Source organism: Mauremys reevesii, linkage group 3, assembly GCF_016161935.1.
Source record: "Mauremys reevesii isolate NIE-2019 linkage group 3, ASM1616193v1, whole genome shotgun sequence".
Classification (NCBI taxonomy): Eukaryota; Metazoa; Chordata; order Testudines; family Geoemydidae; genus Mauremys; species Mauremys reevesii.
Genome location: NC_052625.1, coordinates 132,338,254 through 132,410,342, shown reverse-complemented (window position 1 = coordinate 132,410,342; position 72,089 = coordinate 132,338,254). Strand labels below are relative to the sequence as shown.

The window sequence follows — 72,089 nt, the reverse complement described above, 5'->3', positions numbered from 1 at the left end:
GCCCAGAAATCTGTGAAAACTAAACACCAACCCTAGGTGCCTCTGAGACACAGTACTAACAAGCACTGAGTCTGTATATAACAAAAGAAAATTTATTTTAAGAGGTGAGGGAACACAGCATTAATTAATCTGTGAGGGAGGTTCAATTTAGGGTGACCCTGTCAGTTACGGCATATTAACTACAATGTGCTGGCTTTTACTCATACAATAAGGATGATATTTTATTACCCCTGCATCAAAGACATAAGTGAATTTTAGCCCCAAACAGCCAAAATTGGTCACTTTGGTAAAGCAGATATGTTTGCTGATCACCTAGACAAAGTGTGTTTATGCAAATACAGTCTGCTCCTGAGATTTCCTCCCCCCCCCCCCGCCCCAGTTAATTAATAGGGGGCAGGAGAAAGTTCAATAAGTCACAAAATTTCTACATCTGGTTCAGTACACTCTCACCAATAGGGTTCAGCACCAGATGCTTCAGAGGAAGGTGCAAGTAACCCTGTGGTTGGCAATTATGGGATAACCTGCCTGTAAGGAATATTTTTTTCTTAACCCTCAATAGTTACATGTTGCTTTAAACCCTGAAAGAGATAATATCTCTTCTAAAAATAGTGTTTATACCTTTACTATTATAACTCCATAACATTTTTGTTATTCATATTACTGTCTAATCCCATTTTTAATCCTGCTAAATGCTTTGTCTTAATGATATTCTATGGCAATGAGTTCACAGTCTCATTGTATATTATGTGGAAATTCTATTATGTGGAAATATTTATTTTGTCATTGTTAAATAGTTATACTTCATTCCTTAATGCCATTTTAGGTATATTTTTTTCTTACCCTTTTTAAAGCCCTGATTTTTGGAATGTTGAGGCCCTAGACCTGGGCCAGTTTTGCAAATGCACTTGGGCTTTCTTTGTGCATTCAGTTACCAAAACTGCATGTGCAAATTAAACTCATTTGTGTATGCAAGGGACAGCCCCCAAAACAATGAATACAGAGACATCACATTCTGAAACTTTGACCTGGAAAGAATAAAATTTTTTTCACATATTTAAAAAATATTAGATGTCACCTAATTTGTATACATTATTTTGGACCCTTTATTTGTATTCATTTGTTAACTGTTGATTAATTATTTTAAATAAAATTTCCACAATTTTTATTGGCATTGTATCAGCACTAAATATTGACAGTTTTCAGTCTGACATCAATTTGCTTAGTCTATTAAGTTTCCAAAACTTTTGGACATCCCCTTATGATGCAGGTTTGAAGGCTTTAGAAAACCATTTTCCACCCAATTTGTCCAAATGAACATTTGACTTTTTACTATGAGTGATGAATTTCCCCAACCACATGCTTCATCACCCTTCTTGGATTTGATTTTGATTGTGATGGTCTTTGCAAGGGAAAACCTGAGTGTTATTCCTGGGATTTGTGAAAGAAATCAAATAGAAAGGAGACGTTATGTGTATTTTGAGATTGCCATTGTTATAAGGATATTACAACTGGGAACAAATGCTTACTTTAGGCAGGCTTGGTAGCACTGACTATTAAGATTGTTCACCATTGATTATAAAACATTTATTCAGTTGTTTATTTTCCAAAACTTTAATCATTTGGGATGAAATTTTCTATGCTGACTGTCTGCCTCAGGCTAAATATTTGTTGAGAGAATTGCAGCCAAAACGATTCAGCCATTTCTGAAAATTAAGGTATGGAAAAAAATAATTACTTTTGTCATTCAAAAAACAAACAAACCACTCTGATGAACTTTTGAGAAGCTCCAGTGCCCCAGTGCTTTGGAGCAGGGAATTGAAATTTGCCAGGGAGTAGCCTTTTTGTTAGGGATATGCCTTTTGCTGTTCATTTGAAAATATGCCCAAATTTGGCCATGTTGTAAACCTACAAAAAATCCCATTTCACACATGCTCCGGAGAGAGAGAGAGAATTTAATAGCTAAAGTCTCTGAAGATTCCAATGTTACAGAGTATGCTCAAGCCTCTCACAGCTTCTAGGGCCCACCAGACAGCCCACATGCACCATCCCCAGAGCACTGAGCTTACTCCCATCCCCCTCTCAGCTCTTCGATGAGACTGGACTGCACAGTTGTCATCCCCACAGAGTGACTGCATGCTCTTGACCAAGACTGTAGTTCGTGGCTGCTGCAGGCCAAGGTAGGGCCAGCTACTATCACTGAGAGCAGGAACCCTGGCTCTCCTGCATTCTCACTGACCTCTCTACTGGAGGCAGTGTTGTTGTAGCCATGTCAACCAAAGGATATTAGCGACACAAGCTGGGTGAGGTAATATATTTTATTGGACCAACTTCTGTTGGTGAGAGAGACAAGCTTTTGAGCCACACAGAGCTCTTCTTCAAGTCACCTTGTCTCTCTGACCCCTTTGCTGTCACCCAGGCAGCATGGAAGAGGAAGCCACTTGACCCAAATACAGTGAATAAAAGGGCCAGACTGGAGAGGAAGAAAAGAAATATATGAGGACAAGGAGCCAGCCTGGAACTGGGAGCCATGAATGTGTGTTGGTGGAGGGGCGGGGGGGCAGGACTGGATGTCACAAGGACTGGCCCTCTGAAGGGTCAGGCACCCACCCTACCTGTGATAGGTTCACAGAAGGAGAATGAGCCAACCCAGACCCACCTGTATATAGTTATTGTCTAAGTAGATGGGTAGCAGTTAATCAGGTAAAGAACAGATAGGCCTAATAAAGGCTTAAGAGGGCTCACTCAGATTTATTTACTGCACACAATTCAAGCTTCCACAAACCATTGCTTTCAAATTTCACTCCAAAGAGAAAAGTTCCCAACAGTTTGCAGTAACTGAAAGAGGCAATTTAAATTGGAAACACCCAAGAAGCCTTAGCTAGAGCTCTTGCTATATCCATCAGCTATTATTTTACAGTGTAGGATTTTCTTGTTCATACAGATAGAAGAAAATATACTTCTTCTGTACTGTTTTGCCAGAATATTAACTTTTTGTATAATATGCACACTATCTATGGTGGGTTATGTTATATCTAGTTAAGACAGATTAGGACACATTTACACCATTGGATAACCAGAATAAAGATATTTGTAGACACACATTTCATTCAAGTCCCTAAATGCAAATACTTCACTGAATATATAAAGCCAATTTTCCGCTGTAGAGATTTCATTCCATACCATAATATGCCATGTATAATACACATTTCTTACTGTATATGTACTTTTATATAAATGAACATTTATTACTTAACATGGGTCCTTCCATTTTAATATTCAAGAATCATGACATGTCATGTCTTTCAATCTATAAAATTTGTTCATTTTGAAGTTTGTTCCTTCAGTATCATTAAAAAAAATGCAGTACAGGCAATCTACTCTCTAAATTAGTTTCTGACTACATAACATCTTTGCCGTTTTATATGAAATTTACAAGTCAGGTTTGATAAACCGTATTATCTTTTGAAGCACACTGCAAGTCAAGTCAACATGAAAAAAAAAACTATTATATTCATATCATTCATGTTTGTTCTGCAAAATCAAGACACGTATCAAAGCTTATCATAGTTGTGAATTGGCACTCGGATGCCTTTAACAATTAGCCTGCTACACGTTTAAATTGCAGCAAGGGAGGTTTAGGTTGGACATTAGGAAAAACTTCCTACCTGTCAGGGTGGTTAAGCACTGGAATAAATTGCCTAGGGAAGTTGTGAAATCTCCATCACTGAAGATTTTTAAGAGCAGGTTAGACAAACTCCTCTCAGGGATGGTCTAGATAATACTTAGTCCTGCCATGAGTGCAGGGGACTGGACTAGATGACTTCTCGAGGTCCCTTCCAGTTCTATGATTCTATGTTGCTGTAGGAATATTATTTTCAGGTGTTCAAACTGCTATCTTAAGACTGATTACCTGTACAAAAATGCAAATCATTTCAGCCTTTCATTGGGCAATGAAAAATGTATTGAGTGCAAAACACTGATAATCACTCACATGGTTTTATGATCAAGCAAATCTTATTCATCTTAGTAAACTGAAAATTACTTTGCATTTGCCTTCATCTGACCTCTCGATGGTTCCACTGAAATCAAAAAGCACTTAGAAAGACAAAATGTTCCCTTAATATTTTCCATTATTTTGGAACTCAGTTGATTCTGTGTCAGCTTTATACTACAAATTAGAGCAATCGTTTTCCTCTAAACCAGGGGAAAAATATATTTCCCCAATAAACATCTGCCTATGGATTGTGTAAGATGTGATCTCAATGTTATACTTTCATGAAGTTTTAAAGTGAGGATATAACACTGACTGTTAAGGTGCTTAAATTTGCTTTACTCTTTTCTGTTGTGCTCCATTTCTAGCTGGAGATGGGGCAGTAGTGGCAGGCAGCACTTTCTGGAGGGTGCAAGAGTGGGTGGTGTATGAATATAGCAGTGACAAGAGATTGGTATGAATGTCATGGAGTGAGAACAGATAGTTTAGAATAATGTGTGTGAAAACCTGAGGAGCATAAGCATTCAAACCAGTGTTGTATCCTGTCTCAAGGCTCTGCACAACTTTCTGCAGGAGTCTCACTGCAGGAAGTGGGCTGAAGGGCAATCACCTTCAGGTATTCCTGTGGCACAGATATGCCCAGTTGCAGGAATGCCTGGTGCAAGTTACAGCTAAGGCTGCTTCAGGATTGGTGATTGTCTTTCCTCTCTGTCTCTTTGCTGAGCTCACCACTATCAAAGGGATCAATTCCAAGGTGCTCATAAAGGCTGCAGATGCTACTAGCAACCATGGAAGAGGCTGTATGGGCATTCTACCATGTGTCCCAAAGTTTCTGGGAAGATTAAAATCCCCCAGGCTCCACACAGACTCTCCAGTTAATGGCCATTTATTCAATCTTTGCAGAGGTATTTGGCCCAGAGTGTGGCTTTCCCTTCCCCACCAACCTCAAGGTCATTAGCTGTTAATGGAAAGTATGTAAACTGACCAAAATTTATTTTTCACAAGTAAACCAGACAATTATCAGACAAGGAGCATCATGAAATCCACAGACAGACTGAGGTCAATATATATTCAGCTAATATTACTCCCTATAATTATTTTATCTAATAAAAATGATTCAGAGAAGCTGTTAAGAAAAACTCTTAAAAGAAATCCAGACATGTAAAGGTATGAGAAATGCACTGCTATGGCGTCCAAATAACCTTAACTCTGCCCTTTAGCGATATCAGTAGAAAGGGAAAAGAAGAAGAAGGAAAAAAAAGGAAGTGCTTTTAAAAGTCAATTTACTAAAATCTGGGATCAAAAATATTAAAATGTTTTAACAATCATATGCTTTAATACTGTCACTATGGGTCAACATTAAGTTGGCTTGGGTGCCCTAACTGTGCATTAATTCCTAAATTGTGTGGATTTCTTTTAAATGTAATGTTAATTGTGAATTTCCTGAGATTATAAATCTAATTTTCAGGGATAACTACAATAGCCCTATAATATAGATTTACTCAGAGCTGTAGTGATGATGGAAATTCTGTTTCATGAAGTATTTTGATATTTGTCAAAAGAGGACTGAAACCTATATATTTTAAAATTCTCCACAAAAGCATATTGAAAAAAAATGTTTTCAGTCAAACTGTTTTGTTTCAACAGCATTGCCAAGTTTCATTTTGATTGTGCCCTTTAAGATTTTAAATTACAGAATTTAAAATTTTGAAACAGTCATTTCAAAACAAAAATCAAGGTTTTTGTTCCAAAATTGTTGAAATGGGATGTATGGATATTGTTGGACGTGGTTTTGTTTTTGTTTCCTTCAGATTTTGTGAAAATGAAATGAATTTTTGGCAAAATAGACATGATTTTGCGAAGCACTTTGACAAAACTGCATTCTCCAAACACCAAATGGTTCATAGACACATAGAATTGGAAGGGACCTCGAGAGGTCATCTAATCCAGTCCCCTGCACTCAAGGCAGGACTATTGTTATTATTCAATTGAATTTCTTCAAACCAACTCTAATTTTACCTTTAATTTTTTATATGTACTTGTCAGCGTGCTTCAGTGGGTCACTGCTGAGAATGCCAGATTTAAGACATACTGCTAAGAAGTAAGGCAGACTTACCACAAACTGGTGATTATTCTATCATTTCTTTTGTTCCTGGCTTGGTATAATCTAAACTTCTGTCTTACCACATTAGTTAACAAGAAGTCAAAGAGGCAGTCTCCTTAGGTATTCCAGCCCTTAGCTCACCACCACCCAGACATTGGACTGTATGATGAGTGGCTTCTGAAAACTAGTTTAATCACATATAGCAGTAGTGGGCAACCTTCAGCCTGCGGGCCGCACGTGGCCCATCAGGGTAATCCACCAGACAGTTTGTTCACATTTGTACGGTTGCCCACAGCTCCCAGTGGCCATGGTTCACCATTCCCAGGCAATGGGAGCTGCGGGAAGTAGCGGCCAGCACGGCCCTGAGGCCCGCACCACTTTCCACAGCTCCCATTTGCTGGGAATGGTGAACCGTGGTCACTGGGAGCTGCAGGCAGCCATGAAAATATAAACAAAATGTCTGGCAGCCTGCCAGTGCACTTAAATTTCTGCTGGTGGGCATGCACAAAGGATCCTAAGTCTTGCTGCCACTGAGCAGCTTGGTGCCTAAGCCCTTGAAGTGATGGACCATTTGTGGCCCACAGGTTGCCCATCACTGACATATAGGGTCCTTCTAATCCCAAGATATCAGCCACTTAGCCAGGTCAATATATAACTCAGATCTTACCCAATAATCATGCTAATACCAATCCTTTAGTGACTAAAACTAAACATTTATTGTTAAAATAAAGGAAGAAGAGAGTTAATAATGGTTAAAAAATCATACACAGTCAAATAGTTGCAAAGTCCTTATATCAGGTTTGCAGCAGTGATGGAACAGACTGCTGGCTTATAAAGTCTCTCCCACAAATTCCAACAGATTGGAAGGTCCTCGGTCCATAATTCAATATGCTCGTTTTAGTTGTAAATCCACAGTTCAAAGAGCAAGGACAGGAAAGAGGCAAGATGGAGTCATCTCAGGGGTCTTTTATATCCTTTGCCATGTGCCTGGAAATTTACTGTTTCAAACTGAGCTCACAGCTAAATTTGTGGAAAGTTACTAGCACAAGATGGAGTCCAGTGTCACATGAGCATATCACATGTCCTTATATAACCTGATGACTCACAAGGGCAGTCATTGTCCTGATCCGTGCTGAGGCATCCACAGGAAAAAGCTATCTTGGCAGAATAAGTTCCTTCTATGGTCCATGGGGAATGCCAAAGGGTTTTTTTGGGTGGCTCATCTGTTTTAATTTGTTTTTCTGTATGTTGCTGGATGGCTGGTGTTGGTTGCCTTTATTTCCCCTTAGACAAATGAACCTGGGATTTTTATTTTTATTTTAATTGTTAAACAAATTATACATTAATAGCTTTGTGGGAAGACATAGGTGAGTTGAGCGTGGAACAGTTTAAAACCAGAACTGGGAGGTGAAGCCAAAACGTCCTATAAAATTGGTCTTTAGCTCATAAATTCAGGCCAGGCTACTCCACTAAAATGTGATCCTTAGGAATGGGTAACAATTCTCATTAATGCTACCTGGCTTTTGTTATCTGAAGTTATGTAAAAAGAATGAATCAATTTCTAAATGCTGCTGGGAGAATCACTATTATATTGCTCCAAAGTTAATCAGTCACAGGACCTAGAGCTCTTTGTATAGGCACTTTTTAGTTATAGTTTAAATCTAAAGAAGCGTTTTTAAAATATGTTGTTTTAGATTTAAAAAGAAATAACCTCTCTGTCAAATAACGGCCTGCTCACTTATTTTTATTCTTCTTTGAACAAAATTGACTTATACCATATGAAACCCATGCTATGATGGTAACTGACAGGACCTATTCTCCCTTGATGTGTGCATCTAACTCCATTAATGTTAAAGGAATAATGCATGCATTCTGTCAATGGGAGAACAGACACAATAATTGCTTTAGGGAAAATTGCAGAAAGAGCTCTTTAATTTTTAACCTCATGAATTTTCATTTTCCCTCTAAAAATGAAAAGCATTTTCATCTGCATTCTAATGTACAGTGTAACATTTTTACCGTAACTTAATAATAAAAACATGGTGCTAAGTAGTTAAAAATGCCCTGTTGGAAAAGATCTTTTAGTCCATTAAACTGTTGTTTACTTGTCACCTACACATTCCCTCTGTTATTGTTTAATAATTTACTTTTTTCCAGTAATAGGCCTCTTTTTATTTCATTAGTCTAAATGGATCTCTTTTTTAAGAGATAAAAAATATCTTTCAACATACATATTTTCAATACATGTACAGGAGAAAAGACAGCTAGTGAAAAAGGCACCTCTGCCCCCAATTGCCCCAGAAAATCATTTAATCCAGTTTTGTTGAGAGTTGTGTGACAGATTGGTATCAAATTAAAGTACTTGGAATTCAAGAAGCTTTTTTGAACAAACCTCTTTGATCTCATAGGCACAAAAGTGAAGATCTTATGTCAAACATCAGAGGGGTAGCCATGTTAGTCTGGTTCTGTAGAAGCAGCAAAGAATCCTGTGGCACCTTATAGACTAACAGACGTTTTGCAGCATGAGCTTTCGTGGGTGAATACCCACTTCTTCGGATGCAAGCAGTGGAAATTTCCAGGGGCAGGTGTATATATAAGCAAGCAAGAAGCAAGCTAGAGATAAGGAGGTTAGATCAATCAGGGAGGATGAGGCCCTGTTCCAGCAGCTGAGGTGTGAAAACCAAGGGAGGAGAAACTGGTTCTGTAATTGGCAAGCCATTCACAGTCTTTGTTTAGTCCTTAGCTGATGGTGTTAAATTTGCTATTGTGCTATTTTAAGGTGGCCATCCTACAGCAAAAAAACTTTAGGACCAGACTTCAAAGAGAAACTGCTGAGCTCCAGTTCATCTCCAAATTTAACACCATCAGCTCAGGACTAAACAAAGACTGTGAATGGCTTGCCAATTACAGAACCAGTTTCTCCTCCCTTGGTTTTCACACCTCAGCTGCTGGAACAGGGCCTCATCCTCCCTGATTGATCTAACCTCATTATCTCTAGCTTGCTTCTTGCTTGCTTATATATACACCTGCCCCTGGAAATTTCCACTGCTTGCATCCGAAGAAGTGGGTATTCACCCACGAAAGCTCATGCTGCAAAACGTCTGTTAGTCTATAAGGTGCCACAGGATTCTTTGCTGCTTCTTATGTCAAACAGTTACCTGCTTTGATTGAAGATAAATTATCTAACACTTAAGCCCTCCTCTCCTTCCAAAGTAACTGAACTCACTAATTGTATTGCACTCAGTAGCAAAAAGAACTTATAGCTAAAATATTTTTGGTTTTTGTTTTGCTGAACTCAATAACAGTAGAATTAGATCAAAATGCCTTCCAGGTTATGTTCCGCTGATGTCCATGCCTGCTTCTTGAAAGCTTTCTCTACCTGCTTCTGAGGCACTGGCCTCACGGATGATGCTTTGAGTCCTTTGCTCCAGAAATCTTGAGACAACCAGTGTCTAGAAGGTTCCAGACTGTTGGATCCAGACTGTCCCTCTGGATCCACTGTCTAGAAGGTTCCAGACTGTCCCTCTGTTAGATCAACATGAAGAGCTGTCTCTTCATGAGTCAAACTGACAACCCAGTTGCAGAGTAGCCATCAGGTTCTTCTGATGCCAAACTAATCTACACAGTAGTTAATGACTGTGCATGTGGAGTCAAGAAATCATCTTCTCAGGATGCCCTAGGCTTTTTCCACACCCCATCCAATCACCTGCACAGCAATGACTAGAGGGGATAGCAGGGCATTGCTCACTCTGAGGAGCAGGATACCAGCTCACAGCTGCTCTCGTTGATGCTCTATTCAGTTCAGGTTTTATCCATGCCTGAAATGTGGCATCTGATCTCCTTCCAAGACTAAATAAAAGAAAGTAACTAGCAGCATTCACATATAGTTTATTCTCCCTGGTCAGAGGAATAGAGAAATTTGGTGTGTCTGTAGGGAAGTGGAAGGGAGGGGTGATAGAGAAGTTTTTTTGGGTTGTATTTTAAAGTTGATGTGCTATTTGCTTGTGTCCTGGACTGGTAAATTCACTCCCACTGATATAACTATCTCAAATCTCTCCACTGTCCAGCCCAAATAGCACCATTCTTTGACTTTTCCTTCACAAAAAAAAAAAAAGCAAACTATCGGGGACTGAAGAATGGGAGTTCTAAGAATCCTGTCTCATGAAAAGATGAACTTCACCTTTGCAGGCAGCAATTCTATTGTTCCAAAAGAGAGGAGTTGTCAGGCAAGGTGCTGAAAATGAATTTAAATGATAGTCCCAAAAGAAACAAAATAAAAGTGGTTTCCATCTGCCTGAGCAACCATTACAGCTTACTGGCTCATAGATCACTGACTCTCTGGAGTTTCTCCCCAGAGATCCAGCTCCTACCCAAGCTGCTTACCCTCGGGGCTTCCGGTCTGAGTCCTTCCCTCAATCTCGTTCTCCACAGGTTGGATTTTTATTCCCAGTTTATCTGCAGGCTCACTGTCTGTAGGCTGGTCTTCTCCGGGGCCCACTACAGGATTCTCCTTCTCTCGAACCACCTTCTTCTTCTTTCAGGGCTAGTCACATGAGACTACCTCACTCCTGCACCCTTCCTCCCCAGTTTAGCTCTCCCAGCCTGATATGAAAATCACCTGACTCCTTTGCAGCTGGGTCTACTAACTGATCTATTCCATCTGATCCCTAGCCAATCAAAATTAGCTGGGGTTAGGACAAGGTTTCCTTGGTAGGCAAGACTGAATGTGACTCCCTTAAAGGGCCAACCAGCCTACGACAAGGTTAGATTGTGGAAATATTAGTGGGAAGGTAGAAGCATTTCAAGAACTATCCGAGACACCCATCTCTTCTTCTCTCAATAGTATCTTCCCTCCATGTATCAAAGCAGCTGAAGCCTGTAAGTCCTTCTGGCAATAGCATTAATTCTGGATGACCAGATAGCAGAAAAGGGGGACCTTAGCTGGTTAGGAAATTTTGCATGTCTCTCTCGAGCAAGGATCTAGCTACTGTAATTCATTTGTGATTCTCTCTACCTGGGTTTGAGCCTGGAAACAATACAGAGGTACTGCCTTCATCTTGTGCAAAATATGGTGGTGCTCATTCTCAATGGGTTCAGGCACATCAATTCTGGGTTTTTCCCTTTCCACCTTCTACCAATTTCCCCCCCACCCCGTGCCCAGTTCCAGGGCTTTACCCCAATCTCCAAAGTCATCACAAGATCAGGCCCAAGCTAACAACCACCTCACCATCCATAAGATGGTAAAATAGTTGTGATCCACTGGGATAATGCCAATTAATCCCAGGATGAAATGGGCTATCGCACAGATGGCCACACTTACTAACCCTCCAAGCAGCATATGACAATCTTCAAAAGTTTGAGAGCCAGGACAAGCCTGCCAGGACTCGGGGCTTCAGACCTGCAGAGGGGTAGTGGGGCTAGGGGCTTCTGCCTTGCAGAGTCAGGAGATCTCGGGGCTTCAGTCCCACATGGTGTGCCTGCCGGGGCTCACTGCTGAAAACCTGAGACCTCCCTCCCTGCAGGGCAGAAGCCCCTAACCCCACCACCTCACCACAGGGAGGAGCCTGGGAGGGCTCTGAGAACTGCAATTTAACTATAAATGAGCCACATGTGGCTCATGAGCCAGAGTTTGGCCACCCTTGGACTATAGTCAGAGATAAAGGGTTATATTAGTCTTTATGTACCTTCTTTTCTCTACCTCTTTTCTTACACCTACCTAAATGCATTGTTTGCTATGGCAAATGAAGAGCACAATGAAAAATGTCATGGGGGATTATATAATGTGAGATTTTCCCTCTCGAATTTAAGCAGAAATTTGCCTTTGGAGGCATATTTTGAGAATAAGAAGTTGAAAACAAACAGTTGGACGAAGAGTTTATGAAAGGGGACAGTTTCAAGATAAAATTTCACAGAATGGCTTAGGAATATGTCTATTTATGGTAGTTTATACCCGGAACAAAATTCTCACTTCTCAACAAAGACTCAAAAGAAGTCCTAATGTTAAAGATTTTACTGTAAGTGCTGGATAATGAAAAATAATCAATCATCCATATCCATCAAGTTATATTGAATCATATAAATGTAGGGCTGGAAGGTACTTTGAGAGGTCATCCAAGCACTAAAACCAATTGCCACTGATGTTGATTGATGTTTGAATTCAGAGTCCATCACCACAAAGGTTAACATTTTAGTGGCAGTGATTGAAGAATTTGAAAAATCTGGATGTAAATGGGACTTATCCAGAATCTGACTTCACAAATTAACTAATGGAACATGATTACAAGGGCTCTCGTGTAAGGACTAAAAATGAGAGACTAATTAGTACAGCCCAGTTCCAAATAGGAGGGTTCCAGAAAGAGAGACTGTTTCAAGATGCGGGAAAGTAAAGTATCCTGAAGGAAGTAGCCAGAGATTGCTAGTTGAACTGAGCCTGAGAGGACAAATGCCTTGGCTGTATCTGCTGAGTAGTATTAATAAGTCAGACTCTTAGAAAGGGGTGCTTTCATATAACCCAGGTGAAGGGAAACCAAGGGAGGGCTTACCTGCAATGCCACACCTGGCCGAAAGGGGATGCACCAGAGTACAAAATTCCTACCCAGCATCACATTACACCTAAGAGCTTAGAATCTACATATAAGACAAGCAACAATAGGTGGGCACAGACAGACAGAGAGGGTGGAGTACAAAGAAATAAAAGACACTGTTGGTCATAACAATAGACATAGGCCGTTGGTATGCTAAGACCAACCTATTGTCAATTTTTTTGTAGGGATCATGGCAAAGAAGAATTTTTAAGGAGGATAAGATAGCTTTAGATATGTTTATGGGGAGCTTCTCCCAAGCATGAGGGACAGCATAGGATAAATCATGAAGATGCTTCTTTGAAATTTTGAACAAGTGGGCAATGGAGGCTGGGATCATTGGTCAATAGGAGATGGGAGTCAATAGTGAACTAAAGATGATTAGTAAGATGGGGATACGCCGTGAAGAGCCTTGAATATGAATACAAGTAGCTTATGTTTGATTGAGTAGAGGAGGGAGAGCCAGTGAAGGGATGCAAAGAGAGAAGGTGATGTGGTCAGAGTGATGGGCGAGGCAAATGATCTTTGCAACAGTATTCCGAATGGAATGAGTGGGGCAAGTTTGCAATTGTCAGCCCCAGAGAAAAGGATGTTGCAGTAACTGAAATGTGATATGAAGAGAGACTAGAAAAGAGTTTTAGCTGTCTCTCTAAGAAAGGTCGTATCTTAGAGGCATTATGTAGAAGATTTGCCAAAACTTAGACATAGCCCGGCTGCAAGAAACTAGAGAGATGTTGTAACCATGCCTCTGTGGGTCACAACTGAGAATACCAACCTCAGGACAAACTGCTGAGAAGTAGGGCGGACACACCCCAAAACTGGTGGTTATTCTCCCATGAGATATACCCAACCAGCAACAAAAGTAAACTTCTGTCTCATCACACTGGCTAACAAAAAGTCATAAAAGCAGTTTCCTTAGGCATTCCAGTCCTTGTATCACCACCAAAAACACAAGACTTACAAATGAATAATTCTTTAAAACCAATCTCCTCAAATAAAATGTTCTTCTGATCCCAAAGGACCAGCCACATACCCAGGTCAATATAGAACTCAGATTTTAACAAAAAATCACGCTGTTGCCAATGCTTTGGTATCTAAAATCTAAAGTTTTGTTCAAAGAAAGAAAGAAAGAAAGAAAGAAAGAAAGAAAGAAAGAAAGAAAGAAAGAAAGAAAGAAAGAAAGAAAGAAAGAAAGGTGGTGAGAGAAAATTGGTTAAAGAAATCAAATACATACAGTAATTGCAAAGTTTTTGGTTCGTGCTTATAGCAGTGATGGAATAAACTGCTGGCTTGGTAAGTCTCTGGTTGCTTCCAAATCATTGGAAGGACCTCAGTCCCTTGGTTACAATGCTCCCATTAGTATAAATCCATAGTCCAGAGGTTTGAGCAGGAAAGAGGCAAAATGGAAGTGATTCCAGGGCCTTTTATATCTTCTGCTATGTGGAGGGAATCCCATTGTTCTTACTGTGGAAAATTACAGTAATAAGATGGTATTTGGGATCACATGGACAAGTCACATGTCATGCATGATTTTGCCTTGTCACAGCAGGAAATCATTACCTATACCTCAAACAGCATGTTCACAGGAAAGTCCCTTCAGGGTAGGTGGTCATCTCCCACTGTGAGTTAAATGTTCTTTTGATCAGCCATTCAGTTTGAATAGTATCAGAAGGGTAGCCATGTTAGTCTGGATCTGTAAAAGCATCAGAGTCCTGTGGCACCCTGTAGACTAACAGATGTATTGGAGCATGAGCTTTCATGGGTGAATACCCACGTTGTCGGATGCATGTCAGTTTGAATAGTCTCTCCAAGATGTGCTGGCTAACTACCTTGTGTTCATTCCCCCCAGGTATGGAGCCAATATTCATAACTTCAAATACAAAAAAATGATACATGCATACAAATAGCATAATCATATTCAGCAAATCATAATCTTTCCATAGACATCTTATATGCCAATTTTGTACAAGATTTGTTGCAAATATATAACAGTTGTTGCAACGATGAACTATATGGTCATATTTTAATCAGATAACATCATAGAGGTCCAAGTGAAAAATCATGACTAAGTTATAGGGCTGAGTGACAGGCAGGCTAGGATAGCCAAAATGATTGAAAAAGTAGTTATTGGGGTGAGTCTTGGAGGGGAAGATAAAGAGCTCTGTTTTAGCCATGTTGAGCTTGAGCTGACAGCTCAACATCCATGAGGAGATATTAGAGACAGGGCAAGATTTTAGTTTGAAGAGAAAGACAGTTCTGGAGAAGAGGGGATCTGTGAGTCATCAGCATAGAGATGGTGGCTGAATTTGTGTTTCTGGATGAGACTACCCAAAGATGAGGTGTAGAGGAGAAAGAGAAAGAGACAAAGGACAGAGACCTATGGAACTCCCATAGAAAGTTAGAAGGGGGATGAGGAATATTCTGCTAAGGACATGCTGAAGGAGTGATTACATAGCTACAATACATCTCACTAAAGTGATTCCTGTTTTATAGACGAATACGTGTAATTTGGAGGTCAGTTGCTCAGTTGGAACGATACACTGATAAAGGAGTGCAAGATTTGATGCAAAAGTGGTGGTCGACTTGGCTATACAATTTTGCCCTAAATATCAGAAATATTGTGACAACTATATAATATTATTTATGCTACTTTCAATCTATGCAGAGAGTTAAGCCAATTCCTAATAAAACAAAAAGGCGGCACACAATTATTTAAAAAAATGAATTTAAGAAATGACAGTGTACAGTTTCTCTTTGCCTTTTTCTCAGAATCATGGAAATATTACATTAAAGAAATTGCTTCTCTAGGTCCATCAAATCTGATTGAGCCTTTCACCTTTCTTGAAGGTATTTAATAGCCTTAATACTTCAAAATGAGAAGAACTATATAACAATTTACAAACTCTGATAATAGATCTCTAATAGCATGCTTAAGCTTTTATTCTCAACTTCAGCTCCTGGCATGTCCACATGAAATCATCCTTGATAAATTAGTGTCTTTAACCGTTTTAAATTATATATTTTTGCATTAATCTTCAAATAGTTTGGTGCTATAAACAATGGTACAATGAGGACCATATAGTGATTAATAACATGCTTATTATCATACCAATTATCTCAAAAACCTAGACTACTAGACTTTGAAGACAACCCATTTTTACTCTTTTCATTGAATAATCTGACTGCATATTGAGCATTTGCAGGAGATTAAAGTAAACCTTTCTTGTGGAAACCTGAACTAACCTCAAGCTAATTAGTTTTCCTGACCTCCACGACATCCATATAGTGAAGAAAAGCAATAGCATGTGAAGCAGAACATATTTTCTCTGTTTATGGAATATTATGATTATTTTCTTTAGCCATTTTAAAGTTAATGGATGATTATGCAAATTAATATAATATGAAATATAACACATACAAATATAACTATTACTTTGAACCCTGGGGAAAATCCTTATGAATTTTAAAAGTGTTTCTTTAAGACAAGGCTAAGACATCTCAGCTAATGTCAACATGTGGGGGGGGGGGAGGCAGTTTTAAGAGGCATGGAAGGTCTCTTATAGAGTACACAGCAGAAATGATGACCGCACTCTGCTACTGTCACCAACTAAATCTAAATCCCACATGTAAACAAACAAATCAAGCAACACTTTGGAACTGTTTTAATCCCAAAGTGTTCGCAGTTGGCAGCTTGTTTTAGCAGCAATGCTTTTAGAGCTGGAAAATCCTCTCTCTTGACATGAAGCTGTGATTTGTTTTTAGCATAACTGAAGGCATCAGGTTGCCAGGTGGGGCATTTAAATATGGTATCTCTGTAGTTGCAAGGCAGTAGAAGGGATGAACAATGCCAAGAGTCAGGTTTGCCTAGCAAAGAAGTTTCTGTAACAAGGGATCCACTTCTGCCAGCTTTATTCACACTGGGTAGTACCTTACTCCATCAGTAGTGTTTTGGGGTGAGGTCCTGGTCACAGATAAAGCTACTTGGAAATGCTCTGGAGGTACAAAGCAGCCTTAAACCAGGCAGTTGGGGATTCTCCTGCTGCAGGGGGATTCTTGGCAGGTGTAGCTCTAGCATAGCTGGCTCTAGTCAGTCCCTCCCAATTCCCAGTGTAAAGGCATATGAGGCATGTGCTCAGAGCTAGATTAGAATCCCTAAGGCTGCTCTAATTTATGCCAGAGTCTGAATCAGCACCTTCCACTTCCCTGAGGTTGATAAAAGTGATGTAGAGACACCTTTGCCCCCACCACTGCTCTTCCCGGAGTGGAACGTGGCTCAACCTGGGAATTAGGTCACATTATTTATTTACTACCTTAAGTAAATGCACAGGTGAAACACGATCCTGTTGATCAGGCTAAACTAAATATCTGATGGCTATTTTGAGAATGTACAGAGCTATACAGCTAGGCTCCATGGCACACAAAGGTCCTGAGGCCAGCGTATAGGTTCCCCAACTTGTGCCCACTCATCTCTAGTATATAGATATTGACCTCAAGGGCCCACAGAGTTAAAGGTGTTTATAAACTCTTTTGTTAAGCAGTGATAGGTAGGTTCGGGACTCTGTTACTTTGCAAACACCCAAAAGCATTTTTGTAAATTAAAAACATATTGACTGAAACACAAGAAGGGACTAGAAATTAAAACGTCATTTATATGAAACTATGATTGAGCGATTGTGCACAACAGAGTCAAAACTTTGAAAGCCTTTTGTAGTCTGTTATTTTCAGAGGAACCTTTCTTTGATGAAAAGGAACAGGTTAATTTTCCTATCAGTCCTGATGTGTAGAGAGCATTTACTTATTCTATTCTTAGCAAACAGTCAGACACAAGGTGGAGGAGAGTCAGGACAGAAAAGCTGGTGAAACACAGCTTTGGTGATGATTGTGGGCCACTGGTTAGTTACGAGTGGATGCTTTTTGCTGGCAAATTGAGCATGACACCTCCTGCTTGGATGCTAGTCTACAATCTGGTCAGAGACATCATCTGATTGGATCTTTTTTTCTTAGACAAGGCAGGCTAGGATGAATACAACAAAACCATCATCAGGATTCAGTAAAAAGCCAAGAGAGTAAGAGATATGACAGAAGAAAAGAAAAGTGGTGGAGCGGGGCAGAAAAGAACACAACAGGGGAAGGGAAAGCAATGCAGGACCGTACATGCCTCTGCTGTGCTGGCAATTAGATATCTCCACTGATGGGCTGAACATAGGCACCAACTCCATGGATGCTCCAGCTCTGGAGCAGCCACGGAAAAAAAATTAGGGGGTGCTTAGCACCCAATGGCAGCCAGCTCTCCCCAGCGCCTCCAGCCAGTGACCCTCCCAATCAACTCCTCCTCCTCCCTCCCGGAACCTACCACCTGCCACAATCAGCAGTTTTGTGGTGTGCAGGAGGCTCTGGGAGGAAGGGGGAGGAGCGAGGATGGGGCATGCTTCTTGCTGGTCAAGGTGCTGCAAGTTCATCCTGCAACAGTTTCTATTCTTACCACAGACACAGGACAGACACCAGCCTCAAATTGAGTGTGACTATTAGAAATCAGGCTATCATTTTATTTGTTATTACCAATAATACTCAAAGTTCTGCTGTCTTCCATAGACTTTTTATTTTCACCCTGAAGTTCCCTTCCATTCAGGGCCTGCGGTAAAACTGGTTATTCAGTATACCTTGTCAGCTCACACTCCGAGATACAGACCTTTCTGAACTATTCCCCTTTTATCCAGGGCCTGAAGCCAGGACTTCCTTTGTCCTTAGGTTATTTCTCTTTGTCGACACATATCATAACTTTCTCCAGACTGATTAAAGTTCCTTTCATGTTCTATCACTAGACTTAGGGATCCCCGCAAGAGCCTGTGGCCTTCCTGCAGTTTCCTTTCACCAGCCCATTGTAGGGATCCTGCCTGAATCTCACTGTACTGGGCAACTCCCTCTCTATTCTCAGACAGAGCCTGTACAGCTTTGTGCCTTCTGTAGCTCCTTCCTTCTCTAGCACACATCTGACCTAAACATTTCAAAGCACATCTGAGCTAATGTCAACATGTGAAAAAAAATGTAATAAGCAGCTAAAGAGGCTTTGAAAGCCTTTTATATAGTGCACAGCAGAAATGATAACCTCACTGTCACCAACTAAATCTAAATCCCACATATAAACAAACAGAGATTCTTTTTGGAATGGTTTTGGAACCTATCTTAACCACCCTTCTCGATTTTATTAGCATAAAGTGTCCCTCATCAGCTGGGAAGCATCTATTCCATCACAGAGGAAATGGAACCCAATTCTCTTAAAGGGGCCAGTCATCCAGTGACATCTTAATTCCATTTTATAATGGGAATTTTATGAGTCAGTGCTAAAGATCTCAGATTTTGACCATATTGCTATTTGTATTATTATTAAAGGTGGAGTTGTTAACACTGCTTCTAGTCTAGGATGATTTACATTTTCCATTATAACAATAAGGAGTCCGGTGGCACCTTAAAGACTAACAGATTTATTTGGGCATAAGCTTTCATGCATTGCATCTGAAGAAGTGAGGTTTTTTACCCACGAAAGCTTATGCTCAAATCTCTTAGCCTTTAAGGTGCCACCGGACTCCTTGTTGTTTTTGTGGATACAGACTAACACGGCTACGCCCTGATATTTTCCATTATAAAAACCTGATTTCAGTTCCTTATAAATATGCCAAATGTTTATTCTTTAGGCTGAAATTTTCCATGCTGGGTGTCTGCCTCAGGCTCATTGGAGCCAATTCAGACGTTTCTGAGAAGGAGATTTTCAAGGAACACATTATTTTGCCCATGTTAAAAAAAAAAAAAAACCTTACACCTGTTTCATTGAGAAGCTCTAGCACCTCCATGCTTTGGACAAATATATAATCATGTAATTAATGACTGTATCCTAACATGTACACATGAGTGGTCCAAATTAGGGTTGCACAGGCACCTTAATTTGGACATTTTCCAACTTTTCATTCCTTGACTTTGCACCTTCATGTACTTTTAAATAAGTATTTTAGATGTAATTTGTTTGGTGGTAGCACTTAAATGCCCTAGTTCCCTATGATGGAATCTGATCCAGCTATTTTAGATAATATAGTTAAAGTATTAGTTTTTCTTCCAACTATGCTTTTTTCATTTTAAAAAGTGATGGAGAGTTTCTCTTTCTTCTTGCACCATTTGTTCTAATTTTCAAACCGTGTAGACTAGGTTTGATCAAGAGTATGTACTTTTAAAGAAAAGCTCTTGGTGCATCTCACCAAGCACTATCTTGCCTCACAAATACTACAGTTTTAAAAGGGCATATTAATACAAAGAAGAGAACTCACACAGAGGAACTGTGAAGATCAATATAATTAGTAACATAAGATTTCTCATACCTGATGAGACCATTTGTCTATCGAGTCTGGCACTCTGCTTTCAACAATGGCCAATACCTAATGGTTCAAAAGACAGGCCAAAAACCCAATAATTCATTTAACCAATTGAAGAGTGATTGAAATGAATGAAAGCCTAAGATTCCAAATATCATTGGCTCTTTATTACCATCCTAGCACCATCAGACTGCAGATTCACATTTTTTTTCTTGTAGGTGAATCTCTGATTAAAGAGCTCCTTTTGAAATGCAGACATATCTCTAAACCTGTGATTTTTCCAAGATCCCTCTCCCTTACATATCTTAGTTCATGGGCCTCCATTAGTGAAACAATATTATTGAAGTGTATTGGACACAAAAGAACAATACAGCTTGTAGTTTTTATTTGATTCCTGTAGGGACATAGTTCCTTTCTAGTTTAGTGGGCAACAGTTCTCACTAAAAATTAATTTTAGTGTATATAATTCCTCAAATTGGAAAGATATTTGTCCCCCAAGTCCCATATTTAAGCAAAGTGATTAGGAGACCAATGGTTCTAAAACTGTGAGTTGGGACCCCAAGGTGGGGTTGCCAGAGCTGGCTTAGACTTGCTGGGGCCTGGGGTGGAAGCTGAAGCCTGAGCCCCACCGCCTGGGGCCAAAGGTGAAGCCTGAGGGCTTCAGCCCTGGACGATGGGGCTCAGGTTACAGGCCCCTTGCCTGGAGCTAAAGGTGCCCTTGGGCTTTGGCTCCACCCCCAACCGCTGCCCAGGGTGGTGGGGCTTGGGTGGGCTCAGGCTTTGGTACCCCTCCTGGGGTTGTGTAGTAATTTTTGTTGTCATTGTTGCAATGAAGTTTGTGAACCCCTGTTCGAGATATATAAACCTCCTGGGAATAATTTCCAACATATTCCCAAGAGTATGACATTTTCCATTCTGGAATGAGTTCTTAAGTTTTTAAATAAATGTTGGACAGGTTTTAGAATTTTTGTCTCTTATAAAGCTTTCCAAATCATTAGTACTTCTATTGACCCTTTGGGTACGTCTACAGTACAAATTTAATTCAAACTTATTTTATTCGAAATTTCGGAAGCGATTTTATACATTTGGTGTTGTGTGTTCCCACTAAAGCACGTGAATTCGGTGGAGTGCGTCCACAGTACCGAGGCTAGCATCGAAGGCGGAGCATTGCACTGTGGTAGCTATCCCACAGTTCCCGCAGTCTCTGCAGCCCATTGTGTAGCCTGATTTAGGGTGTACTGATAATATTAATATGGATATTTAATGGATATGGATATGTGAATTTAGTTTATTAATGTAATTTTATTTGTTTTTAATAATAATATTAATAATGATTATTATTAATATTAATTAGTATGGGTTTAGGCTCGCCAATCTGTTTGATCAGAAGATAAAAGTTCTTGTCCTGAATCAGGCTCCACAGAATTTATAAAGGACCCTCAGGAGTATGACAGGAAGCTCACACTGAGACAGATATAGCCTTAAAGACTTTTTTTTTTAAATCAATAATAGTAAGTAAATGGTAAAATACTCAAGAGTTACAAAGTTACAATTGCAGTAATGCTATTCAAAAGATACATATGAGAATATAGTATTATATGCAACAAAGCTTTGGTTAATATACTCACACCCTTCCTTGATAACCTGGTGGTAAGAGACACAGGACCAGCCTTGCAGTTCAGGTTTCTCAATTCTTGAGTGAGGGATGCAGTGCTTAGAAAATGCTAAGAGCTGTTAAAGCTGACTAGGGTTTACTTGACTATCTTAAACTTAAATCAAAACCTAAGAAACAAAGTAAGAATAAAACCTAGGGAAACCAAGCTTAGCCTAGTTCCCTTGAAACTTAAAGTTTAAGAAGAACAAGTATAGCCTACAAATAGTAGCAGTCATCGTAGATAGATAGAGTGGTAGAAGTAAGTGAGAAATGGAGATAGAGAGAAATGGAGAGAATGAAGAAGATGATAAATGGAAATACTCTATTGAGGTGGGTTACTTCTTTTATAGGGAAAATGCCAGACCTCCTTCCTCTTATGCCCAAATTTTATTCCTCACCCACAGAAATGTTAAGGTACACTTACCACATAGGCTAATATGTATGTGCAGATTGATGAAAGGTATGTACGCACATCAGTCTCTTGTGGTGTACTTGTTAAGTCTGTGAGAAAAACCCCTATGCCATTTGTCATTGTCTATCAATAAAAGGTCATAGACATAGGCGTGGGTACTCATCTATTTAGGTAACAAGATATAGGTCAACTTTGTTTTTTGAGTAAAAGGTCTTGTGGAGCAGAATGGAAGACAAAACAGTGATGTCACAGCTTGCAATTAATAGCTCAGCCCATGTGCATAGAACATTACTGGCCAATATGAAGTGCAGGGTCACATGAGCATGGAAAGTTACTGGTGAAAATTTTTTAGGTCACATGTCCTCATCACATGTCCTTACATGCTATGCTGACTCTCAAGGCAGCCATTGCCTCTCAGTGCATTCTGAAACATCTCCAGGAGGGGCCCACTGGGTGAATTGAGTCATAGAATCATAGAATCATAGAATATCAGGGTTGGAAAGGACCTCAGGAGGTCAAAGCAGGACCAATTCCCAACTAAATCATCCCAGTCAGGGATTTGTCAAGCCTGACCTTAAGTCTCTTCACTGGTCCATTTTGGAATGGTTTTGGAACCTCTCTTAACCACCCTTCCTGATTTTATTAGTATTAGGTGTCCCTCATCAACTGGGAAGCATCTATTCCATCATAGAGGAATTGGAACCCAATTCTCGTAAAGGGTCCAGTCATCCTGTGACATCCTAATTCTATTTTATAATGGGAATTTTATGAGTCAGTGCTAAAGATCTCAGATGGCCAAACAATGGGATAACTCATCTAGATTTAAATCTTTCTTGGGGCATCACCCAAGAAAACATGTTTGATATACAAATATACAGTCAATCTTCATAGCTGTAGATACAAAGTTGATACATGCATGTAAACAGGATTGCCATATTTAGCAGATTAAAACTTTTACATAACACCTTATATGACCTACTTTGTATCCAATTTAGTGCAATTGTGTAACACTGGTGATACACTATGATTGTAATAGGAGTGATACTGTGGTGATGCTACATTAGTATACATCTGGTTATCATTCCTTTATACAGCATCACACTGCTTTGTCATTATGACTCCCCCCAAAAATCAGCCAATTAATGATTATTAGACTGTATATCAGATAAAGTTAGGCTGATTTACAATATAAATTCTGTAAGTTTTGCAAATATAAATATTTATGCAAATCATTTATATTTGATTGGATCTCTTGCCCCAGACCCTAAAAGGGTCAGTTGAATGCCTGAAAGTAAATAGCCTGAACAAAGAAATATAATGAAGATTTAACAAAAGCCAGTCTAAATAAATAAACTGCAATGAATCCTTCATAGCTTTAGATGGACCAATCTTGGGAATTCTGTACCTCATTGCAGATAGAATTTTACACCTATTCATAAGAAATCAAAAATCAGTAATTGCTTATGATACTAAACACACATCTGAACAGTAGGGAAATATTGTGAAAGCATCAAGACACTTCCAAAACAAGAGTTTTGGCAGCCTCCAACTTGGCTAGGTTTACAAAACCTCACATTTCAAATGTTCTGAGAAGCAGTGGAATAAGTTACCATTTACAGAGTACAGCAATGAAAATATCAGTAACACTCATCCTCAAAACATGCAAACATATATGTGGGGGGAAGTAATCTGAAACAAACATACTCAAGGGTAAGGAGAAACTTGGGAATAGCTATGCTGAACTAGACCCAGTGGTGAAAATAGATGGCAAATTAGACAATCTTGAGTTTGAACAGTGCAATACTGCTGCAAAAGAAACCAGTGCAGTTGTAAGCTGTGTACTGCATCCAAAGAGAATATTATGGAGCAAAGAGCTAGATCTACAATTTTAAATGTGGGTTATTTACTGGATGGTGCTATGCCCAACAATTTGTGTAACATATTCAACATTCTTTTGAAAGGCACCAGGATAGTGGGATAAAACCAAGATAATTGGCATAGAGTGCCAACACAGCCACAATTTTCAAAGGAAGAATGAAACAAATTATTTTGTTTGTCAGAAACAAATATCTGCACTATGCAGTGAATTGCATGAAGAACACTTAGAAGGACATACTTTACTAGTAAACAAGAAGATTGGAAACTAGTTTGATGTGGACAGAAAGGGTGTGTGGGTTCCTGTGTTTGTGCTAACTACAGTATTAGAGGAATGGTATCATTTTGGCCCTGAAGATGTTTATCAGTTAATTTACCATCACTGGAAACCTTTGTAGTTTCAGGGTTCAGACTAGCCTTTCTAAGACACATGGGGAAAAATTGGCTTTTTCGTAGTTATTGCTTGAATGGTATGCAATGCACTGAAACTGGCCTTGTACAAATGTGTGAATATGGAGATGTCACAATTGATATAAACAGAGATGAGGTTGTAGATAATTTGTCGTCATCATCATGGAAAGTGTAGATGATTGCAAGAAAATCTAAAATTGAGGCCTAGACGAAATCTGCAACAAGAACAATATCTGGTGCTGTCCATTCCCTGAAACAGCAGCAAGATTATTAATATAAACTAAAAGTGAAGTTAGATCACTACATAGGAGAACTGACAAACACCCTCACTTTATCAGGATGGGGAAAAGGGGCACAATGCTCAAGAATGCAGCAATATAAGAGAACTGTACATTTTATAGTGGTTAGTAAACATAAGACTAAAGATGAGTAGCCAAAGACCTCCCAAAAAATAGAATCAGGAAGGGAAGTTAATATCGCACAACAAAGAGTGTTAGGGTTTCACAGCAGAAGATGATAGCAATGCTTGCTGGAAGAATGCAGATTTAGATTAATGGCAAGCCTCTGCACTTGCTTACTGATTGGAAGGCTAGGTGAACTATAATACATGTTATCATGGGCTTAACCAAGTGGTTTTGACATTGCTGCAGTCAAGATAGAATATCTTTTGAATGTGGCTTAAAAGACATATAGGCACACTTTATAAACTGTAGTAAGTTTTTTAAAAAAACACATAATTGAAGGCCACTTTCAGCGTATCTTTAAAAAAAAGGCAGAAATTCCTCACACAAGAGCAACAGTTGTAGCTAACCAAGATGCTGGCAAAGCAGACAAAACCCTGCCAAAAAATGTAGGCTACTTACCTGGAAGGGACCCCGAGAGGTCATCTAGTCCAGTCCCTTGCACTCATGGCAGGACTAAGTATTATCTAGACCCTCCCTGACAGGTGTTTTTTCTAACCTTCTCTTAAAAATCTCCAATGGTTTGGGGAGCACAGGGGGACAAGGCATTAGGTACTAGTGCTCTCTTGGAAGGTAACCCTTGAGTGGAGGGTGGGTCCAAGACACACTCAAAGCCATATCTGAGCTAACCTCCCTGGGTAGGGGAAGTGATGGTATATCCTGGACATCAGATTCAGCCAATAAGAATGCTGGATCTGGCTCCATCAGTGGTACCATTGATGCCAGGGGGAGGAAGCTCTTAGACTAGGGGAAGAACTCCTTCTCCTCGAGGTGGCATTCTCTTCTGGGGTCAAAATGTCCCTCAGAAGGACTAGGACTAAAAGTAGAAGTGATTGTGGGTCTGCATGGGTGAAGATATCCTTTGGGGTAGTGTGTGTATAAATCAGTTTATATATATATATATATATATATATATATATATATATATATATATATATATATATATATATATATATATATATATCAGTCCCAGAGCATGAGGGGTCTCAGGTGTTGGTTCCACTAGCTTTGGTGCAATGACAAACTTAGTGGTAAGTGGATTCTTATGAGGCTGGGCTTGTACCAATATAGTCCTGTCTTGAGCTACTGGAGGATGTTGGTCCTTTGGCTTGCTAGTGGTCACAGTCTGCATTGGTGTCAGTATTGGGCTCAGTACCATTGGAGCTGTGCTTCTACACACTTTCCCTAAGTCCTAGGGACCTGCATGTGAAGACTCACCCAAGGTTGAAGGGGTCAGAGAAGGATCCCTTCTCCTGGAAGTGGACTTAGAGGTGGCTCTGTTTTTATGTCTGTGAGAGTGCCCCTTACTGTCATAAGAAGCTCAAGGTAATGGGTCTTTACAGTTATCTGATTCCGCCTTTGTTCTGGAGCGCTTGCTCAGCGGTGTGCTGCTCAAGGACTGAGGCCGCTGTGTGTGTGTAGGGGGGGGGATGTATCTCATCACTTGCTCCATGAGGTACTTACTCAGTCAGAGCTCTTGTCCATCTCGTACATCTTGTACATCTTGAACATATGTACCTCCCCAAGGCAGTAAAGGCAACACTGGTGATAGTCGCTGACTGCGAAGGAGTGAGGACAGAACATGGAGTTTTTAAATCCCACAACTCTTGGTATAGTTTATTCCTGAAAGGAAGGACATAGAGAGCTCAAAGGGTGGGGAAAAGTAAGCTAAACTAACACTATAAAAACCACTATCAGAGTATATATAATTATAATTACAGAGATGAAAATGATGTGAGGATAACTCCAGCCACAGGGGATTCCTACTCAGACCATGCGGTGGTAAGAAGAAATGAGAGAAAGAGGAAACTGATGGTGCACCTGCACCACAGGACATTATTTGCAAGATTTACCAGCCTCAGGTGCATAGAGCAGATGTGTACTTATACAGAAACTACACATCAGGACCAGCACTCAGAGAAGAAATTTAGTAATTTCCTAATCTGCAGAACACACAAAGGTAAAAGTGGGTGTGGGGGGAACCTATTATCCTTAAATAAAATATTTCTTCTTGAAAACAAATGGGTACAGTCATGTGCATTCAACATATAACTGTCAAAAATTCAAGTATGGTAGCTTTTTCTTATTTTGTTAGACAGGATCTTTCTTCTCTTCCTACATGTAAGATGGATCCATACTTTGACATGATCATATTTATTTGGTGCTACAAGCCATATTTTCATTAGATAGCCTCACCAAAACTTAGTAGATCTTTCTTTAGACCTTGTTTCGATCCATTATGTTTATTTATATTTCACCTTTAATACTAAAATGTGTCTTCAGGTTTCCCATCTATTACACAGTTTTTATTGCTATAGTCTAGAGGATGCAATTATCTTTTACTACTCTCATCTGCATTTGCAACTCCTCAGTGTTAGAGGCTCAGATGCATTTTATTTTTTATTTCCCCTTATAAACTCAAATTAATGCCTGCTGCTTTGGGGAATTCATTTCTGCCTAAAGATCAATTAATTGTTTTCCTTCTTTCACCCACTTCTATAGTAGAGGTGACATTGTGTGTCTTGTGTCATTTGCATAGATGACAGACAAAATACAAAATATAGAGACAGAAAGTAAATTAAGTAAGCAGTCCACTTTGCACTCTTGGGTAATTAGGAAACATTGTTTTTGAAATTTATATAGTGTGCTCGCACATGTATTGAATTTCAATGTCAACTATATTAAGCTTTAATATATAAAATAGAAATAAAATGGTTGTTTCATGTATTGTATTGTACTATGTCCTGTAGTGTATACTGTGTTATATAAGCTACTCAATTGCACTTTACAAAAAAAAGGAAAAGAGAGACTGTGCCACATACAATTGCTCATATATCTGTCTAATCCTTTAGTTAAAAGTAGCTATTGTCAAATCTGATCTAATTGATTTCACCATACTGTATGATGTCACTGTTTTTTTGTTTGTTTGTTTGTTTTGTTTTGTTTTTAAACACAGAACCTGCCACCTTCTAGTAGTAGCATTCAAATAAGGAATTGATATTGGAGGTCACTTTTGTGTTTACCTTTAGTTCTCCAAACATCAGATCACTGCTAAGTCTAGTTGTACTCTGGTACTCCAATGTTCTTTGTGAAATAAAACTCAGAACAAAAAGTAATCATCTGCTAAACTAAGAAAAACATTCCTAAGGACACTTGTACCATTTACATTAGTTGAACAATGTGCAGAAACATGTGTCATGAAAATCAAAGAAGCAAAGGGAACTGTTTAATTTGCATTTCAGAGTAGTCCAGAGTAGTCCAGTGAAACCTTGGGGCAAAAGCATTAAAAAAAACTCTATATGTATTTGTTCACATACTATGACTTGCTACTGTATTTATCTGTATTATCTTTTCTCAGAAACATGGTGGGAATCATTCTTGATCTAATTAAAACAAGAACATTGCTTCATGTTGTGTCTCACTAGTTCAGACATCTTGAAACTGACTATTGAAATGTTTTATTTCATGTACAGGTATGGAGAGATATTGTAGAATGCTGATGCTGGAAATTAGTCAGTAGGAAGAAACAAGACTTTAGAACAGTAGCAGTGTCCTCTAGATTTCTGAGTAGTGATGAATGAAAAGCTTAGACTGGGCAAGCATTTGGTCTGGTCAGGGCCGGTCAAAAATGTAAGATTTTTTCAAGGATTTTTTTTTTCTAGTGAGAAAAAAGAAAAAAGAAAAACTGAGATGAACTGAAAAACATTGTATTTGAAAGTAAATACTTTGTTCTGATGTTTCATTAGTAAATTGAAAAGTTTCCTAAAAAATGAAAGTCTTTCACAATTTTTTCTTTGAGGACCCATTTCCCCCCCAAACCAGCTCTTGTTTGGATAGTAAAATTTATCTGAGGCTTAACTGTGTTATCTGAAATCTTTGTGTCTGTAAGAGAAGCTTCTTGATATTTTTGGCACTTAACTTCCACCATATTCAGTCCTCCAGCAAGTCCCATGACTCAACTTTCCTATGCTGTCTGAACCCTAAGACATATTATATATGGAATGGTGCCCTGCTCATCACTGAAGTGGAATCAATAGAAATACAGAGGCATTTAAATGAGACAGACAAGAATCTGAGCATACACTTCATGACTGAGGACCATGGAGAGACATACAGTGATTATGAATGGATATGATGAAAGAATTAAATTTAAACATTGCACACAGCCAATACATTTTATGGTGGCCTAGTTTTTCCTAGGAAGGATGCTTTGGACAAATCAAGTCATGTGTAGTCCAGAAACTAAAAGGATGAAAGAATTTTAAACCTTCCTAAATCTGAAATTCCCTAGTCCTGTGTAACTGCTGCCTCTCCATGAGACATTCAAAGCCCCATGGCTTCTTCAAGCCTTCCATCTGGGAACAGAAATAATCACTATGTGACTGAGCACAACGAAAACAGCACAATTCTAATTTTGAATGCTGAGTATCAAACTCTACTGTGAATGGGTTGCGGTGAGAAAATTTAAAATAAAATAATTTACGAAATTTGGTCTAACAAATAAATTCAAGCAAGGCAAGCAGTGAGCAGAAAAAAAGAATTAGCTGAAAGGCTAAATTTAGAGTAACCACTCAGACTTATTTGCTTATCTTTACCTGCAGGTCCCTACCCTACATAAAATCCTTGGGAAGCAAGTTCTGCCTTCTAGTTTTATGTATTTGAGATTTTTTGTTTCTCCCTCCGTCCCCAGGCAGTTTGTGATTCCTGCATGGGAGCTGTCATTATCAGATTCTCCTTTTGCAGGTGCATGCAGCCAGCAGCTTAACTGGCTGCTTCTGCCTGCCTAGGCCGGGAGGCGAGGAGGGGAAGCTGCCCGTGTCTCGCGCCCCGGATCCGGCTCGGGCCCGCCGCCGCCGCCATGCCGCCCAAGTTCGACCCCAACGAGATCAAAGTCGTGTTCCTGAGATGCACCGGCAGGGAGGTCGGTGCCACTTCTGCGCTGGCACCTAAAATTGGCCCTTTGGGTTTGTCTCCCAAAAAGGTTGGTGATGACATTGCCAAGGCAACAGGTGACTGGAAGGGGCTGAGGATCACCGTGAAACTCACTATCCAGAACAGGCAAGCTCAGATTGAGGTTGTCCCTTCTGCATCTGCCCTGATCATCAAAGCCCTCAAGGAGCCTCCTCGTGACAGGAAGAAGCAGAAGAACATTAAACACAGTGGCAGTGTCAGCTTTGATGAGATAGTAAACATCGCACGCCAGATGAGGCACGGGTCCTTGGCTCGGGAGCTCTCTGGAACCATTAAGGAGATTCTAGGAACTACTCAGTCTGTTGGCTGCAATATTGATGGCAGACATCCTCATGATGTCATCGATGACATCAACAGTGGCACAATAGAGTGCCCAGCTAGCTAATACAGAAGCCAAGAACTCACAACACAGACGTTAAGATTTTTTGTAACAATTATGAAACCTCAATAAAACCAAGCACATTGCTGCTTCCCCTCCAATCAGCCCTTAGGTGCTGCATAGTATGGCCTACAGAAGCAATGTGCAGTTGGTCTGAAGAATTGGTGGAGCAAAGCCTCAATGCCAGTAGCAAAAGGATAGAGTAATTCTGGGTTAGTGTGGTAAGCCTTATTGAGGGGGAAATCTAAACAATGCCAGTTCTGGGGCTGGGGGAAATGCCTTGGGAAGGGGAATATGGTAATATCATGGGCAAATTTAGATGACACTACATTTCTTTGTGTGTGGTAAGAGGGAAGTGAGGTTAGGGGATCCAGAGGCAACCAAATAATTCTTGGAGGAAAATTGAAGATTAGATCTGTGGGAGAAAAACATTTTCTAGTTCTCTCTAGTGATAAGAAGAGGGAAAATAGGAAAAGAGAAGGGGGAAGTGGGAAGGACAAAGGGAAAGGAGAAGAAAAGTCTACATCCACATTATAAATAAAGCATTTTAACCAAGTCCTTCATTAAAATGGTGCTCAACTCAATATGGAAAATGCATGAACAAGGCAAAACTAAATGTTTTTAGTGTTCCAAACTAAAGGAGAGAAGTAATTTTAAGCAAGGGTTCATCCAGAACTCTTTCCCTCCAGTGTGGATGAAGAAAGAGGCTTTGCAGAACAGAGGAAGGAGGGAACACATAAGGTAAAGGAAAATAAACAGTGGATAATAATTAAATAAAATGAAAACTCTAAAATAGGAAAATTGAACACAGCTAAATAAGAAACTCAAGGGAAAACAGAATTGTGGGACTAAAAACCCAGTAGGTGCCTGATTCTGCCTACGTATACCTCAGTGGGAAGTGCACTTATTTAACTGAGGGCAGGATTAGGCTTTCTACCAGGAAGATATGTGAAGGCTGGATACAAACAGGAACACAAGTGTGTAGAACTGAGGAGAAAAAAAATGATAAAGGGAGATAAGAGATCACAAAAACAGAAGTGTAGTAAGCTCTAACCTTTAAAAACTACAAACATTTATAGTATAATTTGTGAAATGGGTCTTAATTTTATGCATAAAATATCTGACATTTCCCCCCACATGTTTTCATACATATTGACTTGTTAAGATGTCAAGACATGAACTCTAAGGCAGCGAGACATTTTGCTGATGTTGACCGCAGTGTAGGAACGGCAAACTGTGGCCACAAGGTCAGCAAAATGTCTCGCAGCCTGCAATCAGATTACCCTGATGGGCCGCATGTGGCCTGCAGGCCACAGGTTGCCCACCACTGATCTAGATTGTCCCTCACAGGTGTGTGACTAAACTGCTCTTAAATCTCCAATGACGGAGATTACACAACTTCCTTAGGCAATTTATTCCAGTTCTTAACTACCCGGACAATTAGGAATTTTTACCTAATATCCAACCTAAACTGTCTTTGCTGCAATTTAAGCCCATTGCTTCTTGTCCTATCCTCAGAGGTTAATTTTTCCCTCCTCCTTGTAACATGTACTTGAAAACTGTTATCATGTCCCCTTTCAGTCTTCTCTTCTCCAGACTAAACAAACTCAGTGTTTTCAATCTTCCCTCATAAGTCATGTTTTCTAGACCTTAATCATTTTTGTTGCTCTTCTCTGGACTTTCTCCAATTTGTCCACATCTTTCCTGAAATGTTATGCCCAGAACTGGACAATACTCCAGTTGAGACATAATCAGTAAGGAGTGGAGTAGAATTACTTCTCGTGTCTTGTTTATGACACTCCTGTTAGTATATCCCAGAATGATGTTGGCTTGGGGGGGGGGGGCAATACTGTTACACTGTCGACTCATTTAGCTTATGATCCACTATGATCCTCAGATCCCTTTCTGCAGCACTCCTTCCCAGGCAGTCATTTCCCATTTTGTATGGGTGCAACTGATTGTGCCTTCTTAAGTGGAATACTTTATATTTGTCCTTACTGAATTTCATCCTACTTACTTCAGACCATTTCTACAATTTGTCCAGATTATATCCTCCAAAGCACTTGCAACCCCTCCTATCTTGGTATCATCCAAAAGCTTTATGAGTGTACTTTCTATGTTGGCATATGTCATAAATAAACAGATCAGGGTTAAGGTCTCTTTTACCTGGAAAGGGTTAACAAGCTCAGTAACCTGAGAAACACCTGACCAGAGGACCAATCAAGGGACAGGATAATTTCAAATCTCTGTGGAGGGAAGCCTTTGTCTGTGTTCCTTGTTGGCTCTGTGTGCTCTCTTTGGATCTAAGAGAGGCCAGACATGTCTCCAAGTTCTCCTGGAGTATTTCCTACTATCCAGTATAATGAGTATTAGTTAAAAAGGTGAATTAGTCTTATAATTTGATTTCTACATTTGCAATTGTGTGTTTGCTGAAGGAAATTCTTTATTTCTGTTTGCTGTTACTCTGATTATTCTGAGGAGGAGGGAGGGGAAGTCTCTCCAGTTTTTATAAGTTAAACCCTGTATTTTTGCATCCTGGTAATACAGAGATAGTGTACTTTTTTCTTTCTCTAATAAAATCTTTTCTTTTTTAGAACTTGATTGATTTCTTCCCTTGTTTGGATTTTCAGGGGAAGGGGGGGGAGGAAAAAGTGAATCCCTCTTTGTTTGATTCAAGGAGTTTGAATCAAGGTATCTCTCTCCAGGACTAGGGAAGGGGAGGGGGAGGTGAGTCCCTCTTTGTGTTGAGTCAAGGATTTGACTCCGTGTGTAATCTCTCCGGAGCAGGCTGGAGAGAGGGAAGGGGGGGAGGGGAACTGGCTGTTTCTCTCTCTCTCTGGTGAGATTCAAGGGGTTTGAATCTGGGTTCCCCAGGCGAAGTTTGGGGGACAGGCAGTGTGTCAGACACTTAAAAACTGACTGGTGACAGCGAGAACCGGATCTAAACTAGAATTTTAGTTTAGAGGAGTCCATGCAGGTCCCCATCTTGGAACCCAACAGCTCCAAGTGGGGGAATGAACCTATGACAGCATCTAAATCATCCATAAAGATATAGAACAGAACTGGACCCAGAACTGATCTATGAAGGACCCCACCTGATATGCCTTCCAGTTTGACTCTGATAGTATTGATGGTATAGACCTTAAAATAAAACCTTTTGAAAATGATGTTATTAAAAAATCTTTACTGATGTAGGAAATTTTACCAGGTTTTTAAGATCCATGTCATGTAATTATTAAAAATAAATCAATTACAACAATGAGCTTTTGTTTAAAGAGAGACATTATACAATAATATAGTTATCGGATCTCTCTATTTAATGGGACATTACCATATTACAGAGTCAGCCTTAATAGTATATCCATAATGTAATTTCTAGTGAGTAAATTCTGATTATACATTTAACAGATCAGGCATGTCCATTAAATATTAATATTCAAAAATTGGACTGGTGGGCTGGTATTCTCGCAGGGGAATGTACTTTGAGAATTGAATAACTGGTATCCAAATATCTAAGTATCTATTTGTCCTGTTTATTTTGCTTGTGTATGGAATTGGTGCATTAATTTTATTCATGTGTCAAAACTGAGGTACAACTTGTATCTAGAATAAGTGGAAATTTTTGGTTACAGCAAAATTTTAATTTTAGGAATAAAAATGGAATATGGATATTAGAAATATAGATTAATACAGAAGGATCTGACTTTTTTTTTAAATCTTTTTTGTTATTCTCTGTGCATGCTCTTGCTTGTATAAAGTTGTCACCCTATAATAAGGGTATTTCTTTTCTGACAATTCATATTTCCTGTTTTTTGTTTGGCTGTTTCTTTAATAAAGATGGAACAAGTGTTAGAGGTTCATATGGCATAGAAGAGAGTGACATTGTTCTCTGAAGTTAATCTAATTTGGAGATGGGACTATACAGGAAGATCCTCCATGAGACATCTTATAGATGTGATGGTACTTGATTTTAAAAATTTCCATGAAGTGGTATTGTACTAATTTGCTAGGATGACTTAGTTTTCATTGGCCAGCTGTATTTGTTCCATGTATTCAAAAGAGTGATATATTACAAAGTGTTTTCTTTAATCCTTCCGAGTATAGTTTGTTTTGCATAAGATAACACTACAAAATTTCTTAAAGAATCAATGCCATTTTGCAAAGACACATTTCCACCTGAAAATTTTGTACCTACTGTTACAAGCGATTCCTAATATTTAATATAAAACAAGATTTGAAATTTATAAACAAATTCTCTAATTTTTCAGTGTATATTTGACACTGTGTATAGTGAGTTTCACTCTTCTGTTAATAGAACACAATCTTCCAAGAGGGTATTTACTAGTGACAGTAGCAGCAAAGATAACATTGAAATCAAAAAAGGAGGCAGGCATGTGCACAGAGATAAGAGATGGGGGAGGGGAAGGAGGTGTCCAACCCCTGATCAGAAGACCCTTCTACACATTAGTGTTTCTCTGCTGTTAATGTTCAACTAAAAACCCTCAAACAATCAAATGCCCATGCAGCCCAGTATTTTAGCTCTGACAGTAGCCAGCATAAGGTTCAGGAAATCCTGCAGAAAACAGCTGTGGTATAATCCTTTTCCCAGAAAGGTCTCATTCTAATCCCTTATTTAGTTAGGCTTGGTAGAATTTAATTTTTTAAAATAAATTGTAACGGCTAATTGATTATTTTTAAGCTTTATTTTTACCAATTTAAATTGTGCCAGTTATGGGAAATTATGGAGGTAATGTAATGAGGGGTGGGGGTCAGTTAATAGCTTTTTCATGAGAGTTGAATTTCAAAAAATTAAAACTTTATAAACTTTAAAACATATTTTGATGTGATGTTGACAAAGTAAATTTCCTTAAATCAAACTCTAACAAGTTCTCAAGCAGTACTTTTCTTTATATCTCTACATTTCTATCAATGGAAATTTTTCTGTTGTGTGTACAGTGAAATTAATGTTTACTGACGCTTAATAAAAATGTAATCCTTGCCAGCCTACTTATAGAGATTGACTTAAACGCTGGAAAATGAGGTTTAGTATCCTTTTGTTAGTAACAACTATTGTAACAAGCTGGATGAAACCTTATTATGGGCTGAGTTAAAACCTTGTTCAAGCTAATTCATGAATGCGTCCTCCATATAAGATAGTGGTAAAAGACAGTTAAGGGCCACACCTACAACAAAGCCTAATATAGTCTGCCCATAAACTAGCACCATGGGAGCATACACTTCAACTGGGTATTGTAACTAGGTGTGTAAGGGTGTTGGGGAAAGCAAGAAAAATCAAGCAGTAGGTTGCAAGCACAGTGACACCCTGGAAACAGGTGGGTCTGATGTTGGCTAAAAGGAGCTTGAAGAACTGGCAAGCTAAGAACCTGTTCCTTTTTGTTCTTGGTTCCTTGTAAACAAACAAGATTGCAGCAAAGAAAAACCTGGCTACCACCAGTTTCTACTCCCAGCTAGAACATGCACAGACCCCCAGATTTTGACTAGCTACTTGGATCAAAAGGGCAACACGATTCTAATTCTGGATAGTCTTCCTATTATATGTGTGCAGTCCTGCTTTGAATCTTGCTTAATTCTTGGCTTCAACTATGGCCTGTGGAAAGGAGCTCCACAGTCTAATTACACAGCACATATTCCTTTTATCTGTTTTGAATTTTCCACCTTTTGATTTAGTCGTCTGTCCCCTTATTCTTGTTTTATGAGATCTGAGAACAGAGGTTCCTGGTCTACAATACAGTAGTAACAGGTTTCAGAGTAGCAGCCGTGTTAGTCTGTATCCGCAAAAAAAACAGGAGTACTTGTGGCAGCTTAAAGACTAACAAATTTATTTTAGCATGAGCTTTCGTGAGCTGCAGCTCACTTCTTCGGATGCATCACTACTATTTAATAGTGAGTATTAATTAGAAAGGCGGATTAGTTTTTTGAGTTGCTTTCTATATTTGCAATTGTGTGTTTGCTAAAGGAAATTCTTTATTCCTGTTTGCTGATATTGCTTTTACTGAGAAGGGGGGAGGGGAACTGGCTGTTTCTCTCTCTCTGGTGAGATTCAAGGTGTTTGGATCTGTGTTCCCCAGGGGAAGTTTTTGGGGGAACAGGGAATGTGTCAGACACTTAAAAACTGACTGGTGGCAGCTTTTACTAGATCTAAACTAGGATTTTAGTTTAGAGGGAAACCAAGGCAGGTCCCCACATTGGAACCCAACAGCTCTAAGTGGGGGTGAGACCTATGACATGGTTCAAAAGAAGTGAGCTGCAGCTCACAAAAGCTCATGCTAAAATAAATTTGTTAGTCTTTAAGGTGCCACTAATACAGTAGTAAGTGTTTGCAATCTTGCATTCCTAGTAAGTATGTGTATGAAAACACAAAAAGTAAATACTACTTTACCTGTTATACTATCGGAAACTGTACTTGCTGAGTTCAGTTAGGCACAGCTTTCCTCTGTGAACACCTGACCAGAAATAGCATGTGGTCGGTTTGCTTGTTCACCTGGGAAGAGCTCATCTAATCAGCAATTTAGGGTATGTCTACACTGCAATTAAAAACCAATGGCTGGCCCGTGATAGCTGACTCAGGCTGCGGGGCTGGGCCGGGGGTGCGTGGTTTATTTGCAGTGTAGATTTCTGGACTTAGACTGGAACGGGCTCTTGGACCATGTCAGGTGGGAGGGTCCCAGAGCTCAGACTGCAGCCCAACCTGGAACATCTACACTGCAGTTACACAGCCCTCCTGCCCAAGCCATGCGAACCAGAGTCCACTGACATCGACCAGCTCTGGGTATTTAATTGCAGTGTAGACATATCCTTAGAGCAACCCTGTGACTTACACCATGAGACTGTTTTTCAGAGAACTCAAAAAAAACTAATAAAATTCAGACTCAAATATTTATGCTTATCAAGCTGGGGCAAAAAAAATGCACCTCCCCTTTCACAGGGAGGGCTCACAGGCCTGAAAGCTGCTATCAAATGCACTAGGTTTAGTTACTGCATGCAAACCCTAAACAAGGAAGGTTCAGAATAAAAGTTTGGTGCAACTATGTCTAGAGTAAGAAGTCTTTTCTATCCCTAATATGTAAGATTCTACAAATTGTCTTTGCTGGTTTTGGTGAGAAATTTTCCAAACTAAGTTGTGGATGAGAGCAAAGGAAGAAAGAAAAATAACGGTCCAGTGAAAGATGAGTGAAGAAAATTGTCAACTAAGACCCACAATTTTTCTTCCAGAAGAAAAAGAACTGTTCAGACAGAGCTGAACTTTAAGCCAAACACAGAATAAATGGCAGTAGCAGATGTAGTAGCAATAACCTAGTCCCATGACTAATGCTACACAGCACTATATGAACTGCCAGTCATACCAATATCCCACTGCTGTGACTAATGCTACATAGCTTTAATCTGCTTGCATTGAAGGATGAAAAGAGAGTGACTCTCCCATTCTTCCCTCCTACACCCACAATCTTGAAAAGAGAAGGATTTTTCTGTATACTCATGAGAACACTGGAGACAGAAAGGTAACATAATACTGTCCCACGTCATAAAAGTGTATGTCTACACTGCAGCGAAACACCTGTGGCTGTCCCAGGTCAGCTGACTCACACTCACAGAGCTCAGGATGTAGGGCTATAAAATTGCAACGTAGACATTTAGGCTCGGTCTGGAGCCTGGGCTCTGAGACCCCACTAGGTGGGATGGGTCCCAGAGCCCAGGCTCCTGCCTGACTGTCTATACTGTGATTTTATAGTCCCACAGCCCCAGCCTGAGTCAGCTGACCTGGGTCAGCTGTGGGTGTTTTACTGTAGTGTAGACATACCTTAAGTGGTCTGTTGGTGATGGCGCAAAGACAATGTCTAGCTCCCCACAAGCTGACTAATGCATCCTGAGCAGTAAGTACTAGCTGTGTGGGTGTGTCAGACTTTACTCCAGCTCCAAAGAGCAGCAAAGCTGGGCATTGTAATCCATCACTCCTGGTCAACATGAAAAGAATCCTCCCCTCACTGCTGGAGTCTTATGGCAGAAGATACTGTTGTATTTCTGTGCTCACCAAGGCAGATTTAGTGTAGGTAAAATATCCTAATAGTCCTACTCCTAATAGTGTAGGAGTGCATACATGTCAGAACACTCTAGGGTCGAAGCCTAAAAAAAAAAAAAAGGCATCTCCAGACAATACTGTTCTATCCCATTCAGGTTAGTTCTCCCACAATTTGTAAGAGTTCTAGAATAGGTTATTTTCTTGCTGCTGCCACTACCTAAGCACTTAATATTAACTGAAAGGTGCACTGTTCATTTTACCTGTTATGCTGTAAATTATTAGAGGTGTAAAAAATTAAGTACAAATAAGCCTTCTTCCCCCCCCCCCGGTGTTATGTAGATTTTTAAAATATATAACAAAGTTTTAGAATCAGTTTTCTTTTGTAATAGTCATACAATTACATTTTTAAAGAGTGCCCTATAAACAATGCAGTACTGAATTTGATTTCAGAAATTGGAAGACTTGTCTATAGTCACAAATCTACCATATTACCGAGAAAAAGTATAAGTGCTCATGGGTTTACAACAGAAAGGAATAAACTGTCACTTTCAGTTACTAGGCTTTGTGAGGTGTTTTTTTTGTTCTCATCTTTTATAAGTGCTTGTGATCTAATGCACTGTACTTTTCTTTGTATTACAGAATGAATAGTTATAGAAGATCTTTTCTGCCCACTGAAAACCCATGATAAATGCCTCAATCACCCTCACAGTTATCTGTATAATAATGATACAACTCAATATTTAAGAGAACCTTCTCTGGTGAACAGCTCAGAATAGCTGTTGTCTTAGGGTATGTCTACACTACAAGACTATTTCGAATCAACTTAAGTCGAATTTGTGGAATCGACCTTATGAAGTCGAATTTGTGTATCCACACTAAAAACACTAATTCAACTATGTGAGTACACAGTAACGGGGCCAGCATCGACTTTGGAAGCGTTGCACTGTGGGAAGCTATCCCACAGTTCCCGCACTCCCCGCTGCCCATTGGAATTCTGGGATTTCCCCCCAATGCATGCTGGGGGGAAAAATGTGTCGAGGGTGGTTTTGGGTAACTGTCATCATTGAACCGTCAATCACGCCCTCCCTCCCTCCCCGAAAGTGCCTGCGGGCAATCTGTTCGTGCACTTTTCTGCTCAGTGACAGCGTGGGCGCCACAGCACTGCGAGCACGGAGCCCTGCTGCAGTTATGGCCGTTGTCAACTCCTCGCACCTTATCGTCCACCTCTTCCACAGTCAGCTGCTGAGAAATCGGGCTACTTTTCAATGGTGCTGCGAGCACTGGTGGACCATGGGGGACGTTTTACCAACATCAACGTCGGGTGGCCAGGCAAAGTTCATGACGCGCGTGTTTTCAGGAACTCTGCTCTGTTTAGACGCCTGCAGGAAGGTAGTTTCTTCCCGGACCACAAAATAACTCTTGGGGATGTGCAGATGCCTATAGTGATCCTCGGGGACCCAGCCTACCTGCTAATGCCCTGCCTCGTGAAGCCCTATGCAGGTGCCTTGCACAGCGACAAGGAACTCTTCAAGTACCAGCGAGCAGCGTGACCTGTGACTGTTCAGTTTCTTTACAGAGAAGCTGAACCTGCCCCTGTTTCTTTACCAAGTTACTGTTGACTAGCATCTGCAGTTACATACCCCGTCCACCCCGCTTCCCCCACTTCCAACACATGTTTAAAAATAAAATACATGTTCCACTGTAACTTTACAAAGGTTTCTTTATTGATGACTTTGCATTAAAGGGTTGAAACTGGGACGCAGACTGTGCTGGGTAGGGTGTGCGGTGATGTAAAGACCACCTCTAAACTCGAGGAATGACAGGCTCCTGCTCCCAGAGCGGTCTGCAGTGCCGGACTGGTTGTTTCAACGGAGCCTGCCATCCCTCCTTTTTGGGACTCTGTGTGCGGGGGCTATGTGGCCTTGTGGCGGGGGAGGACGAATACAGATTCCTCTGCTGCGTGGCTCTGTGGCTCAGGACAGGGACTGTTGCATGAGATCTGTAACCCCCCCTCACCCGCTACAAAGTCACGTACCCCCCACCCACACAGAACCTGCAAACCACCTCCCATACCGACCAGGGTGCCTACTGACTGCACTGTGTGTGTGACCTGCTGCTGATCCTGCCCCCGTCTCTGTACCCTGCTAAAGGTGACTGTCCTATGCAATACCCTACCCCCTTCCCCACCCACCCACCCACCCCTTCAAACGCAGCGTTCTGTAAAAAAGCATGACGGAAACAGTAATTAACAGCAAAGTATTTTTAATAATTAACCAGACAGTCAGGGGATGAAACTGGGATTGGGGCTAGGGTGAGTCAGGAAGGGAAGGAATTCTCAAAAATTAGGGTATGAGAGCTTTTGTGTACTTGAGCACTCTGCTGGGGTGCAGTGACAGTTTTCACGGCCCCTGGCGCCACTCCTTCTGGTTACTTTGGGTGACGGGAGGTATGGGACTTTGTGGCGGGGGAGGGCGGTTGCAGATACACTGCGGGGGGGCTCTGTCCTCCTGGCTGCGGTCCTGCAGAACATCCACAAGGTGCCGGAGCGTGTCAGTTTGCTCCCTCATTAGTCCAAGCAGCGTTTGAGTCGCCTGCTTGTCTTCCTCACGCCACCTCTCCTCCCGTTCGCTGTGTGAGCGCTGGTACAGAGAGAGGGTCTCCTGTTGCATCGCAGGCGTATATGAGCAAAGCTCTTCAGTCAGTTTGATTGGCAGCAAAAGTCATTTATTTCTTTCCAGCATACATCTTTATACTCTTGAAGCAGGCAAGCAAGCAGTTGCTAATTGGTTAACAAAATTAACACAGCCGCAGCTGTAACCCCATAGGGTAATTATCATCCTAACACCTGTTTGACTTATCATCCTATTTACAGTTAGCCGGCCGCTCAAGGCCAGCCCTTTATACACAGTTCCCAGTGTAATCGGCTCGTCCCAGAAGCCTAAACAATCTCAGCATTTCACATTCCATTCCCAACAGTCTCCTTCCACTGGCTCTGCTGGTCCGCCTTGGCTCGGGAGCACCCCATAACTTCAGCAATCATCTCATCCCATGACTTTCTCTTTCGCCACCTAATCTTTGCCAGCCTCTGTGAGGGGGATGCTGTGGAAGGTCTGGAGACAGTCGAAGCTGTGTGATGGGAAAAAGGGAGTGAATTCCTTGCAAAGATACATTTTTGCGAACAATGAACACAGTCTAGTCTGTGTCTGTGAACAACACCATGCACGGCACCTATCTCGTCCGCACTCCTGCAGCAGGCAATCCTGAAAGCATAAACTCTGCCCCTGTTCTACCCCATCGCAGTGTCCCCCGACCCTTGCACTTCTGGGTTGAGATCCCAGTGCCTGATGGTGCAAATTTCATTGTTCTGTTTCATTACCCAGAACTGCGGGTGGTTCTGGGTAAATGTAGTCAGACATTCCTTCCTCCGGGAAAGCAACGCCAGACAATCATTTCGAGCCCACTTTCCCTGGATTGCCCTGGCATACGCCATAGCGTGGCAACCATGGAGCCTGTTTTGCCTTTTGTCACTGTCACCGTATGTGTACTAGATGCCGCGGACAGAGGCGATTCAGCAGCGCTACACAGCAGCATACATTTGCTTTTGCATGACAGCAGAGATGGTTATCAGCCATATTGCACCATCAACCACGCCAATGTAAATTGGCAAGGTGATGACGGGTAGCTGTCCTATTGCACTACACCTTCTGCTGCTGTCATAAGTGCCCCTGGCCGAGATCGGCCGGGGGCGCAAAAGACAAAACTGGGAATGACTCCCCGAGTCAATCCCTCCTTTATGGTATCTAAAAATAGAAACAGTCCCGCCTAGAATATGGGGCAACTGTACTAGGGTTTTAGTGTATCAGAGAACTACAGAGCACAGCCGCACTGTGTCAGATCCCGCAGGAATGACGAGCTGCGTGCCATTCACAGGGGGTGCCCCTGCAACAACCCTACCTGTTGCTTCCCTCCTCCTCCAGCCTTCCTGGGCTACTGTTGTAGTGTCCCCCCATTTGTATGCTGAAGTAATAAGGAATGCAGGAATAAGAAACAGTGACTTGTTAGGGAAATGAAATGAGGGTAAGGCAGCCTCCAGCTGCTATGATAGTCCAGGCAGTAAAGAATCTTTTCTTTACACATGAAGGGCGGGGGCTGATGAAGCTCAGCCCCCTGTTGCTATGATGAAGACGGTTAGCAGGCCGTCTACTTATGGGCTGATGACGAGGACAGGTAGCAGTCCTATTGCACTACACCATCTACCGCAAGGCTGATGATGAGGAGGGGTACCAGTCATTTTGCACCGTCAGTCACCCATGAGGCGGGGGAGGGGGGGCAAGGATGCTACCGTAGTGTGCCGCAGCATCGCGTCTACCAGCAGCATTCAGTACACATAGGGTGACAATTACAAGAGTCAAGAGACGATTTCTTTCCCTTTTCCTTCTGGGGGTGGGGGGTGGCTGTACATTGACGAGCTATACCCTGAACCACCGCGGACCCTGTGTTTGACCCTAGAAGCATTTGGAGCTCAGCCAAGAATGCAAATGATTTTCGGACACAGCGGGAACTGTGGGATAGCTTGCGTCCTCAGTCCCCCCCCCCCTCCATGAGCGTCCATTTGATTCTTTGGCTTTCCGTTACGCTTGTCACGCAGCAGCGTGCTGACTCTCTGCTACGCCGTCGGTCCGGAGATTTTTTAAAAATACTTTGGACCAGGCGTAACATTACAGTAATTTTCCTAATTAGATGCAGGAGTCGCCGAGCGAGATCGCCCTGAGGAGGGTCACTGAAGGAGATAGAGAGCGCATGCTGCGTGAAAGCCAGCACAAACCAGGGGCCTATGCAGCCGTGCTCGGGGAGGCAATGCTTCCTGAGTACCTCATGAAAGCCTGGCGTGGAAAAGTGTGCTACCACGGAGCACCCAATAAGGCAGCTCTCCCCAGGAACCTCCTGCGGAGGCTTTTCGATTACCTCCAGGAGAGCTTCGTGGAGATCTCCCGGGAGGATTTCTGTTCTATCCCCATATATATAGAGACCTCCTTTTCACATACTTCAGATTCCTGTTATATTAAGAATAAAAGTTTACATGTTTAAAGCACTTACCGACTGCTCCTTCCCCTGATTCAGGGTCTGGGTTAACGGCCGGGGAGGGTTGGTAGGGGATCTCCGTGATGGTGATGAAGAGATCCTGGCTGTCGGGGAAACCAGCGTTGTAAGCGCTGTCGCCTGCCTCGTCCTCCACAAACCCTTCCTCATCTTCCCCGTCCGTGAACATTGCTGAGGAACTGTCCGTCGACACTGTCCCATTGTCAGAGTCCATGGTCACTGGTGGGGCAGTGGTGGCAGGCTCCGTAGCATCCGTTTGCCGCTTTGATTTTTTTGTAGCCTTGTCTGGGGTCCTTGATTTTCACGCGGCACTGCGTTGCATCCCGCCTGTATCCTCTGTCTCTCATGGCTTTGGAGACCTTCTCGTAGGTCTTTGCATTCCGTTTTTTGGAGCGCAGCTCCGAAAGCACAGACTCCTCGCCCCACACACGGATCAGATCCAAGACTTCCCGGTCAGTCTATGCTGGGTCCCTCTTTCTATTCAGAGATTACATAAACTCCTCTGCTGGAGAGCTCTGCATTGCTGCCGGTGCTGCTGAGCTCGCCCCGATGTCCAACCACGAAATGAGATTCAAACTGTCCAGACAGGAAAAGGAATTCAAATTTTCCCGGGGCTTTTCCTGTGTGGCTGGTCAGAACATCGAAGCTCGGACTGCTGTCCAGAGCGTCAACAGAGTGGTGCACTGTGGGATAGCTCCTGGAGCTACTAAGTTCGATTTGCATCCACACCTAGCCTAATTCGACATAGCCATGTCGAATTTAGCGCTACTCCCCTCGTCGGGGAGGAGTACAGAATTCGAACTAAAGAGCCCTCTATGTCAAATTAAATGGCTTCCTGGTGTGGACGGGTGCGCGGTTAATTCGAATTAACGCTGCTAAATTCTAATTAAAGTCCTAGTGTAGACCAGGCCTTAGAGTACACTGTGGCATAAGGTTGACCCAGTAGCACGTTATACACTATCCCTGCCCCATCAGTTTCTAATGCACTGAATGTTTTTCCTCATAAAGAAAAAATGAGTGTGTGGGGAGAAAACCAGTCTAAGGCTCTGTCTACACTACACAGCTTTTAGTGACATGGCTGTGTTGCCACAGCCGTGCTGCTAAAAGTCAGCTCTCCTGCTGGGAAAAAAAAAAAAAAAACTTCTACCCCCAACAAGTGGTATTCTCATTGTCGGCAGGAGAGTTCTCTTTTGTGGCATGATTTTTGTTGAAAAATAAGTGAAACTGACACCTTCAAGTCTCAAACTATTATAAATGCAGACTGAAATTTCTTATAGTTCCTAAGAGAAGCAGTAGGGTACAGTGGATAGGGAACTGGACTGGGACTCTAGCATCCTGGTTTCTATTCTCAACTCTGCCACTGACCTATTGTGAGACACTGAGCAAGTCCCTTCACCTTTCAGTGTCTCTGTTTCTCTTCCCACAATGTGTGTCTTTAGTCAGATTGTAAACTCACTGGGAGAAGGATTGTACTGCACTCTGCATTTGTACAGTGCATAGCACAAGGGGCCATGATATCAGATGGAGTTGCTAGACACAACTGTAATACAAATAACATTAAGATTAAAATATAGGAATAAAAACAAAACCATAATTCAGACAGAGACAGCAATAAAAAAGGGGGAGGGGAAGGCAAATGGTGGAGGCTAAACCAATAAGAACTTGTTAAAATCAATGGGCTAACTGACCTAATCTTTTAGTAAAGATTCTGACGTCATTTGTGTCTGATTAAGCATGTGAAAGTAGTTAATTGAGCTGCACTGACTTGCTGTAGCAGTGAAATCTGAAGCTCTGTTTATTTATTTCTTGAATTTTTCCTGTTATATTTCATTTTGATTCTGTTTTGGGAATGAAACAATTTACTTCAACAAACATAAGAACATAAGAATGGCCGTACTGGGTCAGACCAAAGGTCCATCTAGCCCAGTATCCCGTCTACTGACAGTGGCCAATGCCGGGTGCCCCACGGGGAGTGAACCTAACAGGTAATGATCAAGTGATCTCTCTCCTGCCATCCATCTCCACCCTCTGACAAACAGACGCAAGGGACACTATTCCTTACCCAAAACAAATCATGTATAATTGTATATGCTTATTATCTGCCATTGATTCCTTCTGGTTTCCATGTCTCCAGAGCCTTGTTTCATGATGGCTTCTGTTCATTTTTAATTCTTATCACTCTAGCTTCAGAGAGAAAGTTTTGTGGAAGAGAGAAAAACCTTTCCACTACATTTGAAAGACATTGTAAAAAAGATAAAAGCAGGATTTAAAAGTGCTCTTTGACCTCACAAAAGGGCTATAAAATTTAAAGCCATTTTGGTACATTTTATATTAAATCTGCTTTAATTACAGTCTCTCTCAAAGAATAAACCATAAATATGTCATGGTTTATAAATCAAAAGTTAGTAAGTATCACTAGCTAGAAGTGCTCTTTGGATTTTCAGAAAGCTAATATATGTTTTGTAGGATTATAGAGGATATTATAAAACATTTTCAATGATTCCCCCTCCTTACACACACACACACACATTATTTATGTTTCTCTGACATCACAAATATTGCCCCTCGTCTTCTACAGCTGCATTTTAAACAAGGGTCTGGAAATGACACTGTCACAATCCAAGTAAGGAAAACCATTTCTCAGAACGCTAACCACTGACCTTTCTTCTGTGTCTTATTATTGCTTCTCTGTGTGCTTTTTCTGGTCAAAGACTATATCTTAGATGCAATCTTCCAACCAAAGAGTCCCATTAATTCAAGCATCATCTTTAAGAATGACTGTTCACCACTGTTTTTGCTTATCTGAATTTAAAATGAGCTGGAGAACGTGTCACATTACTTCGAGGAGATGATTATTTATGATGATCATAGAATCATAGAATCTCAGAGTTGGAAGGGACCTCAGGAGGTCATCTAGTCCAACCCCCTGCTCAAAGCAGGACCAAATCCAATTAAATCATCCCAGCCAGGGCTTTGTCAAGCCTGACATTAAAAACCTCTAAGGAAGGAGATTCCACCACCTCCCTAGGTAACCCATTCCAGTTCTTCACCATCCTACTAGTGAAAATGTTTTTCCTAATATCCAACCTAAACCTCCCCCTCTGCAACTTGAGACCATTACTCCTTGTTCTGTCATCTTCTACCACTGAAAACAGTCTAGATCCATCCTCTTTGGAACCCCCTTTCAGGTAGTTGAAAGCAGCTATCAAATCCCCACTCATTCTTCTCTTCTGCAGACTAAACAATCTCAGTTCCCTCAGACTCTCCTCATAAGTCATGTGCTCCAGCCCCCTAATCATTTTTGTTGCCCTCCACTGGACTCTCTCCAATTTATCCACATCCTTCTTGTAGTGTGGGGCCCAAAACTGGACACAGTACTCCAAATGAGGCCTCACCAGTGCTGAATAGAGGGGAATGATCACATCCCTCGATCTGCTGGAAATGCCCCTACTTACACAACACAAAATGACATTAGCCTTCTTGGCAACAAGGGCACACTGTTGACTCATATTCAGCTTTTCGTCCACCGTAACTCCTAGGTCCTTTTCTGCAGAACTGCTGCCCAGCCATTCGGTCCCGAGTCTGTAGTAGTGCATGGGATTCTTCCATCCTAGAGTGCAGGACTCTGCACTTGTCCTTGTTGAACCTCATCATATTTCTTTTGGCCCAATCATCTAATTTGTCTAGGTCCCTCTGTATCCTATCCCTACCCTCCAGCGTATCAACCACTCCTCCCAGTTTAGTGTCATCTGCAAACTTGCTAAGGGTGCAGTCCACACCATCCTTCAGATCGTTAATGAAGATATTGAATAAAACCGGCCCCAGCACCGACCCTTGGGGCACTCCACTTGATACCGGCTGCCAACTAGACATGGAACCATTGATCACTACCCGTTGAGCCCGACCATCTAGCCAGTTTTCTATCCACCTTACCGTCCATTCATCCAGCCCATACTTATTTAACTTGCTGGCAAGAATACTGTGGGAAACTGTATCAAAAGATTTGCTAAAGTCCAGAAATAGCACATCCACTGCTTTCCCCTCATCCACAGAGCCGGTTATCTCATCATAGAAGGCAATTAGATTAGTCAGGCATGACTTGCCCTTGGTGAATCCATGCTGACTGTTCCTGATCACTTTCCCCTCCTTTAAGTGGTTCAGAATTGATTCCTTGAGGACCTGTTCCATGATTTTTCCAGGGACTGAGATGAGACTGACTGGCCTGTAGTTCCCTGGATCTTCCTTCTTCCCTTTTTTAAAGATGGGCACTACATTAGCCTTTTTCCAGTCATCCAGGACCTCCCCCGATCGCCATGATTTTTCAAAGATAATGGCCAATGGCTCTGCAATCTCATCGGCCAACTCCTTTAGCACCCTCAGATGCAGCGCATCCGGCCCCATGGACTTGTGCTCATCCAGCTTTTCTAAATAGTCCCGAACTACTTCTTTCCCCACAGAGAGCTGGTCACCTCCTCTCCATACCGTGCTGCAGAGTGCAGCTGTCTGGGAGCTGACCTTGTCTGTGAAGACAGAGGCAAAAAAAGCATTGAGTTCACTAGCATTCTCCACATCCTCTGTCACTAGGTTCCCTCCCTCATTCAGCAAGGGGCCCACACTTTCCTTGACTTTCTTCTTGTTGCTAACATACCTGAAAAAACCCTTCTTGTTACTCCTAACATCTCCGGCTAGCTGCAACTCCAAGTGTGATTTGGCCTTCCTAATTTCACTCCTGCATGCCTGAGCAATACTTTTATATTCCTCCCTGGTTATTTGCCCAATCTTCCACTTCTTGTAAGCTGTTTTTTTGTGTTTAAGACGAGCAAGGATTTCACTATTGAGCCAAGCTGGTCGCCTGCCATATTTACTTTTCTTCCTACAGATCGGGATGGTTTGTTCCTGCAACCTCAATAAGGTTTCTTTAAAATACAGCCAGCTTTCCTCGACTCCTTTCCCCGTCATGTTATTCTCCCAGGGGACCTTGCCCATCAGTTCCCTGAGGGAGTCGAAGTCTGCTTTTCTGAAGTCCAGGGTCTCTGTTCTACTGCTCTCCTTTCTTGCTTGTATCAGGATCCTGAACTCGACCATCTCATGGTCACTGTCTCCCAGGTTCCCATCCACTATTGCTTCCTCTACTCTTTTTTCCCTGTTTGTGAGCAGTAGGTCAAGAAGAGCTTTTCCCCTAGTTGGTTCCTCCAGCACTTGCACCAGGAAATTGTCCCCTACACTTTCCAGAAACTTCCTGGATTGTCTGTGCACCGCTGTATTGCTCTCCCAGCAGATATCGGGGTGATTAAAGTCACCCATGAGAACCAGGGCCTGTGATCTAGCAACTTCTGTTAGTTGCTGGAAGAAAGCCTCGTCCACCTCATCCCCCTGGTCCGGTGGTCTGTAGCAGAGTCCCACCACGACATTACCCTTGTTGTTCATACTTCTAAATTTAATCCAGAGACTCTCAGGTTTTTCTGCAGTTTCATACTGGAGCTCTGAGCAGTCATACTGCTCTCTTACATACAACGCAACTCCCCCACCTTTTCTGCCCTGCCTATCCTTCCTGAACAGTTTATATCCATCCACGACAGTACTCCAATCATGTGAGTTATCCCACCAAGTCAGTTGCTATCTAAAAGTAATATTTATTTTTAAGAGTTTTATTCTTCATATTTTCAGATGCACTGACAGTATTTACAGATTATTCCTATGTCTTATTTAGATTAAAAACTAATTAACAACAGCAAACACTAAAATATCTGCAGTAAACTCTTACCCAGTTTTACTAGAGGATTGCAAATAATTACCTTTTTAAGAAACAAAACACCAAACAGGAGGTAGAGACGTTCTGCATGGAAGACCATATAATTTTTGAAAGAACTCTAGCCCTGTGATAGGTCCCAGTCCTGTCATGAGTTCTGCTCAGTCAGATAACATTGAACTTCATAGAAGCATAGGGTTAGAAGGAACCGAAAGGTCTAAGTCTAACCCCCTGCCAAGATGCAAGATTTGTGTCTAGCCATCCAAGACAGATGGCGATCCAGCCTACTTTTGAAAACCGTCAGTGAAGGACCTTCCACAGCCTCCCAAGGCAGTCTGTTCCATTGTCCTACTATTCTCACAGATAGGAAGTTTTTCCTCAGATTTAATCTAAATCTGCTCTGCTGTAGTTTGTACCCACTGCCTCTTGTCCTGCCCTCTGTGGCATGAGAGAGCAAATTTCTCCATTTTTTTTATGGCAGCCTTTCAAGTATTTGATGACTACTATCATCTCCCCCCTTAATGTCTTCTTTTCCAGACTAAGCATACCTAGTTCCTTCAGCCTTTGGTCTCTTGGCTTGCATTCCATCTCTTTGATCATCTTTGTCTTTCACCTCTGGTTCTTTCCTAGTCTCTCTACATCCTTTTTACATATTGGTGACCAAAATTGGAGACAGTACTCCAGCTGAGGCCTAACCAGCACTGAGTAGAGCAATACTATCGCCTCCTGTGATGTGCATGCTATGCCTCTGTTAATGCCACCTAAAACTGCATTTGCTTTTTTTGCGACAGCATCACATTGCTGACTCATGTTGAGGTTGTGATCCACCACAACTCCGAGATCCTTCTCAGCAGTGCTGCTGCCAAGCCAGTTATCCCCCATTTTGTATTTAGGCATTTGTTTTTTCTTCCATAAGTATCACCTCATATTTGTCTTTGCTGAATTTCATTTTGTGGTCTATAGCCCAATGTTTGAATTTATAACAATCCCTCTGAATTTTAACTCAATACTCCAAAGTGTTGGGAACCCCCTCACCCAAGCTTTGTATTATCTGGAAAGTTGATCAGTATCTTTCTCTCTCTTCACTGAGGTTTACCCACGGAGCTTATTGCAGGATTGGGGGCCTTATAGTCTACAACAAAAATCAGGGAACCTTGGCTTTATGCGTCATGCTGTTAGAACAAGGAAGTGCTTGGGGAACCTCTGATAAAACAAACTGTCAGACATTTACAAATTAGAAAATCAAGATTTCTTCAGGTCACAGCCCTGAAAAAGGATGTTGAAGCATGCACTTCTCTGTCCTATATTCTCTTATCACAGCAAGAGATGGTTGGGAAAAAGTGTTTGAAGCAGTATTGTAGAAAATTCAGATCAAGTTCAGGAGACACTTTCCTCGATGGAAAACAAGAATGAAGTTTTCTTCATGATGCAATAAACTGGAATATAAATGAAGGGAAAAAAACCTTTCTAAATATAAGGGAGATGCACTTGAACTGTGAAGAAATGAACTGCTGAACAATGTTTGCTTACAAAAGTTAATTAAGGGCAGCCTGGCATATTGAAAATTTATAAAATCAACATAGATATAAAACTTGAGTCCTGGGGTCTCAGAAGACTCTAGTAACCCTGGATTATATATTATTATATGTATACCATGATTTCCAAAGTGCTCAGTCTTTGTTTCAGATATGATCCTATATACATAGATAAAGCATTCAGAACCCTGGTCAGAAAACCCCAAAGCACAGGAAAATAGGAGAGTACAATCCTAATCATCATCTGACTATTAAGGACCTGATACTCATCTCACTTATACCAGTTTTTTTTTACATGGAATTCCCTAGCTTTCGGTGGAGTTAATCCAGGTTTATTCTAGTGTAAGCAAGAGGCAAATCAGGACTAGAATATTTGACTATATCTTTGATAATCAGGGATGTTATATTTGAAAAATACATTATCCTGCCTTTTCAGGTTTTCATACAGCCAGCCATAATGATGTAGGAAATGTTCATATACCTTGGAAGAAAAGTCATTGTACTCTGATGGCAAAGGTGATAATGAAATGCTTAATATAATGAATACTTAATATAAAACTATATAGAAGGGGGTAAGTATAGATGGACTTATCCCAAAGCGTGTCTATAGGAACAATACATGAGCTGTTGCTAAGGGTATTAGGCCAGTTAAGCAGAACAGTTGGTTGGCAAAGCAGTTAGCTAAAAAAAGAGAGCGTAAAAGGAGTTAATGCTTAGGTCCACATGAAATAGCCCATGTAATTATGCCATTCTACTTTGGGGCTAAGTGTTTTCTCAGGACACAGGAATATTATGGTTAGGGTAGAATAGAGAGACCAAAAATCAGAAAGGGGATTGCTTTCTGGCTACAGGGACTAGACAAAGTCATCTTTATCTGGGCTTCTGCTACTGGGATTGATAATGTGTACATATCTGTTCTGAACTTGAGTCCATCTTGTTTAAACTGGCTAAAAGAAAATACCTTGAGTCTGTCATTAGTTTCTTTGGAAGCTGGAAAATGAGCCTATGCAATGCCTTGAATCTGGCAAAGGGGAAAATAGTATTATACGAAGGGAACTGAGTGATGCAAGCTTACATTTTCTGGGACTCATCATCTGCAAATAAACTTCTAGATCAAATAAAGGACTTTAAGGCACAGGGCTTCGAGCTTGGTAGTCATTTGGCAGTAAGGCATTTTGTAAGGAATCACTACTGAACAAAGACAAGGGCAATTTGTGTCATGTTACTGTCTCTGTTTCCCCTAAGTAGTATATATATATTATATAGACAGAATATGTCGAGTTATTTTCCAGCTCTCCCTTCTTGCTATGGTGATGGATAAACTGAGTAGTAGAGTTGCTGAACAACATACATATTTTTGCTATTTGGAAAAATCAAAATATTTCCTGACTAATCATTCCATTTTCAGGCTGGAGCTTTAAGCTTCCCCTGTCTCCTTTGCATGCAATTCCGGGAAATATTCTACTAGCCACTGCTCTGAAGCCTTGAGCAGGATCTAAGGAAAATACAGTGCTTTCCTAGTTACTGTGCATAGTGGACCCTGGGCTGCCTCAAGCCAGCACAGGTCAAGAGTCAGTAGCAACAGGAAGCTGTCTTGTCCTCATTGCTGCAAGATAGGAGCCTTCCTATGCTACAAGGCCTCGTCTATACTGGGAAAAGCATTGTATTAAAAAGTACATTAGCTAACATGATGTTAAACATGATTTTTCCCTTTGAGAGGACAAGGGCGGTTGCATTTAAAAATGTGTTAATGTTAATGTGTAATCAGACCAGGGAAATGTCTCACTGGAGTATAGTAGGTTTTGCGGGAGGGGGAGGGGGGGTTGTTTTGTTTTTTGGCAAGAATCCAAACAAGCAAACACAGCATGCAAAAACCCACAACTTGAGCACCTTCCAGAAGTACCTCACTTTGCTTCAAGCACACTCTGAGCACTAGAGCTGTGGCCCTCTGACCTCCCCAATAGAGGTCCACACCTTAAAGCAGCGGTTCTCAAACTTTTGAACTGGTGACCCCTTTCACATACCAAGCCTCTGAGTGTGACCTCCCCCCTTATAAATTAAAAACACTTTTAAATATATTTAACACTATTATAAATGCTGGATGCAAACAGGGTTTGGGGTGGAGGCTGACATCTCACAACTCCCCCATGTAATAACCTCACAACCCCCTGAGGAGTCCTGACTCTTAGTTTGAGAACGCCTGCCTTAAAGAGACAGGACACTGAAAAATAGAGTCCTGACATTCCACCCAGTTCTCACACTAACAAAGTAAACTGCATTTACACTAACAGACATTCAAAAGTTTGAGTTCTATATTAGCTGTCTATGCTTAAAAACAATGTTCATCGCCCCTATAGACAAGGCCTCAGAAACTTCTCAGGGTGGGACAAGAGGTTTACAGGGAGCTCCTTCAAAAGATTTAAAGCGGGGGGGGGGGGGGAGAAAGTGCAGAAACTTCATCCATCCATAAATATGTTTCATCTCATTTCATTAGAGCACGTGGAACTCATCTTCAAGAAAATCACTGAAGTCAAGATCTTAGGGGGATTCAGAAGGGAATATAGATAAGGATATGCAGTGTTATATTACAAAACACAAGAGCTTTCAAAGGGACATAATCCTTCAGTTTTTGGAGCATAAACCCTGTTCCAACTATTGGGAGTTAGACAGCAACTTTATGGGTAGGTTATCTTGTAACTGCTGACTGTAAGGTTTCGTCTTCAGACACAACTGGTATGGATAACTGTCAGAAGCAGGATAATAGACTAGATGAACCACTTGCCTTTTTCAGTATGATTATTTCTATAATATTCTGATCCCATCATTGCCAACATCACTAGAATGTCCTCCTCTGTGTAGTTCAGTTGCTGTGCAAAGTCCAGAAGTATTTATAGCAGGGATTGGCAACCTTTGGCCTGCGACCTGCCAGGGTAAGTCCCCTGGCGGGCCGGGCTGGTTTGTTTACCTGCTGCATCCGCATTTACCTGCCACATCTGCAGCGGACAGCACATCCCTTGGCCTGCACCGTTTCTCGCAGCCCCCATTGGCCTGGAGCGGCGAACCGTGGCCAGTGGGAGCCGCGATTGGCCAGACCTGTGGATGCAACAGGTAAACAAACCGGCCCGGCCCGCCAGGGGGCTTACCCTGGCAGGCCACGTGCCAAAGGTTGTCAATCCCTGATTTATAGTACAAACAATCCACATGAAAAGAAATATTACACATAATATTAAACAACATACTGAAGGCCATATTTCTCTATTCTTCTATTAAGACAATATGTGTTCATTTATCTTAGGGTTTTATAAGTCACTTATCACTGTAGTACTGGATCTAAGTGCCGATAGAATAGATGTTACCCAAAATATTAAGAGCTAATTATAAAAAGCATCTTAGGCCCAGACAATTATACTGTTCCTTTGACATGGATAGCCATTGTTAGTGTGCTGACAAATCATACATTTACACATGTATTAAGTTTGTTACATCTAGCTACACAAATGCAGTGGCTTCTCCAAATGTAAGAATTCTGTAGCCACTGGCTGCAAATTTCTTAAACCTGTTATTCAACAAAATGTGAAGAAAAGACTAAAGGATGGCCATGATGTGGTCAAAATGCCAGCAGCTTTCATCACTACAAGATATGAATTGCTCCAATCTTAAACTCTTAAAGCTCTTAGCAAAAGTTCCAGCTGAAATTTTTCATCCAGTTCTAGTTTTAAGTTATTGTGCAAATCAAATATTTGCGTATCCACATGGATACACAGTTATATATTTAGCCACATGTGCTTTGTGCGTACTCATCCAAGAATGCATATGCACAGTCAGAACTTAGTGAGTCAGAAAAATATGTGCAAGTATGAATTCAAACAGACTGATTCAGAAGCGACATTTTACAATATCATCTCTCTGTATTCAGGGTAAAAGCTGTCAGGATCACTTTAGATATGAAAGAAATACAGATGTGAAGATTGGAAACTGGCATAATTACAAAGATCAGAATTAAGATTGCAGAAAAAAGTTTCCATGTATGAGTATTTTAAGATTGGGTTGAGAATTGTATATTTAACAGCAGATCATTTCTATAGTTTCTAATACTTGTTTTGTTTCTAACTAGTTTGTGTAATCTCTGTGTGTGTGTGTGTGTGTGTATGTGTATATATATAGATATATATATATATATATATATATATATATATATATATATATATCTCGCAATTTTCAACCTTACCATTCCAAATCAAAAACATCATAGTTAAAATTAACTAAATGTGAAAATCATTGAAAGTGCCATCAAGGTTTGACACTATGAGTAAGAAATATTTTACCAACATCTATAAACTCACAGCAAAGCCATCACAGAATCCAGAGCAAAGCATTCAAGGACAGAGAAGATCAGAGAAACATGTTTCCAGCAGCTGCAGATTATCTAATTTAATATACAACTCCCAAACCACATATAAAATAAGCAAGTTATAAACAAAACCACATTTACCTCCACCACATGAGAAGTGTAAATTAAATTGGATAATGGAACCTAAATGTACCATACAAATCTGCCTGCATCTCCCATTGATTTCTAGGCACAATAAGTGTCTGTCTAATTGTAACCAGTTCCTGAAAATGGTTAACTCCATGGAGTGCAAATATTTTCCTTTAAAAATGTTAAATTACAACATTTAAAAATATAAATCCTTTGGTTTTGATAAATAAGAAAAGAGATCATCCAGCATTTTAAACTTTTAGAATCCTATAAAACTTGTAGGTCTAAAGTTCAGAATACTTTCAGTGCATGTGTCTCCATTCACATAAACAGAGGTTCATAAATTGAGGTCTGTAAAGCAGCATTAATGGTTTGCAGATAGCTAATAAATTACATGATATTGGTGCCTCCTCTTCATTTTCAGATGCTAAATTGCATTACAAATAATCTGAAATAAAGCAAGATTAAGATTTTCAAAGATCCTTATTTATTTGGATGCTCAATTTGCATTGATTTTAATGGGAATTTGGGCTTCCATATTCTGGCAGTATTGAAAATCTCAACCTAAATAAAAAGAAAGAGGAGTACTTGTGGTTTCAGCCCATGAAAGCTTATGCCTAAATAAGGCATGCATCCGATGAAGTGGGTTTTAGCCCACAAAAGCTTATGCTCAAATAAATTTGTTAGTTTCTAAGGTGCCACAAGTACTCCTCCTTCTTTTTGCTGATACAGACTAACATGGCTATCCCTCTGAAACCTGTCAACCTAAATAGTCTCTCAGCATTACATTTCCATGGAAGAAATTGCTATGGTTATCACAGAGATGTATGTGCATGTCAGTGAACCATCTGTTCCTTCATTCACCATGTATTAAATCATGATCCGAGGCATGGAAAATTTTGAGATCTATCATACCCAGTGCTGGATGTATATGTGGAAATCAAGTGCTTGTGTTAACACATGGACAGACAGCTATATATTTAGCCACGTTTAAAAATACTTGCTTTGTGCATACACATCCAAGAGTGCACAGGTACAGTAGGAACTCAGTTGGGTATGCAAAACAGTACAAGTAGCCAATCAAAAAGATTCAAGCCCTGTGTTTATGTTCACGGATTATTGGACAAGGTGAATATATTAGGACTTTTGAATCAAGGCAGCAAGTTGTAAACAATTAGTAAAGAAATGCTTTTCTGGTGTAATAGAAACAGAATTGTGTAGTTTGTGTGTCCTTTTCACAACATTCCACCCACAACAGAAAAACCAGGGAAACCAAAAAGGCCAAAGGTTGTCTTTTATATACTGAATTGGAAGTTGCTTCTCTGACACCACCTTGGACCTGACCGTGCACCCATCAAATCAATGTCAAATACTGGATCAGGCCACCTGAAGATATTTTTACATCTCTCTATAGAGACAGCCATCAGCTACATTCAAAGGAAGAGAGATTTTATAAAAGTTTTTTTTACTGAAGACAATTAGTGCTGAATTTTCAAAAGGGTCTCAAACCAGCCTCCATATTTGTATGCACACATGCAAGCCTGAAGACACCCCTCCCCCACCGAGTTTATGTAACCCATTGGCGAGTATGTGTTACAAATCTTCCCCCCAGATATCTCAAGCTTATCCACAGAGGCTATGAGTTATTACAGTTCCCAGCTATAAAGCCTTGGCTCGCTAGCTCAAATTGTAGCTGCTCATGCTTTTACCTCTTTTTAATCTGGGGGGGGGGGAAATCACATTTTATATAATCAATTGCAACAAAGTTATGCATATACTTTTAGAAAATATGGGATTTAGTGTCTGAAAAACATTCTGACGACATAAATGGGACATTCTTATTCCCACAAGAAAGCATCTGCTCTGTAGAGCAAATGGTCAGTTTCTTTACATTTTGAGGTTATCTTTCCTCCATGGCTGCTTATTCAGAACAATGTCCTCTAGAGAGGTTCAGACGTTGAGTTTCTTTAGCACCACAGGACCTTTTTTGGGCACTATTCCTCTTAGACACTTACTTTGTATGTCTGCTCCTTTCAGCTTCATTTTTCCACTAAGCATAAAAGAGGAAGACTTCCCATTAAGTCCAATAGTGGACCAAGTTATATTTTCTATTCTTCTTGTCTTTTTGTGTTATGCTGGAGGGCATTTCAGGCAGTCTGCAGCTAACAGCATGGTTTTGTGATGGGACTGTTTGATAGTACAAAGTACAAACTGTTCCTGTACATCTTTTATTATTTCCCTTTCGGCAACACAGTTGACTTTAGATTGGGAGAGGCTTTTATTTTATATGTTGTCTATGCCTACTTACCATTTACTGAAATCTTGTTTTAGTTTTTTTTTTAAAAAAGGTGATATCAAACTGTTTCCCTTCTCTCTTACCCAAGGGATATAAATAATGACAATTTTAAAGATGTATATTCAAATATTGCACCCACAGCATCTAAATAGAGTACATTATATGAAACAAAGTACCATAAAATAGGACTTCAGCTGATCACCAATTGATGAGTATCTCAATAGTGCCATTGAAAATCATCAAAAAACTTGCCTGAACAAGTGTATGTTATTATTACCACAAGCTTTTACAAAGGTGCTCATCACTGCAGTGGGTTGCATTTTACCCAGTTTAGATCATAATTAGTCAATATTATTGAGATATCAAGGACTAGAGGTTTTTTTTTAATCTAAATGGAAGATTTTGCTACAGAATTCCCAATGGCAATTGTGTGACAGAGTCCACTACTAGGCTTTGGAAACTCAACCCATATTATCTCCATAGTTAGAGTTACTGGGCTTCACTATAAAGCTGATTTTCAATCTCCTGATACAGCAGCACCAGATAGCCAGAAAGCCATATTTCTTAATTAAGGCCCAGATTCACAAAAGACTTAAGCATTGAACTAAATCAGGGGTCGTCAACCTTTGGCATGCGGCCCGCCAAGGTAAGCCCCCTGGTGAGCCGGGTTGGTTTGTTTACCTGCAGCATCCGCAGGTTCGGCTGATCACAGCTCCCACTGGTCACAGTTCACTGCTCCAGGCCAATGGGGGCTGCGGGAAGCAGTGCGGGCCGAGGGATGTGCTGGCTGCCGCTTCCTGCAGCCCCCATTGGCCTGGAGTGGCGAACTGCGTCCAGTGGGAACCACGGTCGGCTACTTACCCTGGCAGGTGGCAGGCCAAAGGTTGACGATCCCTGAACTAAATGTTTGTGCCTTTAAAAGAAAAAAAATCACAGTAACAATACAATCCACAAAGCCTGAATAGGTGCCTAAGCTCTCTATACAATGGATGGGGAGAAGAAAGAACCTAAGAATAAGGTCCACAAAGCTAGCATACTAGGAGGAAAACTGCTAACTGATTCTTGTGAATTAGGTGCCTGACTTTCTCCACACAAAATGGCCAGAGGAAGTAGAGGTGCTCACCTTATAACTTTTAACCCAGTGGTTACAGCATTCACCTGGGACATGGGTTCCACTCCTCCCTTTGCCTGATGGTGCAAAAGAATTTGAACAGGGATCTCTCACCCCTTTCAGGAGGGTGCTCTAACCACATTGGTATATTTTGATAGGGATAGAGTCTCTGCTCTTGAAGCTGTTTCACTTTTTTGAAATACTTAAAGAGTCATTGGGCCAGAGAGAGAGAGAGAGAGAGAGAGAGAGAGAGAGAAAGGATGATTAAGACACCCACTTAGCAAGTGAGAGACCCAGAGCCAGTGACTATTTTTAATTATGTATCCAAAGTGTAACAACTTCAACAGGAGGGAGCTGCTACCATCATCTTATCCTCCTCCAGCCAGGTTTTGAATGGGAACTGACCTGAGAGAGGGGCTCTGAGCACACCTACTAGATCAGTCTCAAGAGGTGACATAGGTGCTCCTTAGCCTGTCTTCCCCTAGTTCATGAATTACACTGGAGCTTAAGCAGGAGATAGTCATCCATATGCCTAGAATGAGGCTGCAGAATACATTCCCACAGGAAAAACTTAGGCACCAAGGGAGCTTTTAACAAGGAAATATAGGCGACCAGTGAGTGTAGGCATCTCTGGGGTTAGGCCGCAGTTGAGGGGGACTTTTGTGGATTGCAATGGTGTCTAAAACTGGAACTTAGGTGCCTAAATACCTTTGTGGTTCTGGGCCTAATTGCCTAGAAACTCCCCTTATGCCAACCCCAAATGACATGGAGCTGGAATAGCAGCTCATTCCTCTAGCCCCTCCTGAAGGAGAAGAATACTAATGGAAAGGAGAGTGGCCAGAGCTCTTCTGTGCCTCAGCTTTCCCTTGGTCAAAAAAATTTCACCCGGGTCGAAGTAAGAGAGAGCTTAACATTTGGGAAAACAAACCAAAAGAAACCCACTGAGACTAATAATTGAAAGCAATTGGGGATGGATATTTGCTGGATATACTATGCTTATTCACAGATAGCTGAAGCACAAGTTTAACAGCATCAACTATAGAACCACGGTTAACAGAAAGAAGATGAGCTACATCAGCTGACTAGTTACATGAATAAAGCCTAATGGCAAATGATATTCTGTTTTACAAAGTATTGTCTGTGTTGTAATTCTGATTGGAAAGTTCCAAGCTGTGGAGACTCTCAGCTGCATAATGAATTTGAAAGCAGCAGGTTAGGAATACGATCTCTGCAGAATGACTATCTAGCAAGGACACACACAAGATCTGAGTAATGATTGTGCTATTTTAAAATGTATTGATGCAGAGCCAGGAGGAAAATTGTTGATTAAGGTGATAACATCTACATCACTGGTTCAAATACCAAGTGACTGAAAGTCAGTTGGCTGAAGAATGTCCTGTGGCCAACATAAAATTTGTTGGTGGGCTTAGCAGCCACATGCCAAATCGCTCTCAGAAATGGCACCTTTGCCAGCAATCTCAGGAGGCCAAATGGTGATATAGTTCTGGTACTCTTCTAGGAGGTCCCTCCTAGTCAAGGCTGACATTAATGGCAGGTCAGTTTGAAGAAGCTTGCATTTCTGCCTCCCCCTTTTCTGGGGACAGAAGCTGTGCGGTAGTGGCTCTCACAAGTGCTAAATTCACTTTGAAAAAAAATTGAAAGTTAAAATAAATAATAAAAACAGACAGGTTAGCTAAGAATGAAATTATTTGCCAGAAATATGATGATGCTGAAGTGCTTGGAGAAATTAAGGTTAACATAACTTGGCCCAGTTTGTTAAGTTATTTAGGCTTTACTGTGCTAAGCCTTGCAACGCTTAACTGATTTGGAGCCTAATTTTAATTTTCAAAAAGGCTTAGTCTAAATACCAATAACTGTCAATGGGATTGTAGCTCCTAAGAGCCTAAATCCCTTTTGAAAGTTAGATTTAGGTTCCTAAATCAGTTAGGCATTGCAACTCTTGCACACCAAGACCTAAATACAATAACAATCTAGGCCTTAGTGCACATGGTACGTATTTATTAAACTATAGTATACAATATAATGAGAGGAAACAAAAAGCAACAAATGTGGGGGGAAATGTTTGATTGTATTTAAGGAAAGTGCAGGTATGCTAAGCATTCTTTAAAAACATCATTCTTCATGGAGTTCTACATTTTTTACTATTGAGAAGATATTGAATGGATAAAGATTGTCACTATAGTTGCAGCAGGTATGGTGTTGCCATGCCAAGAAACTCTAGCTAGAAACACAGGTGCAAGTGGTCATAGCTCCATTGATTTCAAGGATCATTTGCATTAACTGATAAGCTGCCCACAAGTTCACAGCTGCTACATTAAAGTCTGTGATTGAAATCACCCTGCCCTGCAGCATTGTATGGATCATGTTTCGCCTTTATGGCAAAGGGCTGCAATTGGGTTGGCACAATAGCCCCTCAGTCCCAAGAGCAGGGCCAGCCCCAGGCACCAGCTCAGCAAGCAGGTGCTTGGGGCAGCCAAGGGGAAGGGGCGGCAGGTCGGCCTCTTCGGCGGCAATTCGGCAGCGGGTCCCTCGGTTTCTCTCGGAGGGAAGGACCTGCCGCCGAAATGCCACCGAAGAAGAAAGCTGCCCCGCTCCACCGCTTGAGGCAGCAAAAACCCTGGAGCTGGCCCTGAAAGAGGCATCATGCCTTCTACAGCTTCCCTCCAGAGCTCTTTGCCACAATAGAGGCACAACCCCACCCCATAGGAAAGTGCAGCATGAGCCCCCTAGGGCATCTTGGGGATGCTAGCAAGGAAAAGCACCTGCATTCAGGAAAGTGCATGGGTTGCAATTTTCACTTATATTTGTTTGTGGGGACTCACCACTAGATGTCATCTCCTCCTTCTTGTTCTAGGAAGTAGCTCATGAGGTCAATGCCCTTTCCCATGGCTGCACGATATATTCCAACACTCTTTCTGGGTCTAGGGTCCCTCTCTTGCTCCATGAGCTGCTGCTGTCTCTTCATGACTCAGCTCTCCAACCAGGTCACTATGCCAAAGTCTTCCTTCTGCAGTCCTAGGCAGTCTTCCCATTCACTGCTTTGTAGTGCCACTCCCTCAGTGGCAACCAGGGGAATCTAGGCTACCCTCTACTCCAGGTTCCAGTTCAGGGACCCTCTAGCCAGCAGTCAAGCCCTGTTCCCTTCTAGACTTTACTGCCTTTCCCTGAGCCTTGTCCTATCTTCCTGGCTTCCCTGCTCTCTGGGTTTGCCAGCCCAAACACATCTCCCTTCTCCCAGAGAGTTACTGCAGACATTCCCAGAAACCTCCTTCTGCTTCCAATTTCCTGTCTTTATAGACCCAGCCAATAGGATTGCCAGTTTTGGTTGGACATATTCCTGGAGACTCCAGGACAATCCTGGAGGGTTGGCAACCCAACGAGCCTAGTTCTTTCCTTCTCAGCTGGGCCCCTTCATTTAGTCAGATGATTACTTGGCCTCCTGGTTTACCTTAGCTGTGACCTGTTGGGTTAATTAGCCCCCTTCTCAGTCTGCATTAACCCTTTCAGGGCAAGTGTAGGGTGAACACCCCATCACAACTATATTATAACAAGCACTAATGGATAGACTTACTGTTCCAAACCTTTGAAGTATGTCCATGTAAAAAGCCTCTGCTGCATGAGACAGATTTTAACATTTAATTGATTTTAAAAGAATGTTAACAGGACTCTGGTAACACAGCAGGTGCAGTGGAGGACCAGGGTAAAAGGGTCAATGAGTTTGTGTCATATACTCCCCATCCTTCCAGGACTAAATTATCTACTCAGCTGGTGGAGAATAAATCATTAGATCTTAAATTTCAGCAATCAGTGGTTAGGACCATGAAGCTACCTTTCATCAGCATCAAAAAAAAATAAAGCTTGGTGGGTCATATTTTAATCAGTCTTTTCCCTGTATGTACTGTATGGCTGCAATTTTACATTTCAATTCTGAATAAGTCATCAATCAGTTATTTTCCTTGAGGACATGCTATCTGCCAAGGGCTTCTGACATTGTACCTCCTTTTTCACATACTCTGATAGCTGACCTTACTACCCATAAGGTCAAGCTCATTTTCAGAGACTTCTGACAGTTCTTAATGGGTCTAAAAGATTAGAATCTCCCATTTGCCTCCTCAAAAAAAAAAAGAAAGAAAGAAAAAGAAAGAGAAAAGTCATCGAGTGAGGAGTCTTTCACTGGCATTTGACACATACAGTAGATTTTTTTTTAAATAACATTGTTGAGATCTTCCTTAAATATTTCGTCTCATTCTAGTTGCCTAGTGAGAAATGAGGAATGACCTAGAATGTCCATTCAGATTTTATTCACCCGTAGTTGATATATCTGCTGTTTTTACTATATTTCCTATAATGAGGTAGCACATGATGACTCCCATATCTGTAATGTTAGGATTTCATGCACCTCAGGAACCAGGACTACATAAAGTCCCATTGTTTCTCATGGTGCCAAGCATGTATGACCTTGATGGATATAGATAACTATAAAGGAAATGGTTTGGTATGGCTTCCTCTCATGGGAAGATCACAACTCCAAGCCACAACAGAGGATAATAATGAGGACTAGAAGAGAGGCTAAGGGCTACATTCAGAGTTTATATGGATAGGTTGTCACTTACAAACCCACTTACTCAAGTATAACTTGCACAAAGAGCACTAGATTCTGATACCTATGCTCACACTGAGTAGAAACTCACTCCATGAGAAGTCTCGCCGGTTTCACTGGGACCCAGGGGCGGCTCTAGGCACCAGCAAAACAAGCTGGTGCCTAGGGCGGCAAAATCTAGGGGGCGGCAAAAGGCTGGGGCCCCAGCTCATCCTGCCGCTGCGAGCCGAGGAGCGGCCCGTCCCCTGCAGCGGGAAGGGGGGGGTCGGCAGGCTGGGCCGGCGGACCTGCAAGCTTAAGCAGAGCCGCCGGACCCGCGAACCGTCCACAGCCGTGGGAGGTCCAGCCGAGCCACGCGGGACCAGCGGTCCCTCTGCAGTCATGCCCGCGGTAGGTCCGCTGCTCCCGCAGCTCCGGGGCGCCTCCCGCGCATGACTGCTTGGGGCGGCCAAAAAGGTAGAGCCGCCCCTGCTGGGACCTCTTGGGGACTAAGGCACTACGCAATGTGAGGAAGGGTTTAAGGATCTTGCATTGAGATGACAATATCATAGAAAGCAGTAGACTGGAAAAAGTAATCACAGAAGGAAGTAAAGAAGGTATAGTATAAAGTGTGAGTGTTAATTGCTGCTTTGGTCCTACTAACCCCATAGCATGTAAGTTATATGAATTACACTGTTCTACATCACATTTGTATTTCACCCTAAATGTATAATTTTCTGCAAGTCTGGTGGCTATTTATCCTCAGTAACTGCATTTTAAATAAATGTTACATTTCTGTTTATTAAAGTTGTATATTTCAATGCATTCAATAGAAGAGCATTTAAGCAAAAATGCCTTGAGGAGACAAGTTGTGCATAGTCAAGTTCAGTAATTTTTTCTTCTCAGGATAACTTTATTTCAGGAATCATAAATTATTTGCAATTTAAAGACATTTAAGAGATTAAAAACTATATTTGCTTGTCATTTATGTTTATGGGTTCCTTAGATACTAAGTTGTGTTGATTACTAGTTTGAAACTTTCTTATTCTATAAATAATCATTACCTCAAGGGAGTGAATAGTTAGGGAAATTGATAACTATAACTGAAATGATGTGTTTATCTACTTTTGATTCCTTTAATGCATTTTTCATTAGCCTGTATCTTATGTCCCACTTCAAAGAACTAAGTCAGGCTTCTTGTATTTAGTGATAAGGGTCCTAATTTGAAGTAAGCAAACCATTTGCCCCCTTTGACAACATCTCTTATGAGTGTACTATATTGAGGCTGGCTCTTTACTATCAGTTGAATGCTTCTCTTTAATGGGCCTGTGATGAAGACCAAGACTAAAAATACGTTTTGCAAATCTTGTACTTCATTGTTGAGGCATTAAAGGTAGCAAGTAGCTGAGCTCAAATTTCAGAAATCCCAAACTACATTTGGAGACAGGTGTGCATAGACTAACATCTGTGCATATAATGTTGGTCCCTTTTTTTTTAATTTTAAGATAACCAAAAGGGATTTAAAAAATGTGGGATTTTGTATGAGGGCAGGACAAAAAACTCAAACAGACACAATTGACTCCATGCTATCATACTCCCTCACTGCCCAGTTTGTTTAGCATTGTAAAATCAGATAATCTGGCTCATATCCTCCTGTTCATACTCAGGATGAAGGCCACACACATATGGTGAATAAAAAGAAAAAGAAAGGTGCAACAGTGGGTAGACTAGATAAGCCCTTGTTTAAAGTGGGTTGATGAATGCTATGGTCTGCCTAAACCCCAGCCATGGAACTGTCTAAAACCCAGCTTTACACAGAAACATAGTAGCACTGTTTGAGACGTGGGTTTGAGAGAACTGTACTTATCCAACAGACACTGACAGGAGAAAGAGTAATCCAAAATTGACTTAGCTCCGATGAGTGCTGAAACCTAACCTCTGCGTCAGAGAAAAATGAAATACTTCTCAGGATTCCAACAAGAGAAGTGCCTTCTGATATCATGAGCCTTCTGTGAGTTAGACTCAAAACTTGCTTGTGTGTGTTTTTCAGAACCTATTTAATGTAGACCAGGTGTAACTGCTCTTTTACCACCAAGGAGAGGAGTGGCCTTCAAAGGAATTTGTGATAAACAAGAGCTGTAAATTCTTATGTGTGACATTCTAATAACATCATCCTCAAGAGTTAGGTGACAGCTGTGAACAGAATGGCGCAGTCCCTGGCACCTGCTTATGAGTAGTACAGGGGATTTTGATCACTGTGGTTATTCTATTTCCTAATGAAGCAAGTTCTTCAAGAACAGGTTCAGCTGTGGACATGTGAACATCTCATAGTGGATGTTGATCCCCACTACATCTGAAGAATGCCCTGGTGTTTCAACAGATTCACCCCAGTTTTACTGTAAACTATATACAAACATTAATACACATTGACAGTGTCACCCCTCCTATTGGCCAGAGTGGAAGGATAGTTTTCTACTGTAAACATGGAACTAAGATCTGGGTTCAAGTCCTTGCTGATATGAGAATAAATACATTAAAGAGTGTGTCACACCCATCAAGGGGGCTGTAGAAGTACCTAAGATAGGTACTAGGTGTCAAGAGTTTGAGTACATATACCTCATGATTACTGTGTTTCTGCTCTGTAGATGAACAGAGCAGTTTAGTGAGCATAAATTCTGTCATAGTGAAAAAATATTTGAGTTTGCTACTTTGTTAATGTCAAGGTCAGGGGTTGGTTTTTTTCAATATTATCTGCACGGCTGTTTTCAAAAAGGCTTTGTTTAACTTGAATACAAGTGATCATGACTTGATCACATTTATAATGTGCAAGCAGAATAAATATATACACTTGGTGCCTTAATAGATCCAATTTAACAAAACTTAAAACAATTATGAGGCAAATACATGGGGAATCATTTACAAACACCTTAATAGATATCCAAAAAGCCACAATCCCAAAAGTGAGGAAGAAGGCTATGTTGGTTCAAAACTGACCTGGTTTAGATGGGAAGTGAAGGCAGGTTTAAACACAGACACACACACAATATTAAGGGGATATTATATACAGGGAATAAAGGGGACTTTGACAGCAATGAATAAAAATCAGAAGTTAGAATTTGTAGAAAATTGATAAGGGATGCAAAGGAACACTAGATGAAATTTATGGCTGGCAGGGGGTTAAGTACTATAAGGAGTGGGTTTTTTGTGTTTGTTTTTGTTTGTTTTTTAAATAATAGGAAGAGACTCCTGACAACAGTATTGGTCCATTACTAGATGGAAGTGGTAGAATTATCAGTAATAATGCAGAATAGGCAGAAGTGTTTAATAAATATTTCTGTTCTGTATTTGGGGGAAAATAGATGATAATTTTCATCATATGGTAATAACACTCTTTCCATTCTACTAGTATCTTTGGAGAATGGTAAACATTAAAAAAAATTAGACATTTTAAATCAGCAGTTCCAGATAACTTGAATCAAGAGTTTTAAAAGAGCTGGCTGTGGAGCTTGCTGGCCTGTTCATGTTCATTTTCAATAAGCCTTGGACCAGTGGGGAAGTTCCAGAGGACTGGAAGAAAAATAATGGTGTGTCAATATTTAAAAAGGGTAAACAGGATGACCTGGATAATTATAGGCTTGTCAGCTTGACATTGATCCCTGGCAAGATAATGGAGCTGCTGATACACAACACAATTAATAAAGCGTTAGAGGACGGTAATGTAATTAATACAAATCAACATAATGTTATGGAAAATAAATGCTGTCAAATTAACTTGACATCTTTTTTATGAGATTACAGGTTTGGTTGATAAAGGTAATAGTGTTGATGTAATATACTTAGACTTCTCTAAGGCATGTGACTTGGAACCGCGACAATTTCATTACAAAAAAACAGAATATAAAATTAACATGGCACACATTAAATGGATTAAAAACTGGCTAGCTAATAAGTCTCAAAATGTAGTTACAAACAGCTTATCACAATCAGCTTTTCAGTGAGGCCATGCAGGAATCAGTTCTTGGCACTAAGCTATTTAGCATTTTTAGCAGTGACCTGGAGGAAAACGTATAATCACCACTGATAAGTCTGCAGATGACACAAAAATTGAGAGAGTGATTCAGAGCACTCTATATCATAAGGTAAACTGGGTGTAAGCAAACTATATGCTCATTCCAACAGGTGTAAAAGGTGTCATAATTTTAATCTATAAGCAGCACAGCTCTCTGCAGAATAGGACAAAGAAAAGCATATCTAATCCCCTCATTAGTATGGCCATCCATACTGCTTGTGGCTTCTATAAAGTAACAGGGAAGGTCTTGTGGGCCCATCCCCACTTGTCATATTTCAGCCACACAAGACTCATGGAAAAAAGGCTTCAGGAGGCAAAAAAGCATTGTGCTCAAGAGATAAATTATATTTTGTGGGACAGATTCAGTGCTGCATCTCCTGAGATATGTTGTACAGAAGGTATAGCCCAAGAGGAAGGAGGACAAAGGTTTTTTGCCGATTTTAAACCACATGGATTCTGCCTGTCCAGGCCAAGGCATAGGTTAGAGCAGGGAATGTGAAGGGGGATGCATAGGCCCACTTACATCTGATCTATGCTGCTCCTGCCTCAGTGGGAGTTCTCTCCTAACCTGCAAAGTCCCCTTTTCATCACCACAGCTGGTGGCAGGAGGAGGGGAAGGTGAAAATCCGATACTATAGTGGTGGCCATAGTATAAGGATCTGGATAGACTAGAGCTGTTCACCCTATGCTGACTTCTGTAGGTTAAAGTAGTGGTACAGACAATTTGATACCCATTTCTGTTCATGTGCAGTCATTTAGAAATTTTGTAGTGGCCACATTTTCCAAGCCACTTTCCTACTCCAGCCACTTGTAAACTTTGGCAAATACACCTCATGGCTGTAGTCATCTTTTAAAATCCTCAGCAAATGTATACCTCACTATACTTGTAGAGAAGAGTGAACAGCGGAGAGGCTAACAGAGTGAGTTTGACTGGGAGTTCACCTGGGGAGAGCCCACTGAGGCTTTCATCTTGCAGGCTCCTCTGAGTAGTTGCTGCAACAGCTGAGGAAGATCTCAGAAGGAAGGTAATATGGATGGTGAGCGATCAGCTGTTGTGACCTGCACAAGATGTGCCATGTTTGACTTTCTCCCACAGGACAGAAGTGACTTTGTCTGTACAAAGTGCAAGCTGGTCTCCATATTGGAAGAGAAGGCTCAGGGTCTGGAGAAACAAGTATCAATCCTGTGTTGCATAAGAGAAAATGAACATTTCCTGGACAGACATCAGGATATGTTTCTATGGGCACAACAATTTGAAGAGTCAGAGCAGGCTGTGCAGCGGGGACAGAAGGACGGTGAAGAAATTTGACAGCATGTGACCTCCAGAAGAAGAAAGAGGAGCATCCATGTACCAGCAATGCAGATATAGGTGAGCAACAATTTTCATGTTGTTTCCACAGGTACTAACGCGGAGAGTGGACTAGATGATACATCTGAGGAAAAGGAACAGAAGGAAACTCCACAGATTGGAAGGTATGAGATGCATTGTCCTAGGGATGGGGGTTCCATGACCACCACTCCCAAGAGAAGGAAGTGGGTGGTAGTGGTCAGGGACTCCCTCCTCAGGGTGACTGAGTCATCTATCTTCCATCCCAACTAGAAAAACTGAGAAGTGTGCTGCTTGCGAGGAGCTAAGATTCACGATGTGATGGAGAGACTGCTGAGACTCAAGGCCTTGGATCACTACCCCTTCCTGAGTCTCCATGTGGGAACCAATGATACTGTCAAGAATGACCTTGAGCGGATCACTGCAGACTATGTGGCTCTGGGAGGAAAGATATAGGAATTTGAGGCGCAAGTCATGTTCTCGTCCTTCCTCCCTGTGGAAGGAAAAGGCCAGAGCAGAGACCGTTGAATCATGGAAGTCAATGAATGACTACGCAGGTAGTGTCAGAGAGAAGGCTTTGGATTCTTTGACCATGGGATGATGTTCCAAGAAAGAGGAGTGCTAGGCAGAGACGGGCTCTACCTAACGAAGAGAGGGAAGAGCATTTTTATAATCAGGCTGGCTAACCTAGTGAGGAGAGCTTAAAACTAGGTTCACCGGGGGAAGGAGACCAAAGCCCTGAGGTAAGTGGGGAAGTGGGATATGGAGAGGAAGCACAAGCAGGAGAGCACAAGAGGGGAGGACTCCTGTCTCATACTGAAAAGCAGGATGATCAGCAAGTTATCTTAAGTGCCTATACACAAATGCAAGAAGCCTGGGAAACAAGCAGGGAGAACTAGAAGTCCTGACACAGTCAGGGAATTATGATGTGATTGGAATAACAGAGACTTGGTTGGATAACTCACATGACTGGAGTACTTTCATGGATGGATATAAACTGTTCAGGAAGGACAGGCAGGGCAGAAAATGTGGGGGAGTTGCACTGTATGTAAGAGAGCAGTATGACTGCTCAGAGCTCCAATATGAAACTGCAGAAAAACCTGAGAGTCTCTGGATTAAATTTAGAAGTATGAATAACAAGGGTAATGTCGTGGTGGGAGTCTGCTACAGACCACCAGACCAGGGGGATGAGGTGGACGAGGCTTTCTTCAGGAAACTAACAGAAGTTACTAGATCAACGGCCCTGGTTCTCATGGACGACTTCAATCACCCTGATATCTGCTGGGAGAGCAATACAGCGGTGCACAGACAATCCAGGAAGTTTTTGGAAAGTGTAGGAGACAATTTCCTAGTGCAAGTACTGGAGGAACCAATTAAGGGCAGGGCCCTTCTTGACCTGCTGCTCACAAACAGGGAAGAAATAGTAGGGAGAGCAAAAGTGGAAGGGAACCTGGGAGGCAGTGACCATGAGATGGTCGAGTTCAGGATCCTGACACAAGGAAGAAAAGAGAACAGCAGAATACAGACCTTGGACTTCAGAAAAGCAGACTTTCACTCTCTCAGGGAACTGATGGGCAAAATCTCCTGGGAGAATAACATGAGGGGGAAAGGAGGCCAGAAGAGCTGGCTGTATTTTAAAGAATCCTTATTGAGGTTGCAGGAACAAAACATCCCGATGTGTAGAAAGAATAGTAAATATGGCAGGCGACCAGCTTGGCTTAACAGTGAAATCCTTGCTGAACTTAAACACAAAAAAGAAGCTTACAAGAAGTGGAAGATTGGACAAAAGACCAGGGAGTATATAAATATTGCTCAGGCATGCAGGAGTGAAATCAGGAAGGCCAAATCACACTAGGAGTTGCAGCTAGCAAGGGATGTTAAGAGTAACAAAAAGGGTTTCTTCAGGTATATTAGCAACAAGACGAAAGTCAAGGAAAGTGTGGGCCCCTTACTGAATGAGGAAGGCAACCTCGTGACAGAGGATATGGAAAAAGCTAATGTACTCAATTATTTTTTTGCCTGTCTTCACAAACAAGGTCAGCTCCCAGACTACTGAACTGGGCAGCACAGCATGGGGAGGAGGTGACCAGCCCTCTGTGGAGAAAGAAGTGATTCCAGACTACTTAGAAAAGCTGGATGAGCACAAGTCCCTGGGGCCGGATGCGCTGCATCCGAGGGTGCTAAAGGAGTTGGTGGATGTGATTGCAGAGCCATTGACCATTATCTCCGAAAACTTATGGCGATCAGGGGAGGTCCTGGATGAATGGAAAAAGGCTAATGTAGTGCCCATCTTTAAAAAAGGGAAGGAGGAGGATCCAGGGAACTACAGGCCAGTCAGCCTCACCTCAGTCCTTGGAAAAATCATGGAGCAGGTCCTCAAGGAATCAATTCTGAAGCACTTAGAGGAGAGGAAAATGATTAGGAACAATCAGCATGGGTTCACCAAGGGCACGTCATGCCTGACTAACCTAATTGCCTTCTAAGATGAGATAACTGGGTCTGTGGATGAAGGGAAAGCAGTGGACGTGTTGTTCCTTGACTTTAGCAAAGCTTTTGATACAGTCTCCCACAGTAGTCTTGCCAGCAAGTTAAAGAAGTATGGTCTGGATAAATGAGCTATAAGGTGGATAGAAAGCTGGCTAGATTGTTGGGCTCAATGGGTAGTAATCAATGGCTCCATGTCTATTTGGCAGCCGGCATCAAGCGGAGTGCCCCAAGGGTCAGTCCTGGAGCCGGTTTTGTTCAATATCTTTATTAATGATCTGGAGGATGGCATGGACTGCACCCTCAGCAAGTTTGCAGATGACACTAAACTGGGAGGAGTGGTAGATATGCTAGAGCAGGGGTCAGCAACCTCTGGCACGTGGCTCGCCAGGGTAAGCACCCTGGCAGGCTGGGTCAGTTTGTTTACCTGCTGTGTCAGCAGGTTCGGCAGACCGCAGCTCCCACTGGCTGCGGTTCGCAGTCCCAGGCCAATGGGGGCGGTGGGAAGCAGCGCGGGCGAGGGATGTGCTGGTCGCAGCTTCCCGCTGCCCCTATCAGTCTGGGATGGCTAACCATGGTCAGTGGGAGCTGCGGCCCACTGTTTACCTGCCGCATCAGCAGGTTCAAACTGGCTCGGTCCAGCAGGGTGCTTCAAACTGGCCCGGTCCGCGGCTCGCAGGGTTACCCTTGCGAGCCGCGTGCCAGAGGTTGCCGACCCCTGCACTAGAGGGTAGGGATAGGATACAGAGGGACCTAGACAAATTAGAGGATTGGACCAAAAGAAATCTGATGAGATTCAACAAGGACAAGTGCAGAGTCCTGGACTTAGGATGGAAGAATCCCATGCACTGCTACAGAATAGGGACCGAATGGCTAGGCAGCAGCTCTGCAGAAAAGGACCTAGGGGTTACAGTGGATGAGAAGCTGGATATAAGTCGACAGTGTGCCTTTGTTGCCAAGAAGGCTAACAGCATTTTGGGCTGTATAAGTAGGGGCATTGCCAGCAGATTGAGGGACGTGATCATTCTCCTCTATTCAACATTGGTGAGGCCTCATCCGGAGTAACTAGGGTTTGTAACCTGTCCTTTAAATCGGCTTCT

General features: G+C 41.4%; 1 protein-coding gene across 1 annotated transcript; it reads left to right on the top strand.

Annotated features, from left to right (window-relative positions):
• Nucleotides 1-29,615: 29,615 nt before the first annotated feature.
• LOC120401715 (60S ribosomal protein L12-like) lies at nt 29,616-30,269 on the top strand. Its single transcript, XM_039531890.1, has one exon. It carries the CDS (start codon nt 29,709-29,711, stop codon nt 30,204-30,206), a length of 498 nt encoding a protein of 165 aa, XP_039387824.1. The 5' UTR covers nt 29,616-29,708; the 3' UTR covers nt 30,207-30,269.
• The last annotated feature ends 41,820 nt before the right edge of the window (nt 30,270-72,089 follow it).

Excerpts from the sequence above, each read along its gene's own strand:
- LOC120401715 (XM_039531890.1), top strand. The coding sequence starts at position 29,709 with ATGCCGCCCAAGTTCGACCCCAACGAGATCAAAGTCGTGTTCCTGAGA.